Genomic DNA, 72,089 nt, shown 5'->3' with positions numbered 1-72,089 from the left:
TATTAGACAGTCATACAAACCAGCCCTTCACCTCCCTAGATGCACGGCTGATGAGAAGCTCCTAAAATTGGGAATCCACAATACCCTAGAGGAGCTGGCCGAGGCACAAAAACTCGCCTAGCTTGAGAGGCTATCCGAAACTGATCTGAGGATCCGATATGGATCTACACACACCTTCGTATGTAAAGTTCAACTATTATACCACAGAAATTTCAGGATAGACCCAATACCAAAAATAAAAAAAAACGTACTCTGAACATCATAGGGACAGGAGAGCAAGCGTTAAAGTTCTACATAACAAGACAATGTCAGCGTCATGCAGTAAAAATGACAGGTATAGGCCTGTACAGACACTAGAGCCTATTGATCCATAATTGCCATGGACTTTTATGCTGGTATCCGGATAGCCAAATGCAGATATCATCTGCATATATTTACACATGCACTGTGTTGCATCCTTCTTCGATGATGAAGTTACACTCGGGGCCTCCTCTCTTGGACAGTGCCACAGGGATATTTGCTCAACCGTGGAGGATTTTATAATTGCTACAAAGAGATTGTATTGAATTCCTAAACATATTACTTTTGTTCATTTCCTCCAGTTAGCTTTACCATTTGCAGTTTTTAATAAAGGTAGCCTAATTTCATCCCAATCCTGGCCAATCCCCCACAGTGGGTGTGCCCCATCGCATAAGGAATACCATACCATACCATACCACTGCATGGGTGGTGAATCGCGTACTTTTCCAGTTGCCGCTAATATCACCATCAAACTCCCAGTGCGGTTGGTTGGCGTCGCTACATCGGGAAGGTCCCAGGTCAGCTCTTGGGATTCGTAGGACAGCTGCTAGCAGCAACAAGGTTTTGCACGAGTCACAGTCGTTCTCCATCCGCCTCCTTGCATCTCAACGCCTGCTCTTGCAATTCAACCGCCTCAGCGAGACTCAGACAGGAAGAGCGCTACGCAAGAGACTTCGGAGGCGGACGGAATACAGCGTCTTTGTGGCACTCGACACACTAGTGTACTTGACCTGCAATTTTCTAAAAAAAGTTGAGCCTAAGAAGCTACCGCGGGGTCGTTTGAGAGTGTGGAATGCCAACTTGCCATTCCGCACATTCTCGCACCAAGCACTTTATACATCTGTGGCAGAGCTAAAGCTAAAGGTGGTAGAACATGCACCTCGACAAAATGTATGACGTACGTCTCCAGTTGTACACCGGCGGCTCCGTTGACAAAGAGAATGGAGCTAGCACATCGGCGTACATGATGCCGACCCTCAACCTCACATGGGATGCACGACTTGACCGCGCTGTGTCGTTTACATGCGGCACGTGAAAGTGTTGCCATTGCAGCCGCTTGACGGGAACTGAATTCTTATCGGCCACAGCCTGTAGTTTTCTTTTCAGACAGCAAGGCTGCGCTACAACTATTACATGCGCGTGTTTCCCCTCGACAAGTGCAATCAACGTGCATTGCACGTCGTTAAATAATTACAGAAAGTCGGATTTACCATCATGTTCGAGTGCGTATACCTTCCCATGAGTAGCCGGCAACAAGGCCGCTGACAGTCTGTCGCGCAAAGCGCTGCAGTTCAAGCCTACAAGAAGGCTCCTCAGGACGCAGAAAGAAACACGAAAAAGGACATCTTATGCCACTTCCTTTCATTGTGGTCCCCACCTTATCAACCTTGTGTACTTGAAGGACTTAAGAGAACTGATGCCGCTTTTCTATATCCCCTCCGTGCAGGGTCAGCGTAAACTTCGGCTCGGCGGTGCAAGACAGGACTTCGCCCATCATCGTCGCGTCTGCATTGTCAAGCTCTTGGTAACCTTGAACATTACATACTAAAGTGTCCTGAATTTGAAGCAGAACGTAACATATTAATACATGAACTCAAGCGCAAGACAGAACTGTACTCACGTGCAAGTGCTATTAAAGTGAAAGCCTTAGATGGCTAATGGGTCGAAAAATCTGATGTCCGGCATTATGGCACCAAAATTCATAGGGAGTCGAACTCACGACCTGTGGTGCTAATTAAGGCGACTTCAATTAAGACCCACGACCTTTAGTAGGAGTCGCACCCTCGACCTTTGAGCGAGTCGAACCTATACGACCTCTGGTGTTACTCAGGGTGAATTAGGTCATCAATTTCTTTATAAGAAAGCGTGAAGCTGAGGCGAACAAGAAGCTTCAACACAACATTTGGTGTTAATTAAGGCAAAGTTAATTAAGGCACTCGAACCCACGACCTTTGGTGGGAATCAAACCTACTTGGAAGCGAGAATATTTCCAGGCTGGATTCCAATTGACATCGTCAAGGTTCAGAGTCGAACAAACTGCATTTCGTGTTAATTGAGGCTAAGTTCATTACGACACGGGTAATTAAGACAGAGCTAATTAAGGCGCTCGAATGCACTACCTTGGGAGAGCTCTAGAGCACGTAATAGGAAGTAACAACGCAATTGAATGAAAATGTCAAGCAACGTAATGAATGTCTCGTGAGCGCGCAGGCTTTCGCCTTCATCCTCTATAGCGTATGCTAAAGTGACTGTCTACCATTTTGTTCCCGCGAAGACATCGAATATTTAGGAAGGAGGTGCTTCGGTTCCTCCTAAGGTTCCTCCGTGATGCAGGATTGGCAAGCGAATGGTGAGCCGTGAAGGTCGTTGTGGTTCGGAAAACGCGCAACCCAAATCGCTAAGTTCGTTTCTGTTGCCGGACGCCGGAAAAGCTAGGGAAGGTTAGTCATATACAGCTTTCACTGTAAAACAAGCTTACACGAAGCCCATGGGCTCCGTGTGACTCCGGGTGATTATCATTGCGTGACGTACGTACACCGGACAGATTCTCGATGGGGCCCGGCATAAAACAATTTTGTGTTTAAAAAAGAAGAACGTTCTATAAAGGGGTCGGATACACAAATAATGGTGAGTTCACTATATATGGTTAGACAGAAACAAGCAAGCAATGCCTCGCTGTGGTGACAGTCAAGGAAGGCTGCAACCGTCAAAGAGGCTTCAACAGCATTGCCTGCTTCTATGTGCACGTCTAGTGCTAGGGAAGCACACAACGTCACGAATTCTAACGCATGGTCACGTGGGACACGTTCTTCACATTCACGTTTGGCAGGCGCCGCCATGTCGAGGGCCTCGAGGGAAGATTGAAGAGAACAGAGAGAGGCAACGCCTCCGTCATTATCTTTCGTCACTTTACGGCCGCGTTGATTGCCATCTCTCACGAACCTAGCCCCGAATGCACGCGCACTCCGTTGTTTCTCTCTCTCTATCTCTCTCTAGGAAGTAGCAGGAAAACAACCCAAGCACTTAATCGCAGCCAAAGCGACGGGTTACCCTGACGCCATTCGCAGCAACGGCTGCTCCGATTGGTTACCGCCCACCGGGTACGACTCCTTCGAGTGGTGTGCGTTTCCGAAGACCGCTCTTGCACTGGCGACCGGCGCCCGGCTCTCCAAAAGCGCCGCTACTACCTTGTGTGACCCGGCAGCCAGGTTAACCCGCTTGTTCCGCCGATTTCCTGAATGAGAGAGCAGCACGCTCGTGTAAGTCCAGCCAAAATGGGGTTGGTAGAGGGGGGAGGTAGACGACAGGCAGCTCGGCGCGGAGGGAGCTCCCCCGAGAGCTGCGGGTCGGGGGAAGCTCGCCGGTTGCGAAGGTTGCGATGGTCGTCGATGCAGCAGAAGCAACAGCGGAGCCTCTGACACTCTCCAGCGTATTTTTAGCTACCCCCTTTCCCTCCCTCCACTCCATCTATACTTGCCTCTCACCCTCCCGTATTGAGGCGAACCGGTGGAGTGGCTAGGTGGGGGCCGCCGCGATCCAGGACTGCCAGCGCCGCAACGAAGTACTGCAAAGAAGTAAAAAAATGTAAACGAACAGACCTGCCAGGGAGAACGGGAGGGAGGAAATGAAACGGTGTTAACAGCGCAAAGTGGCGGCGGGTGGTACCCAGGCGCGCGCCGCACCATGAGTCTACGCGCTCGCGAACTATTCGAAGAGCGCACTCCGCGATGTGTGTACGGGGTGGCGAATACCTGCGCGGATGCCAGTCGTGTAGAGCAGGGGTGCCTCTGCTGCGGAGACAAAAGAGAACAAAAGGAAAGAGCCTCTCTGTCGAATGTTTCTTAATGTTGTCCTGAATACGTTACAACACGTGGGTATCTTTATGCACTCAGCAAAGTCGACAGTAAAGGCGAGTTGTTGACCAGTCGCCTTAACGTATAAAGCAGCGTAGGAAAACACGACTCAAAGAAGACTAATGAACGTTCAAAACAACCGCCGCTGTTTCACAGTTCATGTCGCTACACACTGGAAGGTTCCCTCTTAGGTATATGAATTCAAACGCAGTAGTCTGGGTGGGGACAGCTACTGGAATGCACTCCTCGAGTCTTACTCTATGACCTACTATTTGGCGAAGCCACTGACTTGGTCACTGGTCATCACAATAAGAACATGCTTAAGTGAGTGACATTATAAAAGTGCTCAGTCTTCAGTCAACATGACTACTTCAATGGCGGCGCTGTTGCGCTTTACTCCCGTTTACCGAGTCAGCGTTGGTTTATATCCAACAAAAGCAGCCAGGCCAATTACTCACCACGTGTGCAGCAGCCCTCATCGACCACCTCGATAATGATCCTGGCACCGTGTATTTTCGCTTTCTTTTATGTGGCGCGAACTTTAGTAACTGCTCTTATTTACTGCGCTTTCTGGGGCGGCGATCGAACCATTTTGCGGCTGTTTAAGGAAGGTTAATTAACAGAGTTTCGAAAGAACAAGCTCGAAATGCGGCGCGCAGCGTTCGAAGCTCTCTTAAGTTAACTTATGACCGCAATTTGGATGGACGCTTATTAAGTATCAGGAGACCGTCATAGTATAATACAGCGTCGGAAAACGCCCGAACGACGCACTAACTTTTGCGCAAATTTCGTACTTTATGCAATAAAACATGGCGTGATGTGAGGCCTCAACGGGACGTGCAATTACAATCTTCTTTGTTCCTTTTTGTTTTCTTCGTATCTACGACTTGTCTTTACAGTAAAGGCGAGTTCATTTCACGCAAGAGCACCTCCAATTTTCAATGTGATAAATATGTTTCCTGCGCCAGACAGACAGCAAAAGAGGCGAAAGAATTGCTGGCTCTCCTGTAATCCAGAGTGGGTGTAAGTATGAAATGTCAACCGGCAAAGCAGACTGGTTGGAGATGATACTAGCCACAATCTTGAAATGGGTGTAGTGCATGTTCGCAACGGCACTACACCCATTAACTAATAGAGTGTTAATAGAGAGTGTAACACAACAGCTTTAAGCGAGCTTTCCGATGCTGCCTTCCTTGACGTTATTTCCTTTATCGTCTACGTCATCACTGGATCAGGATTTTAGGGCCTCTGCAGCACATTGTTTAAGGTTACGATTATTTTTATCGCCCCAGATCTACTCCCTGTTTATCGAAGAGGTTGAAAAGAGAAAAGAGAAATGTGGAAATTAAACAACGCTGACTTGTCGCCCGCTGTAACCTCGAAATATAGGAGAAGAGCTCCCAGTATACGTCATCGTACTCTCCCCATGACGCCACGCTGTATACGGCCAATAGCAGTGGCCAATCGGTGTCACGTCGATGAAATTGACGTGCTTTCGTTGCAAATAGCTTGCTCAAGTCGCTGACAGAGTTGTTACCGCGGTTAGAGCACATTTAGTGTAATCCCATCGTATCTATGGACACTTCTTTATCCGTACGTATCCTAGACGTTTTACGTTGCCCGCATTTTATAGCATTTACCAGCGCGCCTCAACAGCTATACAGATTATTACAGCTGCAACTGGAGACAACGAACTTGTGCCGACAATAGCCCATTGCCTGAAGAAAACGTCGCGTACTACTTGACGTAATAGTTCTGCGGAAACCCGCAAGGTGGAGGGAACTTCGCGGCTTTTCTTTCGAGGAACCGTATATGGGTTTCCTTTGTAGCAATTGCTACGATTGGGTGGATGTCTAATTTTCCCTTTATTAATCGCGTACTATATGTCAGCACCCCGACATTCCTCATGATGATGAAGAGCATGAGCACCTTCGCGCTATCCGAAGACGTGCGGAGCGAAAAATACTGCGTAGTAAAGATCTTGAAGATCTGCGTGCTTCTTGACGAGCACAGCGTCGAATGAGATCGACGTTATCTCACGAAATTGTGTCGACAATGGTGGAGAGATTTCTGCGCGACGCTGGATGTACGTAAACCCGTGGCTATTATCTTGCATGTCATCATACGATTGCGGATGCCAGCCCAGCAGTTATACGCTTTCATCGCGCTCTCATTACGCGAAGGACTAACCGTGAAACAAACTGCGGAAGAATACTGTAGGTTTATTTTAGGATCTGGGCCTCCCGGTACATGCACCGTGTCTCCGGATGACAGACAACCTCCGCGAACGTCTATGGATGCAATGGACCTCCCTTTCACCATGGAAGAACTTTCTCCCAGCCTCGATGAAGCCATAGCGCACCTTTCCGGCCACTGCCGTCTCCGACTGCTGGAAATGTAGAGCACTTTGTGGACAAGTGGTACGGTGCCTGCAGAATGGAAACTCGCTAAAATTGTACCTGTCATCAAGCCTGGGAAACAGCCGATCAGCTACGCATCTTTCCGACCTATCGCTCTGCTCAGCTGTGTTGAGAAACTAATGGAAAACAAAATATTTAAAAGCGAATGACATGGTTCCTTGAAACGCGAGCCATCTATCCCAAAGAAATGAATAGCTTTCGACAGAATAGATCAGCACTGGACAATATAATATCCCTGATTTCCTCTGTAAAAGGGCATCTAACTACTGGACATATTCCAATCGTCATCTCCCTTGACATCAAAGCCGTCTTCGATGCCGCTTTGCGTCACTCATTTCTTGAGGCCCTTGCAGCAGGCCTTGGAGGACGCCTTTATACATGGCTATCCAACTATCTCGAAGGACGGCAGGTTTGTACGGTAACTCCAGAAGGTCTGACATCTTGCTATGTCGTTGAAAAAGGAGTTCCACAAGAGGCAGTACTTATCCCTTGACTATTCAACAACCTTCTCGTTCACTTGAAAAAGAGTCAACCAACTGGGGCACGTGTCACGCTGTACGCTGATGACATCTGTATATGGAGTGCGTCACGATCTCTTCGAGTAACTCAGCAGCGACTACAGCGAGCGCTTTTCATCATGTCATCGTATCTCACATCGCGGGGGCTATAGATCTATCGCCAGAGAAGAGCGTTGCTGTGGCCTTTACTCGGCAAGCGCATGGATGGCTACCCACTGAGCACGTTAAAGAACCCCAGGTGGTCGAAATTTCCGGAGTCCCCCACTACGGCGTGCGTCATAATCAGAAAGTGGTTTTGGCACGTAAAGCTACATAATTTAATTTTTTACCCACTGATACTTGGTGGTCCAGCCCTTCCTTTTATACGGACGCATCGCTTTCTCGGTGTCTTGATCGATCGTAACCTCTCCTGAACAACGGAAGTGAAAATGTTACGGGGGAGAATCTCCGGCGCATCCCAAATTATTAGTTTTCTTGCTTGACCCCGGTAGTGTAGCGACTGCCGGTCGATGGTGATGCTTCATGCATAATGCTTATGTTGATGGCCTCCTGCGCTATAGCCTTCCTATCCTGCAGCGACTATCCCCAACTAATAAGGAAAGCTTTGAAGTGGCACGTAATACTAGCCTGCGTATTTGTCTCGATCTGGCCTTACGGTCCCGACGTGGCAGCGGCTCGCTTAGTGGGTGCTTATCGCTCAGTTAGGCCAGTGCTGTCTTTAAAACAGCGGCTTGAGGCATGTTCTTCTTGGACTATTCCAGGGATATACTTTCGAATGTGTAGAGGAGATAGCATCCAGTGCCTTGACATTGTCACGGATGCTGGATCCGTGGCCTTGCCCATCAAAACACCGCAAAGCCCTGGACTTCCTGTTCTCATATATTGAGTCAATCGGTTTACTTTCTAAACTACGACTCACGCACGTCGTCTCATCAAGACTGTGATTGTATTTTCTGTTGCATTTGCCGTCTAATGCGTCGCATCGGACAATACTACTTTTTTTTTCCTTTTTTTTTTCTTCTGCTCACCTTCTTCTATAGGGTCTTTCTTTTCCTTCGTCCTATTCCCTGCAGAGTAGCATGTAGGCGAAAATACGCTGGCTACACACTGTGCATTTTCAATAAGGAGCTTTCTCTATATATACAGTATATTCCGATGCGACCAAAAAGCGTATACGGCACAAGAGCAAACCGCGAACGAATGCTTTCTGTTTAGCCACGAACCTTATTCGCCATGCCGTCAGTATCGGCCATTATATAGCAGGGACGGATGAAAGGAAAAGAACACCGACTCGAAAGTATATAGAACAGTTGCAAAACATACTGCCCGCCGCCTGTCAATGAGACAGAATCCGTAATAACCACGAATGGGTGCCTGCTCGCGCCTGTCGAAACGTGCATGGTCGAATATATATTAGGCCTATACGGAGGCGGAGAACGACGGTGGGTTATCGGAACTGATTAATGCCCTCACTTTCTCTGATTACTGCTATTTACAATGTACTTTGTATATTTAGCAATTGGTATTTGCGCGTGTTACTTCCTGAGCAATATTCTAGCTTTTAAGAGTCTTACCGCTTCCGAACTACAACGTTTCAAATTCTATACCAGAATATGTGTAGATTTTTCGTGCGCACATGAGATGGCGGTAGATATATAAAGTTAAATAAATCACTGCGGAGTTCATCTCGGGATGTCTGTCGACAGTAATGCGTTTAGTATTAGAGCAATGTAGCGACACACGATATTTGTGAAGTTACGTTTATTTAGAATATGTGACCGGGCTCAGCCTGGTTAGCCTCCTTGCCTTTCTCTTATGACTTCGCTCTCTCTGTAGAAGTTGTGATTCTTAGACTTACGTTGCTTCGGCTATATGCGACATACCCCTGTGTCGTTTCACTTTGCCATGGCACTCGCTTGCCAATGTCGCCCATGAGAATGAAAACGACTGTATGAGACCGGCACAGTCACGACGATGGAAGGACGAAGAAGCACTGACGTTGATGGAACGATAAAGGCTGTATGTGGACGACGGCATGGCGACGATTAGATGGCGATGGTGTGACCACGACATGAGGACAATGGGGTGATAAGTATATTAACGACGATGGGGTCCGACATGACGGTATGACGATAACCAGGTGACGAAGTTGTAATGATGTCGACGGCACGACCACAATGGGTGACAACGGTGGTATCACAACGGATGCATGACAGTGACTGTCAGACGATGACGAAACGAAGACGACGGCGGTATAATTGCGATGGAATGATGACCGCATGATTACGATGGAATGAAGAAGGAATGACGTCGATGGATCGACGAAGGCGATATGTACGACGACGGGATGGCGACAATGAGATTACTGACTTAAGTGTTGATGATGAAATGACAGCGTCACGACGACTGTGTGCGACGATGGCGTGACAATGGCGGCATGAAGAGAGCCGAATATCGAAGATAGAATGACGACGGCGGAACCACAGAGATGACATCACCACAACAGCATGACAACGAATGCATGATCATTTTTGTATGACGACGACGCAGTGCGCCAACGATGACATGACAACGGCATGGCAAAAATGGGATAACGACGAGTGTATGTATGCGGAGTTAATAAATCGTGACGACGGCTGCATTATGAAAGCTGCATGATGACGACGGCATCACGAGAATCGAACGACGAAGCTGTACTGATGGCGACGGCACGATGACGACAATCTGACGATCGATGCATGATCATCGGTGCATGACAGCCACTGTCTGATGCAATAACAATGACGGCGACAGCACGGCAAGGGTGTCATAATCACCATACATTGACCACAGCATGATTACGACAGGATGACAAGATTGACGTCAATGGAATGATGAAGGCTGTATGAGACAACGGTATGAAGTTACTGATGTGATGACGATGGTAAAACGACTGCGCGACGACGACGGCAAGAAGATAATGGTACAACGACAGCCGTGTGACGAAGGCAGCACGAAGAGAGTCCGATGACCATGCAGATTAGAATTACGACGATGGAACCACCGCGATGACATCACGACGACGGTATATGACAACGTATGAATTATGACGTCACAATGACGACGAGTGTAGGACAACAATGCAGATTAGAATTAGGACGATGAAACGCCCGCACGGCATCACAACGACGGTATGACACCGTATGAATGACGATGGCATAATGACGGCGAGTCTATGACGACAATGACGTGACGACGACTTTGTCACGAAGCCTGTATGACGATGATGGTTAGACGACGACGACGTCATGACGAGGATCGATGAAGACGGAATGACTACGATTGTGTCACGACGGCGGTGTGACAAAGAATGCATGACGACTGTATGACGAATATGGCGTGACGATGACGGCGTGACGAGAGTCGGATGGCAGAGCTGGAGTGATGAACACTGCAGCCACCATGGCATCGCGAGCATATGCCTTGTGGCCCAAGCTGGTAGATAACTTGGGGCACTGAGTCTGGGCAAGTAAGCTAGCTAGCTAGCTATAGCTAACTAGATAGATAGATAGATAGATAGATAGATAGATAGATAGATAGATAGATAGATAGATAGATAGATAGATAGATAGATAGATAGATAGATAGATAGATAGATAGATAGATAGATAGATAGATAGATAGATAGATAGATAGATAGATAGATAGATAGATAGATAGATAGATAGATAGATAGATAGATAGATAGATAGATAGATAGATAGATAGATAGATAGATAGATAGATAGATAGATAGATAGATTTTAAGCAGTTTGGAGGGCGCTTAAGCTTCCCATTTAAGAGTGGAACGCGATAAATTTCAGAGATACCTGACTGCTTGTCACGCTTCCCCGCAATCGTACTTTTTGCAGACGCGCGGAGCCGAGCGCTAACGCCGTTCGGAAAAGGGGTCCCTGTTTGAGTTTCCGCGTAACAAAATTATGTTTTATGGTATATTCAAATTAAAGTCCAACGCTGTCATGTCTGTGGGTTATGTTTAGGTGGTACTTGACGATTTTTCTTACGTGTTTTACTTTGAGGAATCCAACTAGTTAAGTAACGCCTCTGCGCGGTTGTCGGTCAAATTGATTTTTCGCCAAGCGACGTCCAATGTCGACAGCGGGTTTTTTGTTGCGACACAGGGCCATTGACGCTGTCGTATTAAAACGGCAGAAGTAGACAAACAATGCTGATCATATGAAAAAGGGGCGGAGGTATGCCATTGACCAGCCGCTTGTTTGTGCCCTTCGGTAAATCTTATCTTGTGCCATCTGTTTTATGGTGTAAGTCATAATTAAAATGAATTTAAAACAGAATTTGGTTATTCTTGTACACTATACTCTTGGTACCGCAGATCACATACGGCATACGAAGCACTCTACGATGTATCCGATAGACCACACTGCCACACCGTGGCGGTGCTATATTGACACAAGGAGATGGGCATAGTTGAAGGCGGGGTGTGATCTGGGCTAGGTAGCGGGTACCCAACACCTCCACCAGAAGATGTTACGTAGGCGGTAGACGGAGGCTTGCAAAACGGACGCTATATTGCCTAATGGTGTATCATGCAGAAAAAGAGCGTGCACTCCACGCGCAGGTTATCGTATTTCTAAGCTGGAGAAAGCGGCGCCCTTCGCAGTCACTTTCCGAGCCCATTTCCGTGTGTCATTTCATCGTCAACCAAATGGCTTAACGGAACGTCTGAAGAGAACGCTGGTTGATATGCTTTCCATGAATACTCATGTAGAGCACAAAACGTAGGAACAGTGTCTGCCATATGTGACATTTGCCTATACAATAGTGATTTACAGGAGACCGCGGTTTCTCACCCTCCAAACAAGTAGAAGTATTCACAGTGCCTCACTCGAAAAGAGTCTGCACATTCATCAACTTCGCACAGCTAGTCAATCTACGAGTTCATCTTCTATTTGTTCTTTCCGAAGCCGGAAATCATGCGCTCAGTGACGCTGCTGCTGCGACCGCGCGCGCAGTGGCGCATGTTTGTTTGTGTAGCATTTTGGTAAATCCACTGGATTGGTAAATTTCACTTCTGGATTACTCAAGAACGTCAGTTTTAAGCGAGCAGAGCCTTGCATGGTGCAGAAACAAGAGGCGGGTCGCAACACTCACCTTGCCATGACGTCACGAATTAAGACAGCGTCTGCTTAAGACTAAACAGTTTATCAATCTAAATGTTCACATAACATTCTATGCAAAGGAAACGGTATGCTCGACCTAGCGAGCAACTTTTTCCTGCGCAAAAGCAACGAACAAATGCCAGAGTACTTGGCTGTGGGAAATCATTTCTGCGGAAATCCGCAAGGCGGATGGTCGGGACAAATTTTTCTTGAACTGTGAAGCTTTCTCTCTGAGAACGATATGACGACGACGTAGTTACGTCGACGGCATGAGAACACTGTAATAATGACGACTGAATGGAGACGATGGAATGACAACGCAACGTCAACGATGGAGCAACGACGACACCGTGATGACGACGCCATGACGACATGGAATGTCTAATCAGAATTATTACGCGACAGAATTACGATGATGGAACGACCATGACTGCACGACGGCGACGCATTGACGACGATGGCATGGAGGCAGTGAAATGACGGAAAGGAATGACGTCGACGCATGACGACGGTGGTGTGATGACGACCGCATGACGACAATGGGTAGGCTATTACGGAATTATGATAACGGTATGACGATGTAACGACAATGATCGAACGGCCACGACGGCTTGACGACGATGGCATCACCATTAATGCATAAAGACGACTGTATGACGACGATGGAATGATGACGAGGACATGACGATGGAACGACCATTACGGCACGAGGACACCTGACGACTACGGTATGACGGCAATGATATGACGACACTGGAATCACTGCCGCAGGATTGCGACCATAGTGGTACATGACTGTAATAGAGTGGCGAGAAATTAATGACGATGGTATACGACAATTACGGCATGACGGCGATGGTGGGACGATGGCGCAGCACGACGACTGTGGGATGGCGACGCTAGGATGACGACTGCGGCATGTCTACGACTATGAAATGACTAAGCTGGTATGACGAGGATGGAACGACCACAAAGGCAGACGACGACGGTATGACCGGCAGTGTGCGACAACAACTATATGACGAAAACACAATATCAATGACGATGTGATGACGATGGCATGTTGACTATAATATGACGATGGCATGATGACGACTGCTTGATTACCACGATACGATGACGACGGAATAAGAATGATGGCGCGACGATGAAGTGACAAAGCAGAGACGGGGACAGAGTGAAGACGGCATAAAAACGACGGAATGATCACAACAGAGTGAAGAGGATGGAATGACGACAACAAAATGACAAAGATGGTGTGTTTGTGTTGGTGCTCACGTCCGCGCTTAGCTGCTTAGCTTAAGCGCATCACCTCCAGGCCCGGGCTGCCTCGGTTTGCACAATATTCGGTGCTTGTATGCACCATGTTTGGTACTGATCAATCGTGCAGAATAGCCAGCCACCTGGACCAGAAAATTGAGGGGAAGAGGCAAAGAAAGCTTAATTCGCTTTTTTTTTTAAAGAAAGCTTTCGCATTCATCTTCAGCGCTACATTTACCAACGTCGTCCCGTTAAAGAGGCAAATGTGAATGGGTAAGGGATTAAAGACAGTAGACCCACTCTTGAAAGCCTATTTCACCAGTATATGGTGAATTAGCGCGGCTCCCGTGTCTCCCATTGATCAAGCCAATTCTCCGAAACCCGTCTATTCTTATCGCGTGAGTGGCGAATGAACCAAACTGCTCCTACTCCGCCTCCTGTCGTGACTGGCCGCTGCAGTTATAGTGCGGATTTGTTATTACAACCATCGCTCGGAAACGAGAGCCGGAGGGGTGGGGGTGAACTCACGATCAGAAGAACAAACATACAGGAACAAGGAGGGGCGAGCAGCGTAATCAAGGGTGCCGAGGGAAGCGACCGAAAAGCGCGTTTGCCTATCGACCGAGAGACCGGAGTCCCTCGCAGCGCCCTTCTTCTCTGCGGGCGACCCGGTGGCGGAAGTGAGCGTCCGCGTTTCCCAACCGCAGCGGATCGAGCGGGGCCAGAAGGACCGGCGCAGCACCGCCTGCACTCGTGCCGCCGCCAGGCTGATTGACCGCTTCCTGCGGAGCGGGTTGGCAGGTGCCCCCACTGTACAGTGCGGGAGACTCACACCCGCGTCTCTGCGTTAGTGCGACGTGACCGCAGGGCGGAAGAGTCGCACGTTGACGCAACCGCGCAGCGTCGGCGAAATTCCACCGGGCTGCGTATGTATTGTATGGAAGCTTCGCAACGCGAGCCGTCTTTCTCCCAGCTCTCTGCGCATTGCGGCCACTCCAGCTTTACCAGGAGCCGCGAGACAAGACGGGCGGGGGGACGACCACCCAACGGAATGAACGAGGGCGGCGTACGAAGGGAACCGAGAAGAGAGGCTCTGCCCACCTCGCCGGCACTCGAACTCGGCGTATCCAGTATGTGCACACAGACGCGCGCATACACTAACGTACGTACACGGCTTCGCGGCGGCTGTGTAAACGGCAAATTGCGCACGTGGCACCGGAGGCGCAACGAACGACGCTCGCTCCTTCTTCGTGAGCGCAGTTGAGGAATGAAAAACGGCACGCGAAGGAGATGAAGGAGCGTGGTGCAGCGTGGGAGCGCGTATAAATCATTTTCTCTTTCTCTATTCCACCTCCTCCTTTGACTTGTTTGTGTTCTCCTTTTCTGGAAACTTTCTCGGTGGCGGGGCGCGCGGCGGCGACGTGCGGCAGTTTTCTGCGCGCAGCGGGGCGCACATACGCGCGCTCATCACAATGGCGCCGCGCGTCGGTGCGAGTGCGGTCGAAGAAGGGTCCGCGGCTCGAGCCGGCGCTGCTGCAGCCGGCCAGAAATCGATGCCGCCCTCCTCCTCTTCCCCTCTGAACTCCCTCCCCTCTTTCTTCTTGTGTAGCGCTGTGGGCTTTGACAAGACGGGAAGTAGAGTGGGGAGCACGCGCACACGAGCGTGGCAGCCGGGATCTCTCTCTCTCTCTCTCGACGTTGTCGTGGCAGCCCCCCCTCTTGTCAGCAAGCTGCTTGCTGTGGGGCACCCCTCCTCTCTCCGAGTAGCAATCACCCCATTCCTCCGCTGGTGCTAAGCCGCATGCATGACGCCGGGGGAGACCCGTCGGAATTTTCACTCTGGGTAGTCGGAAGGGGCTGGCTCCCCTTGCACCCTGAGAAGTCGAGCGCCTCTGCCCGGGGATTTCGGGGTTACCCCTGTGACCCGCCCGAGGGAGTGGCACGTGGCTGTGAAAAGGGTTAAGAGGGAACTTGAAGCGCCGACAGATGCATGAACGATGGAGGTATTTCTGTCCCAACTTGTAAAACGCTTTGGAATACAACAGGCGTACACGCGTGAGCGCCACCACTATACCGGGAGACGTATGCAGGGCCTTGATGTGTGGCAGTGTGATAAGTAAATAATGCGATAGAAACGTTATCTTGTGGCAGCACCTTACCAAAAAAAAAAGAAGAAAGGAAGCGAAGTGTTCCCAGGACAGTGTAATTCTGCTAATGGCTCGTTTACACCAGTCGATAAATGGAAAGCGGCTGGTCAATGAATAACAGTTCTACCCGTTTTGATTTAACACGGCATTGCAAAATGCCGACAACACCAGCTGTGCTGTCCACGTGCATGTTCTTTTCTATGTTCGCATACGCGTCAGTACACCAGCACGTGTATAGGCTCACGAAGCGCCTTTAGCAGAGGACCATATAGACAGAAGCTGACAACAGAGGACATTTGAAATTTATAAACAGATTACACACCTTACGGTAACAGAAGAGGCGAAGCACAAACGCACGCTCGGGTGCCACCATCCCTACCATCTTCTGTTCCTCCCAGCGTTTGGAGATATCTCTGTAACACACACGCACGCACATAAGTGTCGTCACACATGATTCATGTACGGCGGCAGCACTTGCAGCCCTCTTTGTGTCTATAACTCCATCACCGAGAAGCCGGCACAGAATTGGGTCATATTTTGTCACTCTAACGAAGCTCTTCACAGTATCAAGTCTGCCTTACATCTCAGAACATAAGAGAGGATGATATCCGACATTAGTGAAATACACCACCGTGCTCTGGAAACATGGCACAGCATAATCTTTCAGTGGATTCCTGCTCATTGTGACATCGTCGGCAACGACTTCGCTGACAAGGTGGCCGGTCTGCCCACGAAGACACCCAGGTGCGTCCAATACCTTTGGCGAGGACGGGCGCTGCCAGGGGACTCCGTCAGCTTACACGCAAAAAGTCCCAAGCTTTTTGGATTTCAGGTGCCTTCAATCGCCGATTGCATAAGCTGGACCACTTGCTACAGCTACAATTGCCGTCTGTCCTTTACAGCGGCGAAATAACTTTGCTGTGCCGCTTGTGGCTGGGAAGGGCGTTCACGAACGCTGACTCTATATCGTATGGGAATGTGGCCGACAGCCCAATGTGTGACTCCTGTAGGTGCTAGGAAACCATCGAGCACCTATCGTGTATCTCTCCTGGCTACGATGTACAGCGCCTTTCTCTCCGGACAACCTTAAACCGACTGGACACGAGACCGTTCGCAGAGTAACAGATACTCGGACCGTGGTCACATTCGTCACTGGCACAAAAAGAGATTCGTGCATTAGTACAGTACTTGAAGTGCACCGGTTTAAGAGATCGCTTATATTAGCGTTCTTGTGCGCTCCCACGTGCACTCAGTGCTCACTCTCTTCTTCTTTTCCTCTTTCTATTCCCCCCCTTTCCCTTACCCCCAGAGTGGGGTCGTAAACCGGACGCTCGTTTGGTTCACCTCCACCCCTTTACTCTCCTAGGCTTCTCTTTCTCTCTCTATTCCTCAAAATTTTGAGAATGACAGCCCACAAACAAATATTATGAAACAAAACACCGACAGTGCATGCCTTTTACATTAAAGGGACACTAAAGCGAAACAATAAATCAGTTCAGATTAATGATGCATTGTTTGAGAACCCTGCAGGCAGTCATATAAAAAAATAGTTTGATTATTAGATGAGAAAATGAAGGGCCAAGTATCAGTATTTGAATTTCGCGCCGAAACCCCAGCGCCGGTACGTCAGCGTGACGTCAAGGATTCCAAAGTATGTTTTCGCATTTGGGCCGCGTTGGCTGAATAAAGGTTCCCGAAACTTCCCATGTTTAATATTTGGTTTCTTTAGAACACAATGTAGTCTATCTGTACCGCTATATATAATTAGTAGGCCCTAGAAGATGCCATCAAAATCCAAGATGTCACAGCCCCCAGGTGCGGGAACCTAAGTAGGCGTCGTCACCCGTATTTCGTTCTTGCGCTTTTTCTAGCTTACCAAACGTCTTATCGTTGTAAGAGTGGTGTTTTTGGTGTTGTAGAACGGTAATTTACTGGTGCAGAAGAAATCATTTTTCACTTTAGTGTCCCTTTAGATCTCCTCAGACTTAAATACGGTTAGCGCATACATTTCGCTGGGCAATCGTAAACCTCATACATTGAGGACGTGCTTGCATTGTGCAAATGTGTGAGCACCGCCATGCCCCAGAGTGACCGCATAAGCCACATTATTAAAGTTGTAAGCACAGTCGCCTTCAACGCCCTTGCTACGTAAAATCCTGCTACCATCCAGGATGTGATAACTGCTTGCCAGATACTTGAGGAGCTCCAGTCCCACCGGCTATGCACTTATACCTTGGACATTCGTCTCCCTTCGACCATGGGCTTGCGCACTCTCATCCGCGACATCGTCCGTGATGAGCCTCACGGGCGGTGCACTTCCTGCTCTCCGCAAAGTACCGTCCCTTCTTCACCGACCGGCTTGCGCGACATCATTTGGCAAGAGATCACGTCCGCATCGCGTCTACCGTGCTTCGACGGCCCCTGCACTCATCAGGTACCAACTTATGCCGACGTTGCGGCGCTCTCTCCAGCCATTGCCGCCCCTCTGCCTACACCAGGAGACCACGCTCCAGTGGCTTCGTTGTCACCGCCGGTGCGTGTGCAGCGTTACTGTACCCGCACCTCCACCACTTATAAGGAACCACTTAATTCCAGCCGTGCTCGTGCTGCCACCACGAGGATCAAGCTGTGCAGCTGGTGATGATGCATATGCAGATGAAGAAGATGTACAATGGGTGATGAGATGTACAGAAGATGAAGATGAAAATCAGGCATGTGTTGCGCTCACTATGTGTAAAGACCGAAACAATACAGAGCTCAAACCTGAAATTGGTATAACTTTATTGGCCCGGCTGTGTAATACCTCCGGGATCGGCCCAGAAAACAGATTTGAAACATGTTAAGCCGCTAAGAAATACGTTGACTTTAATTGATAAATGTATTAAAAATTGTTTGATGGCAGGATTCAAACAGTGGATCCCTCGCACAACATCTCGTTTTTACTTAGCCAGCTTATACGTTTATTTCAATTCATGCTGCCACTACAGCTACGATTCTTAATTACACTTCCAGTAATATTCTAACATGTAGCTATCGCTTTCATTGCTTAACCCTTATGGCGAAGCTGGGATATTTTTCATTCATTTCTTGCCACCGTGCTGACCTGTCTTGTGCACCCGCACTGGCGCAAACCTGAAGCAACCAGCCTTGTGACGTGTGAGGCAGTGCTGCTTTTATGGCGCTTACAGCTCGCCGCTATTAAGCCGATATTCTGATGACTAAATCTTAATGAGGCATTTATTTGATGAGGTCACCGGTTTTAGTCCCAACTATGTATGTGCGAAAGTTTTACCGTACGTGTCTTCAGTGGCATGTGCCGAGGATGATCAGTGAATTAATTCCGTGGGTTTCGCGGAATTTGTTCTCGCGGCATTGCAGGAGGAGAAGCCGGTCACTATAGCTCGCTTCCTGCAAATGTATGTCATTCGCTCTCTTGATAGATACTAAGGAAGAAAAAAAGAATTCGCTTCGTTGCGTGATTTTTCGGAAACGATTGTTGATAACGGCTGAGAGACTATCTCGTGTTCAATATTTTTGAACGAACGAACGAACGAACGAACGAACGAACGAACGAACGAACGAACGAACGAACGAACGAACGAGCGAGCGAGCGAGCGAGCGAACGCACGAACGAGCGAGCGAGCGAGCGAGCGAACGAACGAACGAACGAACGAACGAACGAACGAACGAACGAACGAACGAACGAACGAACGAACGAACGAACGAACGAACGAACGAACGAACGAACGAACCCTTCATTAAGGAAGGAGCCACTGTTGGGGATTTGCTGGGAAAGGAATCTAGGTTCGCGGATCGTAGACTGAGGCGCATCTTCATCTGTCTTCGGTCTTTCGGTTAATCCAGACTCGGGTACTTCTATAGGTGCATGTTCAGTTCCATCGTTCCCGCATGGGCTGGTCGACGTCTCCTACACCAATCGAAACAAGTCATATGTCGCAGTGGCTTTCTGTGTTTAAGGGCTAGTTTGTTTTTTATTTCCTTCAGTGTTTTAATGTCGCCGTGCAGTAAGTGTTGGACGTTGGATCCACCTTGTGAAAAAGCTGTGCACCTAAAAATGAGTTGTCTGCTCTGCGTGACTCTTGACAATGTGTGCGTCGGATATAAATGTTCGCAGTCGTAGCTTGTCTATAGCTTGGTGCCGTTCGTCAAGCTGTCCGATGTGTGTGCAGCGTCGGGCCCCATAACCTTGTTCAAGAAAACCTGTTGCGTGCGAGTAAGCCACCCTTGACGTCAAACGCGTACGCTCGAATTCATCGGCAGAGCCCCTACACTCTAAAAACTAAGAGAGTGCCGGGCACTCCCTTTGAGGGAGTAGCGGCTTGTCCCATATTTCACTCTCTTTTCGAGAGTAGATCGACCCTCTTTGAGAGAGAGTAGGTCAACTCCTGTTGACAGAGTTTTGTTACTCCGCCGCAAGGGATTGCTAGTACTCTTCTGCAGAGTGATAATACTCTTCCCACAGGGAGTGCTAGTACACTTCCGCAGAGTGGTAATACTCTCACCGTAGGGGTAATGGCACTCCACCAGACCGAGTACTTCTACTCCCCCAAACAGAGTGCAACTACTCTTCCCAATACCCTCTTAGCGAAGTCCTGGCCACGCATGCAGGCAGGAAATCAGATCAAATTAGGGTCGCTGATACACCGTTCTCTAGGCGGCTCCTCAGACTCAGTGGCCCGATTCCAAGCGGCCTTCAGAATAGGCGTGAGCAATGTTATGCAGGATTTTAAAGTCATTTTTCCTGGCTATTTGCTGCCTACCATGAGTCGCGACGGCTCGTAATCGGCCTATGCGTATGTGTCCCGAACGCCACTGCGGAGAAAAAAAAGCTAATTCACATTTAATCCGCAAATATTTTCGCATGCTTCACAATCAGGAGACACATAATTTAATTAGAACACAATAGTCGACGGAATCACACACTTATGGAGAACCACATTGCTCTATACATCACGTGGATTCGAACCCACGTACACTCGCATCTATACAATTCAAAGCACACATCCTAACCATTACTCCACAAAGCCACCACGCTCAGTCGTGTTGTTTTAGAGCTTATATACATAACAAATGTATTTGAGGAATCGGCTGCGGTGGTTGGAGTTTCTCTGCAGTGTGCTGTGCTGTTGTGTACTGGAATACGTTTGCGTTTGCATCATTTCCATTCCTTGCTACGACTAACGGAGGAATACAACGTAGACGACGACGTGAGAACTATTCACGGCTTGTCGTCACCCCAGGAAAATAACAAATGTGCCGTTCAGCTCACGATCGAGTGCTTTTCCAGTCCATGCATTATATGTTCTCCGAAAATACGCGGATACAAAGTATCGTGCCAACCATCCACGTATGTGATTTTAAGTCGCGCGTATACTGGTGAGCATTTCTGTTTATTTTTTCCGCCAGTTCCATTCGTATGTGGTCAACTGCGATGCCAGTACCAGGCATTTCGACGTGCCTCACGCTGCCGTGTAGGCGTTCTTTTCAGGTGCATTAGTTTAGAGTTTGGTTCAGCCCGCTGTGAGCTGTTGTCCTGCATTAGCAGCGGATCGTTAGCGTTTTGAAGAGCACGCATTCCAGCATTTGGAGACTGCTTATGCCGATAGCCGCGTCACATGCATTGGCACGCATGTTTAAATGAGTAATGTGTCCACTTGCTACGCGTGCACTGCTCGTATCCTGTGGCAGTGCTCGTTCTAAAAGCTTCGAAGACCATCTACATTCATACGTGTGTTCAATATATATGCACAGGATAGACTTGCCGGCTAGTTGGTTGAGCATTTTAGAAGAAACAGCGCAACACAAGGACGACGCAAAAACATGGACAACACCACGAAGCGCTGGTGTGGTCGATGCTTTTTTTCGTCCTGGTGTTAGCGCTGTTTCTTGTTCCACGATACACGCACACCACAGGTACGCGAAAGTTTAGGAGTATAGGGCGTTAACTTTGTTTTCCCCGTTTCCTCTCAGTGTCAATGGCACAATGCGTTGTCCGAAATAGCGCACGCTTACCCCCATATTCAGAAATGCATCATAACTTGAAGCCCATGCTTGACTTCATCTAAATGACGCAAGTCGTGAACGCACCAAAAGAAAGGCAGTGAGCGTCTGGGGGACGTTCGCACCAGGCGTCGTTTATATAAAGTCAAGCATGGGCTTTGTATTAATATACATTTCTGAATACGGGGGTTAGTCATCTACTTCTCACAGAAAATGTCGAAGAAACGCCCACCAAAACCAGGCACATTCGTAAACCTAACTAGGCAATACGAAGCGCCATAGAAAAAGAGTGGTATTAAAAGCTTTCAGTATTTTTCTTTACTCCAAAATGGTTGCGCTCTCGTGGTTTCAATGTACAGAGATGATGCAGCGTTAGCTAAAAAGCATGAATTTCCGAACTCCATGCCAAAATAAGCTTGTGAAATTATTTAGGTGCTAGAAACCAGGGTTTGTAGCGATCCTTAAAAACCCTTTATTTCTAAAATGCCATTTTCAAGGCATTGAAAAGCCTGGAATTTTTAGAAGTACTTGAAAGTCCTTAAATTTGTACACTTGGCTAGACATAGCAGACATTGCCAAGTGTTTTTTTTTCCTTCTGTGACATTCTTCGCATGTCACAGAGAATTGTCTGTGGAGGTAATAGAAGGAAAGCGACATCCTTAAAGTTCAAATTACAAAGGAGCTGCAGATACCAGTTTTAGGCACATGGAACCGGCGACAAATGTACTTGGAGGAGCAGAAGCAAGAAGCTCAACGGTTGAGGCATTCAAAGAAAAGCCGTGATGAGTAAATTGAGAGCTACAGACACAATAAAAGATCACCTTTCTCCGGTGCTGTGTTGTTCCGCGATCTTGAGCGCGCGCGCGCGCGGTGGAGAACTTCGAGTGAAAAAGTAGAGCGCTCGCTACGCGTTCCTTTGAACTGCGGCGGCCTGTTCTCTTAGAAGCAAAACGATGTGTTCTTTGCTCAGCGTGCATGAATGATACATTGCCATGTTCGGGGCCAGCCACCTACAGTAGAAGCAGAAGATCACGCTACGTTTTGTTCTCTATTGCCGCAAGAGTAGAACTACTCTCTCTCTCTGAAGGGGGAGAGTGAAAAGCACATTTCACTCTCTCCTTGGTGAGAGAGTGAACAATGCATTTCACTCTCCTCGACATTTTGCGAGAGTAAAACGACGCTTTGAAGAGTGAACCGGCCGCTTCACTCCTGCGATACCCTTCCTAGTTTTTAGAGTGTATATACAGCCGTTGTCTCGCTAAAATGCATGAGCGCACTGACCGAGGAGCGCAGATCCAAGAGAAAAAGTACCAAAGAAAAGCAAGTGTAATTTAACCGGATGCGAGTATATCCGGTCGACGTTTGTTATTTAGCGCTAAGGTTCGTACGCTGTTACCGGTGATAGCATCAGAAACATTTATTAGACTTATCACGACGAAATTAAAATGCGAATAGCGGAGCGCGTGTGTACTTTAGGCACGCGCTGCACGGTCTCAACGCCACAGTAAACATGCTGCACATATACGCAGCTAAGCCACGGAGTTCGCGGATTCGCGTCTTGCTCACATCTTCTCGACCATCACCCACCTCACTATATAACTTCGATGTCACACCGGTGGAGTGATGCCAGCCTCTGCTTTCCTACAATGCTCGTCGGTGGACGCAACCGTGCAGATATATTTTATGACATGCGATCAATACGAGGTATAGAATACGCAATGGAAGCATACGCAGCGCGAATGCGAAATACAAGGCCAGGTTGAGCGCGTTTACGCGTGACGACTCCACAAGAACACGCATCGCCTGCATTCCGTGCACCAATTCCAGATGATGTAGCACCGTGGCACGACGCTCGTATAACGGACTCCAAACCACTGGCCAGAAACACGGGGGCGAACCATCAGCGCTGCCGAGAAAAATACACAAGGCGGCACGAAGAAAGAGTGCGGGTAACAGAGGCACACAATATGCGCGTGTCTGTCGATGCCTCGTTACCACAGCCATCGGCATGCAAGGTCATGGCACGAGAAATAGAACAGGGCAATGAACGCCGCAGTATACGGATATTTGCGCAAGAGCGACACGCATTTATGACTCCACAAATGGCGTATCATTCCGCCAACGGCTGTACTCCAGCCAAACAAACTCCGTCACAAAAGCCGAGCTATGAGCCGTCTACCGGACCATTGAATATGTGAAGAGGACACACCCCAAACCTGGGAGTAGCGTATATACGTAAATGTACCGAACCACAAGCAGCATCTCGTGCATGTAAATACCGATACATTCAATACAAACAACTTGTTCACTCGTATCAGGAAACAGTGCCGCGCAACAAGCAAACTAGCACGGATGATCGACATGTACGGATACAAATACGATGTATAGCACGACATGCGGGCATTGAGGAAAATGAAAGGGCACTTGGGGTGGCGGTACGTGAAAGCAGTATCCGCGCCGCTGCCCGGGCGTCAATCCCTGACCGCTCGTCGTCCGTGAGCGCAAATGAAACGCCCTTCGAGCAAATTCAGACGTACGACTCGCGCCGAGAAACGCGGAAACTTGCTAAAATATGCAAGGCTGCTATCCAGACAATTCTCCACCGCCTACTATTGATTTTTGCATAACTGTCACTGACTGCTGGAGATCGTATATGCCTAAGGCAAGAAGAAAAACCAACAACGGAGATTCATGAGGACATACCGATGCAGTTCTACCATCAGTACCCCGACTGCTACCCTCCCACGGCTGAACACCTCTTCTGGGAATGCAGGTCTCGTGAAGAGGCGCACCGCAAATACCTACGGAGTATGACCATACCGACCTACGAGGCCGACCAGCGGACCGGCTCGATAAGCGCGCCAGCTCACTTGTGGCCCTCCGGCTGACAAGTCTGGTTTGCTGTTCAGACTGTGAGGCCCATTCACACTGCGTGCTGACTGACCGTCATCATCTGTTTACCCCCTCCCTTTTCACCCATTCCCGTACCTGAGTTCCCTTATCGCCAAAACACCAGGGTAAAGCGCCAGCCTTTTCAATAAAGATGCTATTCATTCATTCATTCATTCATTCATTCATTCATTCATTCATTCATTCATTCATTCATTCATTCATTCATTCATTCATTCATTTCTCACACGCACAGGGCACCGAATCGAGCTTTACCGACGAGCTCTGTATGAAAACAGAAGCTTGCAGCCTTCCGCTGGCATGCTACCGAAATGCAGATAAGGGGCGTGTTGATCGAATAGATATAAGCAGGACGCATGTTAAAATGCGGATGTGCAGTTGCATACAGTGGAGACCGTGGACGCCGTTAGACGGCGCAGCACGTATACTGAAAGTCACGCGCTTCGCTGTTCGCGTGCCATTCCATCGTGATACATTACACTGCGTCTCTTTCGTCCTGCGATCAACGTTACACCGAAGCAGAAAGTGGGCTCAGTTAGCTCCATAGGAGCGGGCATTCTTGATTTATTTGAAACTCAACTCAACACGTAACCGCGACCCGCAACCGACTGGCCGCAAAAGAAGGCGTTACGAATTTTCAGAATTTCTTTAACATGCACCCGAGCTTGCTACTTACTGATCCCTGTTAAACATAATCTGCTTAAGTCGGCTAAATTTAATTATTATAAACTTGCCTCTTTACGTTCACAAACTTAATCTTCCAAAGGATACACAACATTCCTTGCATGTCTACAGCCCATATACGTAGTATGCTAACACCAGCGCCGCGTACACGCACACATTACGGTACGTCTAGCCTTGAATGTATAGCGTACTCACACTTTACAACGTATTAAAAACTCAAATTAATATTAATGCCCCACACAGCATGTTCAAATCCTAAATGCGAAATTTTTTGGTGATACAATGACCATTTCTGTGGCCTTCGTTGATTCACCCATAACTTTTTCTGATTAGCCTGGCTGAGTATTCAAAGTACTATATACTTTATCCTAGTTTTTACCAAGAATGTTTCATTTGTTCTTCTTCTGTCTTTACGAATTGAAATGTGACCTTGGCAGGCGTGTGTCACAGAGAATTTTACCGATACCGCGGAAGGTGTGTGTCACATGTATAGGTGAAACAAAGAATTCTTAGGATGACCACTAAGGATTGTAAATAAAGGTGTCTTCAGCGATAAGGTGCGCCGCTTCATTGCTTGAACGCTAATCGCATTACCGTCGACGGTCATGGTGAGGTGCGTTCTGCCGAAATGTTTGCCTGGTTGACCCCCAACTTGCGTGCGGAAATAAAGGGGACTATAAAATACAAGTTATTTACATATTTATATCCTGCTGTTAACGAATACGCTTCGAACAGTGACAAATCTTGGCGAATAAAAAGAATAGCTGGGATGCTACTTTATCCGAGTGGTTCCTCTCACCAGAACTGTTTGTTGGCCAGGACATTCTTTTTTTTTTTGCCACAAATTAAGACACACACAAAATGTTTCTTGCTTCTATGTGTGTCTTAATTTGCGGCAAAACAACATGTCCTTCAGCGTTCCTCTCCGTATCGTCGAAACTATATATATGTGCAAACCCGGCAAGCATTTCTCAGCACTTACTGCGTTGAGGACGTCGCGCGCGGTTGTTTGTTCTACCGGCGCATGCTTCGTGGCCAGCGAAGCGAGGAAGTACTTAAATCGCAACGGGATCATCATTCAGCCTGCAACAGTCTTCTTTGCCTTACCTCGTATAGCCGAGTCATCAGCAAGTATATTGTACTCTCTACTCGACATTTTTCATGCACGGCAGATAACGTGAACGCTTATTAACCGATTATAAACGTTGTGTATACTATAGCTTTGTCTTCCGTGCGCCATGTCCTTTTTTTTCTGTCTTTTTCTCCTGGTTTGTGTGTGCATGTGTGTGTGTTCTTTTTACACGATAGAATCTGAGAAAGAAACGTTGGTACACCGATACGGTACCGGCTATACTTCTTGGCTCTTGAACAGGAAAAGCTGTTATGTTTGGTACACTCTTTCCCATAATATTGTAGGGTAAAGTTCAGAACTACAGTTAATGCACACACAACGACGTTAGCGCACACGCCGTGCCTTTTTGTTCCGATACAGGCATCCTTCAAGAGGCACCATTGCGAAGGACGATGGTCGTCACATCCCGTGTTCTTACCCACGCAGGGCACCGGCTGACGGTTCGAATCCTGCTTCAGACACGTTATATTTCGGCTTCTTCTTCGTCATCACTGATGTACACTGTATAATACTCAGTGGATAACTGTGAACAGATTGTCGAAAATACAAGCTGCCCAAATTTATTTCAGAGGTATTAATTGGAATCTACTCCGACTTTTTTCCGCTCTTTCTCTCGGCATTCTTTCTGTCCTTGTCACGTGGAAATCAGCGGAGGCGGGATTGCCAATCCGTTGCTCCCACCAGTCTTGTTTGATATACGTCTGCGCTTCATGTATTCACGCGCGTTGCTGCAAAGTACAACACTACACAGCACAATAAACCAAATCACAATACATCTACAATACAATACAGTACAATACAAATACGCTAGAAGTACATTACAAGCACAGAACAAGTACAGTGCGGTACAGCATTCGACATCACCCACATTCTTGCGACGCGCGTGTTCATTGCCCCACTTATTTGTGCATGTCAGATTGCACGGTGCTTTTGTGGACGGTGTACAGGAACACACGCGACCGCTCGTTCGAGCGCCGGAGTCCTTGTGCACCTTGCCACGCACTTTGCCTCCGCTGTCGTGCCCCCCCCCCCCCCCCCCTGAACACAGGCGCACGCTCCCTCGCACACAGTCACGCGTTGCGCAGCTGTTTTAAGACCGCAGCTTCCAGCGGCGCAAGCGCGCGGAACGGATTTTCGCCCGGCTCACGCGCGCGTGCGGCAATGTTTATTCACGCTCTCATTACTATACATGAGCGCCCCCTCCCTCCGCCTTTCCAGTGGGTGGAACAAAACCGAAAAAAAAAAAACTCTCGCGGCGTCCTTTCGCTGCCCGCTCGTGGGCCGCGCGTATTCCGGGGAGACCATGGGCGCCAAACTGTTCCCTAGAAGTCGTAACGTCTACATGCCACACGCGCTGCCACACGAGCTTTTTACGCGAGTGGCCTCGACGCCCACATCGCTTGCCTGGCTCAGTATTTCACAGACTGACGCTCTGGCGTACTGGTTCTTTTTTGTATCTCTCTCTCTCTCTCTCTTCGAATGCGTTAGCATTCTTAGGGTATACTTCACGCACTTTTGGGGGGCCAAGTATATATCTATACCTATGTTTGTATATAGCCGTTTTCCCGCCTACTGGGTCACTCGGTAGTCCGTGATCGCCTGGGTGGCGCATCGGGCTGCTGTGCTGAGGTACAGTGCACTGTAGCTGAGGCAATGGTGAGCTGAGGTCATGCGCCGTGCGTTCGCACAGCGCATGACTTTATTTCCTTTTGCTTCTGACACGGCGTGCAAGACAGCGGTGGCGGCGGCGGCGGCGGCGGCAGCAGCAGTGGAAAAGTCCAGGGAAGAGGCGAAGACAGCTTCGCGTTAATTAGAGAAGGACATCGAGAAATTGTCGTCGCCGTTCACTGGTCCTTGATAATTCATGCAAAGTGTTCAAGCAAAGAATGCAGCTGAAGTCACCGTTTTGACGAGGGGACTTTTATTCCTCAGGGCAGAGTGACTGGCAGCCACATTTATCATTTGCTCATGCGTGAATTTGGTCTGGTCACTTAAAACGCTGGCTTCAGCGAAATTACTTTGTTAGACTATTGTGAATCACTTCAGACCTCAAGTTTCCTATGAACTTTCATAGTCGTAATGAGACTGGTCACCTTATACAGAGAGGTCACAAAGAGAGAAGCCTAGTAAAGAAAGAGGTCAAATGATAAAGATATACAGATACTCCCGATTGTACAAGAGGTGTGTTGGCCGCTGCGTCCAGAACGTTAAAGAGAGAGGCGCAGAGTGATCAACCAGACACACATCCGGTTTGCTACCCTGCACAGGGCAGGAAAAGAAGGAAGGGAGAGAGAAAGAACTAGGCTGACCATGCAACAGATCAAGTATAATGAATCTTACCATGGTGCGTACTGACGCGCGCCTGCTCATTGCGCCCTTCACACCTCTCATCCTTACCTGAAGCAGCAAGCATGCAGTACGCACGGCCGACAGCTTAAGTTCCTGCAAAAGTCTCCCTCTAAATTACTAAGTAAAACATAAAAAAAAGCCAAATCATCGAGCCACATGCGTGACCACTACTTTCGTCACTTTTCCAGTGGACACCGCAGCCACACGACCAACTGCAGCTGGCGCCCTCGACGGTGGCGCGTGGCGACGTGGCCGGAATCAAGCGTGAATAAAAGAGAGATAGGTAAATATTTATTTTGCTCCAGATCCGGAGCACGTAAATCAAACAACATCCAGCATGGCAGCCTCCGTCCGAACTCCGAAGCGGCCGTTATGACCAGCGCGTCGGTGAGAATGCGCAGCTCGATGCCGGTGTCGGTGATGGTGAGTTTATCAATAAGAGCCAGCAACGCGTCCGCACCAGACCGCCGGAACACGCAGCCAGACGCCGAGGTCGGTAGAGCCGGTTCAATATAGGGCCGACAGTAGCATTAACCTCGGTATAGCGAAAACATTTAAAAATGATCTGGTCTATAGCGAAGGAATTGCACATCAGGGAAAACATTTTCAAAGTCTTGGCTACATTGCGGGTGGTGGCAAAACGAACACTTACAGAACTTCCGAACGGTGTAAAAACGGTGTCTCCTATGCATGGATTGTTTGAATTATCATACATATGCGAATGTTTCTTTATATTTAGACTTTTTTTTTCCATACGAGAGAGACTCTAAGCGCGTACTATCATTATGCGCATCCATTTCTTTTTCCCGAATGATTGCGACCGCAGTAAGATCCGCAGGTTACAGCCGTGTGCCTCAGGGCACTGGGAGGCCCAGCGCCTTGTAGACCTTGCGGTACACGTCGCATTCTTCGCCGTGGAAGTCTGATCCGATGCTCGCATTAACGGCGCGCATGAAGACGTGCAGCGGCTGCTCCTTGGTGAACGCAGGCCACTCGCCGACTCCCGGCGCCGTCGGATTCCTGCGAAGAACAGTCTCGCTTACGCAAGCCTCGCTTACGTATACACTGCAGGGCTAGGCAGTATCGAATACATATGTATCTTAGATACTACTGCTATACCTTAAGATAACCTTACGTAAGTGTGTCTTACGACAGTCGTCGTTCGAACTAAACCGTTTCGTATACCTGTTTATGATGCGCGACATTCTGTTCGATGGTTTGAATCTTTTTTGGCATTACATATCGCAGACAGTCGCCATCATGCGTACGTTTTCCCGAGTTATCTTAATATGCTCCACGAAACTAGTATTTCTGTAGAACAGATTTCGAAGGTAATACTGGATTGGATTGGATTTACTTCTTCGATGGCGTGTTCCCACTGCGAGGGATTGGCCAAGATTTTGATGGTATTAGGAACATGTTGGTACTGATTCTAGCAGCCATCGCCATCTTTCTCGGCCGCCTTTTATACATGGCGCGCTCCGGCGCTTGTGTGTCGTGTTGCGAACTGCGAGATTAGAAGAAACAAGGAAGAAGAATAAAAGATAGCTGCTTCTTTCCTTTAGTCATTCAAAAGTTCTCAATAGCGATTCTTTTGAGACTCGCATAATCTTTTTCTTAAACCACCCGATTCTTGACCAATCCCTCATAGTGAGTGTGAGCCACTCTCCGAGGCAAGCAAGCAAGCTAACCGCTTCTGCTCCTGCTATCGGTGCGAACGGTCCTCAGTGTGATCTGGTCCTCAGTGCACCTGTATGATCAACGGGTGCTGGACGGTTTTCAAACTGCAGCAAGCAGCTTTTTTGCTGAGCGTCTACTTTTTGTGATACTGGAACTTTGTATCATCAAGGCAAATAAATCTGTATCTGCACCTCGTGTGTATTTTGCAACTGTATCATAATACATTCGGCAAGACTTGGATTACTATCTGCATTTTCGATACATCGGGTAAATTATGGCGTATCGCAATGTACAAGATACACATACCGCAAAATTAACAAAGACGTGAGTTTTCTTTTTTTTTTGCTTAATCTAGCAATTACAGCAATTAAAATATCGTCTAAGTGACGGCGATATTATGTTAACTGATATTTCTAATACTCAAACACCATTAGGAACATGATTCATGCACAACACAGTGACACCATTGAAACTTCGCATTTTCCAATTTTAATGGATGGCGATTGTCTGCTTGCCTGAACTCTCTTGAGAAAATAGGTTGCTGTGCGGTGGATTAGTAGATCTTAAGATAGGTAGGACATTCGGTCAAATAAGAACAAGAGCTTGGGGGCGTAACCCACCATCCCGTCTCAAAGCGGATACTTAAAGCATCCATCCATCCATCGCATAAGAATGACAGCATTTTCATCTGTACTACGTGTAGTGCCTTTTTCAAGCATGAACCCCTCCTTTCGATTGCATATGCCTTGGAACTATATCCGCCTCTAGCATAACTAAGCTGGATTCATAGTATATGTAAGCGTTCTTATTATGTCAACAAATGCATGTTTCAATACCCTGTACCCTGTTACTTCCGATCAGCGCTAATGTATGATGTAATGAATGAGCAATACGAGTATAATCAATAAAAATATATTGCAATCTACTGGAGGACGTACTTTTATCTTTAAGGGTATTTAAGGGGAACAGTTCCAGTTTTTCATGACACGCATATCTATGTCGCTTCAACAACAGGTTTCTTACGTACGGCAAGAAAAATTATGATATGGTAAGTGAAATTTATATGCATATTACAAAAAAAGGAAGCTGATTAATCAAGGAGTGATATCAATGCACAATTCTTGCGTTAACAGTAAATAAATAAAGAAAAGCAATAGAAAAAGTAAAGAAATCAAGAAAGTATACATAAAACGTAGCGTGGGCATACCCTGTGTTGACGTACGAGCCGATAACTTGCATACAAGTTCTGCTGTGCTCGCGATCCGCATCCGAGTAGCGCTCGGGAAATCGGTATGGCATTCCGAACGTGAACTGGAGGTCCGCGTAGTGAGTGGAGCCCATCCAGGATGGCCAGAAGCCGCGTTCGTACCGGTAGTCGTGCATGTAGAAGTACACGGGACGGTTCGTCTTGGCGAACGCCTCAGCGTAGAACCTGGTCGGGCAGAAGGCCAGGTAGTCACCCAGAATGTCCATCAGCGCTTTCAAGTTCCCGCTATAGTCCGAAACACCGGGTACGCGGCGCAAGTAACCGTCGATGATCATCGACCGCGTCTCTTTGGGCAGGAAGCCCAGGTAGCGCTGTGAAAGTAAGTCTACAACCTCTTGCTTCGTCAGCTCCGGTGCCGACGTGAAGTTTATGAAGGACGGGACTCGGAAGTAGAGGAACACGCCGCCTTCTTCGGTCGTCGCTCCTGCGAGGATGCTCTCCAGAGGGATGAACAGGCCCCTGGATATGGCGTCCACTTCCGGCAGCGGAAGGTAATCGTCACCGTGCGAAGGCGTGAAGGTCACTACCTCTGCGGGAAACTGTGTTTCTTCCGCGTCGATGATCTTGTCGACGGGCGCCGAGCGGAGGCACTCGACCACCTGCTTGGGATTCTTCTTCGACGACGGCTTCGAATCATCCAGGCAGCCAACGTGCTTGGCGATGCGGTCCGCGTACGCGTGGCCCACGGCGTTTTGCGGCGGCACGAGCCAGTAGTTGCTTCCGCTGGCCATAATGGCGCGGTGAATTAGACCGGCGTTGCGAGGCGCGACGAGCTGCGCGCCGATGCCGATGGATCCCGCGCTCTCACCGTACACGGTCACTCGGCCAGGGTCGCCCCCGAACCGAGCGATGTTGCGCCGCACCCAGAGAAGGCCGAGATGCTGGTCCCAGAGGGCGTAATTGCCGCTGGACGAGCCCGGACCGGTGTAGAGGAAGCCGAAAGAACCGACCCTGTAGTTGATGGACACCACGACGATGTCCCCCACGGCGGCCAAGGCCTTGCCATCATAGAGGGTCTGGGAGGCCGTCCCGGTCCTGTAACCCCCTCCGTGGATCCAGAAAAGGACGCCGAGTGGTTTCGGTCTACCTAGCGGGCTCCAAACGTTCAGATAGAGACAGTCTTCGCTGACCTGGTCCCTCTTTACCAGCCACGGAGAAGGCGGGAAAGAGCCGTTGGCTTGGGCGCAAGGACTGGCGAAGCTCAGCGTGTCTAGGGTCGTTGGGTGCCACGATTTGGCCGGCACTGGCCTGCGGAAGCGTAGCTCACCGACGGGTGGTTCTGCGTACGGGATGCCCAGGTACCGCGCTACGTCCACGCCACCGATGTGCTCGATGACACCCCTAACGTGGCCGTTGAGCGTTTCAGTCGTGATGTATCGACTCGCCAAAACACCGGTCGCGGTCATGCACAGCGTGAGAAGCCCCACTGAGACCGCCGACAGCATGGTTGACAGTGGCGCCTCTCGTGGCCCACTTGTGGGCAACATGCGGTTATATTTATAATCTCCCGGCTGCGTCCTTGACATACAATCCGAAAGATGCGCCGAGAAGGCCCGGAGTTAACGGTCCGTGTCGCCCTACAAACTCTTATTGGTCGCTTCGTTCCTGCAAGGGCACTAACACTTGGTGACAAGTTCAAGAACGATTGCTGCGGAAATGTACGCATAATCAAGATAAAAAATCCTTATTGCACGGAGTCGTGTTTAGTTCATATCGCAAGGAATGCGCATAAAAAAATAACTGTGTAGAACAAGCTGGTAGTAAAGGGGTCATTAATGTGTACAGACAAGAGTCTGTATCTGACCGCTATCAAGAGAGAGAGAGAGGAAGAAGACAAAATTGTGTAATGTAACGCCTCTTTTTCGATTATTTGGGGAAACCAAAGTGAGAGGTCACGCCGTCCTTGTAAGTGACGCCCATGCCCAACGATCCGAGTGTCAGATGCCTTACTATCGCAAAAGTGTTATATTAGACAGTAGACAGTTTGGCGTCCGCAACAGCTCTGCGTACGCAGGAAACGCGCGCTGGCTACAGTGCGCATGCGCAGGAGCACGCGCAGTCTTTTGCGTGCTCCCGCAGCCTTTCAAGAGCTGCGTAGCGTGCGCTCCGGGTTGTGGCGGCCTTTGCGAGACGTTCTCGCGTGTCCACGAGAGCGCAGTTTTCGATATTGCTCCGGTCGAAGATATGATTCCGGCTTGTGGCTTGACTGGCTTGACTTCGTGGCGGCTGATATCGGCTACACAGTTTCAGAAGCTGGCATACGGGTAGTGTGCTGGGCAGCACACTACCGGCTCCTGCGCTTGCAAATCAGCCATCCCCTTCTCTCAAATTCTGCGTCCGGCCAACTACTGCCGTTTCGTGCGCGCTCGGTTCGCTATATAGGTACGCACAACCGCGCGCGCGCTGCGTATACGCGTGCTGTTGAGGACGGGCAACTAAAGATACCTATTGCCTCGTTGTAATGACGGTGAAGAACGACGGAGTGTCAAAACTATGAGTTACAAATATATAACTCTTTGTTGGGCGAAGTTATTCCCAGCAAAAGAAGTAATGCGCTCAAGCACGATAGCAGCGGGCGAAGTCTGTAGTCGTCGAAACTCTGGTATATGTGTCAAGCGCGTCGGCTTCTACACATGACTCTTCGAAAGTTACCTCGCAGAAAATACAACACTAGAGAGAGAGATACCTCAGCGGGCTCACGTACGGGCCAGTGGGCGCGCGGAGACGCCACTGCGAATGTGCGACAGCGTTTTTACGGAGCGGACCGCTCGCTCGATGGTGTCCCCTCCCCGGCGAAGCGCGCGAACCACTGTTTTAAACATGAAATGCTTTTAGCTTCCGTTTTCGGGGACCTTCAATAGACCTTAAGCCAAAAGCCAGAGTCGTTATCCGGGCACTAAACGTGAATATCGGGCGAGTATAGCGACAACAAACTGAAACTATTCGGGCAACCAGTCTAAACGTTACAAAATGCGGTCTTTGGCCTCCAGCTCTTTGGACAGGACCGCATTACATACGCAAGTTACTGCCCAGACAAGTTACAAAAATAGTGTTTCCAAGTTCTTCCTAATCTTTGTTCCCGATATCACTCAACTTGTAATTCATCTCTCTCTCTCTCTCTCTCTCTCTCTCTCTCTCTCTCTCTCTATATATATATATATATATATATATATATATATATATATAGTTATGGCTGAGTAAATCCCGCTGGCCGCGGTACTAAAATGAAGAAAAAAGAGTACGACGTACTACGTTGAATAAGCACAGTATATTTGACTGACGTTTCGGCAGGTGGACCAGCCGAAACGTCAGTCAAATATACTCTGCTTATTCAACGTACGTCGTACTCTATATCTTCATTATATATATATATATATATATATATATATATATATATATATATATATATATATATATATATATATATATAGTCATATAATGAGAAGCCAACAAACACTGACACCAAGTACAACATAGGGGAAATTGCATGTGCTTAATAAATGAAATAAAGTAATGATTATTTAATGGAAATTAAAGTGGATGAAAACACAACTTGCCGCAGGTGGGAACCGAACCCACAACCTTCGCATGTCGCGTGCGATGCTCTACCAATTGAGCTACCGCGGCGGCGTTTCCCCATCCACTTTCTTGGGTATTTATGTGTACTCCCAGGGTTCTACTAGTACACATAAATACCCAAGAAAGTGGATGGGGAAACGCCGCCGCGGTAGCTCAATTGGTAGAGCATCGCACGCGACATGCGAAGGTTGTGGGTTCGGTTCCCACCTGCGGCAAGTTGTTTTTTCATCCACTTTAATTTCCATTAAATAATCATCACTTTATTTCATTTATTAAGCACATGCAATTTCCCCTATGTTGTACTTGGTGTCAGTGTTTGTTGGCTTCTCATTATATGACTAATAAATATCGGGTCCCTCGGTTAACCCCCTTTCTTCTCGTCTATATATATATATATATATATATATATATATATATATATATATATATATAGTACGCTGTAGTTTTATTTCTATGTTTCTAATAGTGACTTTCAAAAGGCAGTACAGGTGACTATGCACTTCCTTGTCATCTCTTGGCGCTGCGCGCTGAACACCAGAGTCCGCGAGTTTCGCTGCGCGGGTTTTACATCGCCTCGAGAGATGGCACCTTGCTGCGTGGCGTCTTCTTCAGGCACTTCTACCCGCCGCAGTGGCTTAGCGGTTATGGTGGTGCACTGCTAAGCACGAGGTCTCGGGATCATATCTCGGCCGGGGCAGCCGCATCTCGATGGAGGCGAAATGCAAAAACGCCCGTGCCCCGGTCATGGGGGGCACGTTAAAGATCACCTGGTTGCTTAAATTAATCCGGAGTCCCCACTACGGCGTGCCGCATAATCAAATCGTGGTTTTGACACGTAAAACCCCATAATTCTATTCATTATTCTTCTATCTGGGCAGTGCGCTGCCTGCCATGGCGTCTTTAGCTGCCTGTCGTGCGGCCTTCAGCCGGTTTCCTTCTTCCAGCTGGGCAGCGTCCATATGGACCAGTGCACAGTTTGTATGCGTGTGTTTAGGTTTTTCTTTTTTTTATCCTTTTCTCTCTCACCTATTGCATCCCCTTGCCCCTCCCCCAGTACAGGGTAGCCAACCGGAGATAATCTCGGGTTAACCTCCCTGTCTTTCCTTTGCCTTTCTTTCTCTCTCTTGGCGTGGCGTGGTGCGGTGTGGTGTGGTGGGATGTGCCGTTGCGAACATGCGCTGGCATGTTAAGATTGTGGCTAGTATCATCTCCAACAAATCCGTTTTGCCGGTTGCCATTTCATGCTTACATCTACTCTCTATTACGGCAGAGCCAACAATTTCTTGCGAAGCAAACGTGGCGACCAGCTGCACGAACAGCGGCATGTCGTCGGCGTCGTCTTCAAACGTGGCACTGGCTCGCCTGCAGGCGAGAATGCCTCGGAAGTGTTTCACAACTGTACAGGACCTCTGTATCCTGCGAGTGGTTCGAGCAACGAGGCGGTTGGACGACGATTTGAAGTGGATAGCCGAGATTGAGAACCTGAAGAGAGCGCACTGATACTTTCACGGTGATGCCAATGTTGCTCGACGGGTGGCGCAGCAAAGCCCGCTCTGCTCTAAACCTCCGCTCTTGCTCCGTTCTACTCCGCTCCTCAACCGAGCGAGGGATCGCTGAGCTATAGAATTCTTTTAACGCGGCGCTCTGCTGTGGTCTCCGCTCGCCCACTGGGCCCGCTGGCCCGTAAACGCGCTGAGCTATAATTGCCTAATATTCGCGTCGCGCACACAATCTTATTGCAGTAGGTTCAGCGAGAACTTACGCGACGGGTAGAAACAACGACAACATCAAGTACGTTCCAAATCATGCAGGCGCGTTCTTGAGCTGAGGGATAACGTTAAGTCGCCGGGTGAAGTGCATTCTCGGGAAAATGGATAAAGAAGTACACGTGTCAATACGTTTAATTTGCGGAGATCATTTTATAACCATAAGAAGTTTCTCATTTACTCTCGGCGGACCTGAAAGAAACGCGCGAGGCTGTCGAGAGCGCGGTTTACTTGCAAAAACTGGTTAGGCCATAGTGCCTTCACACAGCATCTTCTGTCGAAAAAGAATTTTTAAAAAAGCTTTGGCGCCGCTCCACTGACAGCAGCTGAATCGGTGAAATCTATGTAGATTCCCAGGGAGGCGAACTCTTATCCTCGAGCTCCTCGGGCGTGCATGGCTAAGAGATGCTGCAGGACTCGGCGACGTTTCAAATGCCTCCATTTCTTTTGACAAAAACTGTACTTGACGATGAAGTTTCATTATATGTCCGTGTATAGCATTGCGTAGTCCTTTTATAATCCTTGCGCAAACAATCGTTGCGATGTCATTTCTATAGTCGTTTCTCTCTCTTTCACTACCATGGTTCCACAACTTAAGCGCTAAGCTCTCAATCTCTTGATATGGAATTACGGTTTGCTTGTATTTCACATCGCAAGATGAAAGCACTTGCTTTTTTGAACCCATGTGTAAAATAGTTTACCTGTTCTCTGCTTATTGCGATGTCATTACTGTGTCAATAGTCATTCGACATTAAATGGGGGAATTGTGTCTATGCTGCAAACAGCGGAACAGTCATGACCCGCATTGGTTATACAAACTGAGCATAACAGATGGAACTCGTATGCAGCCTGTTATACAACTCGTCGCTTCTATAGTCAATCTAAGAAGGATAAATTCGGTTTAGGAATTTCCGTTTTTAACATAGTTAAACGTGCGTTTACGTTAAATATAATGTTCGCCTAAATCGGATATTATAATTATCACACTGCAGAGACACGCATCTATTGTCACTTGGCACTAACTTTCTAGATTATTACGGACGTCATTTGACGCCTCCAAAATAGAAAGGTGTTGGAAACTTCTAATGAACCTTTCATAACATCTAACTGAACACGAGTGCGGATACATTGATTCTGTAACATATCGTCGTTCGGCAGCGACGGTTTGCATCGACGAGTCCTGCTTCAGCAAGATTGATTGATCGATCGATCGATCGATCGATTGATTGATTGATTGATTGATTGATTGATTGATTGATTGATTGATTGATTGATTGATTGATTGATTGATTGACGATGGTCAGTGTTAAATTTCGTGCTGGATGAGCTCGGTAATGAAAAAGGTCACCGCTTCTTGCCTCCCCGACGCGAAACACATACACCTATTCGGTTAAATAAAATAATGTGCCTATTCAGCAATACCTACAAATATACTCATCTGTCTAGCATCAAACAACTTAAGATTATCATCAATAAGTGCGACGCGCTTTATTCAGTAGGCGTGACAGGCTACTGTTGACACAGCGTAGCAGGAGGCACTTCCCGAAGGCGTATACGCACTAGTTGGAATGAATACGCGCCGTCTGTGGCTGTAATCGACCACTGACGGGTCACTGTCCTCGCGGCATATATAAATCACAATCGCTCTTCAACGCATTACGGCCCCTGGACGATCTGCCACTGTCCTTACGGGCAAAATTTATAAGAAGGTTGCTTGTTTGTTTGTTTGTTCACTAAAAGTGAGGCGTCAGCTTTGGTGAAGTGATGTATACTCACAGCACGCACTAGATGATGGTCTTCCCATTCAGGCAATTACAATTTCTTGTTCAACATCGAGCCAGAATCTCAATCAAGGCTACTGCAATGTGCACCACGGCATCTGGAGACCCTCTATCACCCGCTTCGACTAAAAAGTGCATGCAACAGTCTTATTTTTTGCGATGGCGAGATTTCAAGTCCATGTTGTGACAACTTGGCGCAGCGGAATCTCTAGAGCGCATCTGGCTTGAGTGCCTATAGCTTACAGAGATGACAGAGATGGGCGACATCGATGTAAAATGAACACGGAAAAGCTCGACCAAGGCCCCTTCATACTCACACGGATGCTGGCCGGGTCCCTGGCCTTGCCCATCAAGACAGAGTGAAGTCCTTGGCTTCTTGTGTTTACATATTCAATTTATAGCTTTGCTCTCTAAACTATATGCACGCAAATCGTCTTATCAAAACTGTGTGTTTCTTTTTTTCCTTCTTTCTTTCTTTCCTTTTTTTTTTCATTAAGCGTCATGTTTTAACAAAATTACTTCTCTTCATTGCCTCGGACACTTATTCTGCTGCCAATAAAATCACGAGACCTGCTCATACTTTTTTTGGTTTCTGTCCAGCTTCTTCTACGGTCTTTCTTCTCCTTCGTCGCATTGAAATACCATGAAGGCCAAAGTACGCTGGCCAGTCACTCTGCCTTTCAATAAAAAGCTCTCTCTCTCTTGGGCGGCACCTAATGCCCGGCAAATGGTCCACACAATGATAGGCTATAATCGCGAGTCTAGATTTGTCGCCTTCAAATATGATAGAAGCGCTATGAGTTGCTTGATAGCGTTCGGACGCACGACAAACGGGAAATAGGTCATCCATTGTAGCACATAAGCCACGTGATGGGTAGCATCTGTAAAGGGCAGACCGCTGCATAATGAATGGGGGGTGAGAGGCGGTGGCTGTTCAATGTTAAATGGCTCTGCGTTTTTGTTACCGCGTATAGGAAACACAGAATGCACAGGGTGTCCGCCGTTGCCGGTGCAACCGTTCAGCCACCACGGCACACCCTGCTGACACACGAAGCTTCAGCAACGTCACCCCTATACCAGAGCCCTTCGATACTTTTTTGATAGAAAAGTATCAAACGACTGCCCCTGTAGCCTTGCCTCGTCGCAGTGTGTGCGCACGCGGCCGTTTGGAGTCCTTTCTTCGACGGGTGTATTCTACGTACCCAGTGCACGTACCTCTCACCTGCATATGCACGTGCCCTCTTCGCGCCTGTCTTTTCAAGCACCCACGCGCCTAAGGATCCGGGCATCTTTATTACGCATGCCCGCTCCATCGGCCGCGCTCTTCGGCGCTTTTGTTCTCATCGTTTTCGCGGCGGAAAAGCAAACCTTGAGGCAGTAGCAGCAGCAGCAGCAGCGCTGCGGTATCCCGCAGCAATTACGGCCCGCCGACTCGGCAGTACAGAAGAGGCGGGAAAGGGGGGGGGGGGAGGGGGGGAGTTTACGACAAGACCGGTCTTGAACGGTCGCGCGACGGGAGAGCGTGATATAATTAAGGCTGCGTTGCGTGCGCGGTGCACCTTGGTTTGCACCGGCTGCCGCCGCAGCACACACGCACGCACTCAGGCACCGCGCGCGCGCGCGGACTCTCAGGAGAGGAGGAGGAGGAGACCTCCCAAACGGCCGCGCTCTCCGGAATGTTATCGCTAATGCTATACACGGAGATGTATACGTATACTCGCGTACGCACGCACGTATACGAACGCACGCACGTACGAATGCAGCGGGCAAGATAGACGCGTCACAGTGAAGGAAGGTTGCGTAGGGAGCGCGTTTTATCAGTTCGTGTCCCTCGGGTGCTGTCGCCCGCAGCCGTGCGCGGACCGCATTACGGTGCTTAGGGCCGCGTCAAGAAGGGGGCAATTTTTTTATGCGACCCGATCGAGTTACATAATATCCGTGTACGTAGGCCTGCAGAGCGGGACGCGCAAGCGCGGAGACATGGTGTTTAGAGCCGGTTAGGATCGGATTAGCAAAAGAGCGTGCGCGTTCACGTGTGTGTGTGCTTGTATGTGTTTGGCAGTGCGTGTCCATAAAACTCGTGTGCGTGCATGTGAGCGCCTCCTTCCTATCTTTCGTTTCCGTTTGATTGAGCGCCTGATATGTACCTATTTCGCGGACGCTGGCGTGCCTTGGTTTTGATGTGAGAAATGAGTTGAGTAGTGGTCACTCTGAAGCAGTGGCGAAAGAAAAAAAAAGCTCGCGTATTTCATGAGATTACGGCGAAAGAAAAAGGAAAAGTACGAGGAAAAGCACACAAGGCAGCACACAGGAGGACACAGGGAGGACACGGAAGCATTTTAGTTTACGAGTTACCACTGTTCCTGCTTCCCCCTTGGCCGTCCTTGTGTGTGCTCTCTATGAATTTTTTTCATTCTTCTTGCACCATAAATTTGAGAAGATTATTGGTTATTTCGTTTCTTTCAGCGTGTAATTTCTGTTTCTTCCATTTCATTTACACGGTACTTGTATATTTCTTTTAGGAGATCCCAGTACAGTCATTGACTACGGGGCCTCCTTCTGTATATGCGTTAAAAATTCGATAATTCTGAACTAATAAAATTCCGGTTCTGAAAGATGTCATAATAACACGGCCGAACGTCAACTCCTCTGTATGTCGCGGTTGAGGTGGGCGGTGCCCAGCAGCGTTGGGTCCGTATCGTGTAGGCCTGGAAGGCTTTCTCCAACTAACAAGTAGCATAAACAATTAAGAGATAGCAAAAAAAATGAAAAAATAAAAATAATTGTGGTTTTACATGCCAAAGCCACGATTTTGTTATGAGGCACGTCACAATGGAGAACTCCCCATTAATGTTGACCACATGGCGATCTTTAACGCGCAACCAATGCACGGTACACGCGCGTTTTTGCATTTCGCCTCCGTCAAAATGCGGCCGGCTTGGTCGGCAATCGAACCTGCGACCACCGGCAAAAGGCGTGATGATGGAACGTAATGACAAATGAATTAGAGAGCCCGTGGTATCAAATGAAGAAGAAGAAACGAGAGAGAGCATAACATAATGTCGACAACATAGCCTGAATAGACCAGAAAGAAATGAAAGTTACAGAACTCTTCCGAAAAGTATTGGCCTCAAACTCCACCACTGGAAAAGCTGGCGCCACCGTCGGCGTGACGTGCTATTAGGGATCACGTGGACATAGCGGCCGCGTCGGCTGCTCCGGGAGCGCCGAAGCGAGCTGGAAACGAGAGTAAATTCCTTCGTACGCTGTGGTCCTCATTTAGTGGCGAGATTTTCCCGCTTCGAGTGTCTCCTCTACAACACTTGAAAGCACTTCAATAGGTAGTGGCTGCCTTAGAAGGCGCGCAACATGGTAGGATACTGCTCGGTGCCGCAGTGCCGGACTTGCGCAACAGAGCCCGGTGTCAGCCTTATTCACAAGTAGCCGCAGGACAAGAAGCTGCGTGAAGCTTGGGTCGCGAAACATAAAACCGGCAAACAGTTATCGGCTACAACTCGGATATGCAGCAAGCACAGACGCGAGGAAGATTTCTGCTACGGCGCCGGGTCTGCGATGTTCGGAAAACGCGCACTGAGACGCTCGCCCGAGTCCGCTGCCCGACTATAAGGTCATGACGGTTTGGTCTATGAACTTGTCGATGCTATAGATACTGGCAAATTCACTGGAGTGGAAAGGGAGCGGTAAGAAGCACATTAAAGAAAGCATGGCATATGGTCATGTTTGTGTTATGAATTAATGCACTGGATTACAAAAAAAGAAGCAGCGGGAAATCGCACGCTGAGAACACCGATAAACATACAGTGCGGCGCAACTCGAGAAATAATATTGAAATGTCCAAGAATTTAGAAAAAAAAAACACTTTGAATCGTCGCGACGGCACATCACAATCCCCGTAGGCGTCGAAGCCTCTACAATGATATTATTTTTGAATAACTCTGATAGCGCCCACGCAACAATAGTTGCTTGTATACTGTCAAATGTTCATATTCTGCGGCCAAAAGCTCATGGCACGGCGCGAAAACGCGCACGCGGTGAAAGCGAAACCGTGCGCGGGCAAGCCTGCAGACGCGCAGTCGGTCGCTATGAACCTGTGCGATCGCTGCATTGAGGCTTCATTCTATTACGCTCCATTTAGTTATACAAAAACTATACGAACCTATATCACATAGTTTGCTCACAGCGTTTACCTGCCTTTCACGCAAGAAGCCGGTTCGGGAGACTCCATCGCGGCGACCGCGCGCAGTGGCGCGTTCACTGTACGTATTCGGTAGAGTTACTGTATATGCTACCGCAGGTAGCAGAGTTGCGCGTCTGTTTTATCCCGCCGCTAGCGCCCCTATTAGCAGAGCGTGATCACGTGGTAGTCAAGCAACCGTGCATTGCGGAGAAGCAGATGCCCGGGCCAATTTTTGTATTTCCCGACGCCGCCGCTGCAGCGAACTGGATTGACACAAGTCAAATTCAAAGCGAATCCGGCCGATCTTGGCGTTCGTTGTTCGCGCGCGCGCTAGCTGTGGAGCAACAACACAACGTGCGCAGCGCATCTCACAGTTGGTTCATCGCAGTGTCCGCGCAGTCCCATCGGAATGATATAATGACCGGGTGCTCTGCTCCCGTCTGCACGAATCGCTCTGAAAGCGGGAAAGCTTTTTATTCGATCCCATTCAAACCCATGCACCACACTGCTTTCACAGAACTGTCATAAAAAAGTCAGCTCACATTTCCAGGATAATGCACAGCTTTGGTTGCTGTTTCTGAACATAAAAGAGGTTACACAACTAAGTAAAGATATTTCATCTACTATTGCTTATGTGAAGCAGGATGCAAGAGGAATTAATGTCGTTATTTACCATACGGTAAGGGCCTTTACTGTGTTTTGCATTATTACCCATATTGTAGCTATGTCAATCCTGTCAGAGAAAAACTTTCACTACACTCCCACAGAAGGTTACTTTTCGAATCCCTGCAGTGAAAAGGCACATAATGAAATGGCACTTGAAGGTGTGGCTGATATCCAGTGCCTGCTAGTAGGTGGGTACGTTTCTACAGCAAATTTAATGGGGTACCAGAGTCGAAATACTAATGGTTTGTCATTGATTCACCAGTAATATTTAAGACTACCTACACGTTGAGAGCTTTGGCACATAAGCAGGTATGCCAATTGCAAAACCAAGTATCCAGTGCAGCGCCGCATTATGGGCCCAGTGCCGCGCGCTGGATGCTGGGCAGGTGCGGCGTACTGGGAGGCATTGGGTACTGGTGCGAAAAACAGCTCTAGCACGTTAAATACGCGGTGCCTGGACACCGTATATATATTTTTGAGAACAGAAAAAAAAAACACAGAGCATTTTGGCGCAATAAAAAAAACGAAAAAAGAAAGCAAGCTCCGACGAGGATTCGAACGCCGGACCTGCAAATCCCAAGCCGGATACTTTACCACTACGCCACGCCAGAAGCAGAACGCCGGCGCATGATTTTCTACGTCAAGGACTAAGAAGCAGTTTTAGTTTCACAGAGATAAGTCTCGCTCAGCCATGGTAGATGCGCTATCGCCCAGCAGCTAAAGCTCACGCCTGTACCACAAGGAATATTTTGCTGTTCATATTCAGTAGCTTCCTCGGAAGTGCCACAACACCGATTTTCACTTGCGATTGGCATTTTAACTTCGAAAAAAGTCCTAAATGAACCGCCGACCCGGGACGCTGTATGGGCTGTTACTACCGATTTGGATAGCCGTTTGTTGTTCTTCACGCGAAGGATCTTCAACGTTTTCTTAGTTCAGTGATGCCTTTCAGTCGACACGTCTGTCTATTCATATATCTTCGTCAGAGAAGCGCAGGCTAGGACTGTGATCCTTCGGCGACAGCACATATATACCTGTGTTCATGACGCGTCACATCGGCGGTCATCGCTACTTGTGCTGTTTGTGCGCTCATGCTACTTGTGTTTATTTAAGGACACTGATGCGAAAGCTGAAATATGGTGATTTATTTTTGTTAGACTTCTTGATTCCTGAGCCTAAACGCGCCGAGAGCGTGCAGACGGACTCGGCGGATACGCTTGGCATAAGCTTCGGTGGGGACCGATCTCGGCGCCTTTTCTTGACGATTTTATTCAGTCAGCTGTTTCGATGCACTTTGTTTGCGATTAGGCGGAAAATCAGTCCACAAGCGATGCAAAAGCGTCCACGGTCGATCGACGATACGGTAGGCATGTCGCCTGCAAAAACAGAGTGCGGCTTCGCCGCATAGATATGGTTGCTTGCCAGGCAAGATGGCGGACCTACGCGCAACTCTGCTACCTGTGGTAGCATATACAGTAACTCTAGTATTCGGTACAGATAGCGTCTGTAAATGATTCTGTGCTTTCAGTTTGCCCAAGATTATTATTTAGACAGCAAAAAACTTCTCTCGTTTCGAAAGTACCTACAGAAATATCCGGGAGAGCTCGCGCGTGGTGTTTTCAGTGAGCGCTGACAACAAAACCTAGGAGGAGCGCGCCACGTGATCCCTTCATACTAGGTCAGCGAGGCGCTTCCGATAGATGGCGACTCCGTAACTCCTCGCCGCCAATAGATAAAATATTAATAGAGGAGTTCTTGGGGAACAGTATATGTTGCACTGCGTGACATATTGTTCGTGCCATCGCCTTGGGTTACTCAGAGTATTTGTTTAAGTGCAATCAGTTATAGCTAATTAGTTGTGCTTAGTAATGCAAATTTTAAATATGTATATTTTTTAGAGTATAAGTAGTACTTGAAAGGCTGTAGAGCGTGCTCAGAAATAACCACTTAAGTTGTGAACACATCGTTCGCGGCGGTCCCAAGGTTTATCTCATGTTTTACAAGCGTCAGCAAGCCAGAGATATATCCATAGTGCTACGTCGTACATGTCAGCTGCTTATTCTGAAAAAAAAAAAAAAAGTCGAACGCTAGACTATATGCACGACTGCACCGAAAGGTCAATAATATTCCTCCCTTAAGTTTAGAGGCACATCGCCCATATATAAGGCTGACTAACCCGTAATGGCTCCATAGAATGGGACGATTTGTCATGCGTCAGTATAGTAGAACGAATTTCGCGATGTTCCAAAACTATATATACGGTGCGTGTGCTCTTCCTTGTACATTCTACATTTCATTGCATATGAACCGCAGTATATTTTTATGCATCAAGTTCTTCGGTAGGAATCTCGTATTGAAGGAGTAGAGCGCATGCATGGATAGACGACTACAACCGCGTAGTGAGCGTACGGGCGGATATCAAATCAAGAATTTCGCTTGACGCAGCACCCATTGACATCTTATTCTTTAAATGTATCACACATGATATATATGTGCCAGCTCATTTCGCTTCCAGTGACCCGTTTAGTCACGGTGTACACATTTGCCTGTATGTCGTGTTTTCGCCAGTTCTGTGCAAGAGTGACAGGGGCAAACATGCGCAGAAGCCATCGGCAGTGAGAACGGTCAATGTGAGCGAACAGCCGAACACTTATAGAACGCAATTCGCTTTATTAAAGGAATTATGCGCTTCGAGGCGCATATAGTTGCAATGCGGATATTTAGCTATGGTGCTTCTTGTTTCATTTTGTAATTCTGTAGAGAAGAGAGTCGTTAACCAGCGAATCTTTAGCGGTATAGCATATATATATATATATATATATATATATATATAGGTCTGTGAGTGGGGGCGCTGGCTAACACTCCCAGGGTTCTACTAGTACACATAAATACCCAAGAAAGTGGATGGGGAAACGCCGCCGCGGTAGCTCAATTGGTAGAGCATCGCACGCGACATGCGAAGGTTGTGGGTTCGGTTCCCACCTGCGGCAAGTTGTTTTTTCATCCAGTTTAATTTCCATTAATTTATCATTACTTTATTTCATTTATTAAGCACATGCAATTTCCCCTATGTTGTACTTGGTGTCAGTGTTTATTGGCTTCTCATTATATGACTAATAAATATCGGGTCCCTTGGTTAACCCCCTTTCTTCTCGTTTATATATATATATATATATATATATATATATATATATATATATATATATATATATATATATGTATATAAACCTATTAGTCGTATGCGTGATTTTCTAAGGTAGGGTGACTGTCATGCTCCTCTATCGCAGCCACCATACGGGGAGAGGGCGGCGGTAAAAGGGGAAGGCTGCCCTTCCTGAGCGCTCCACCACAGTATGCGAACCCTCGCAAGATCGCGTCCGTGTAAAACATAACAGTTGGCATTCGGCGCCGAACGCGCACCCCGCAACTATAAGTTGCGCGCGAGCACGCGAGCTTTGCGTAGGCGTCCTTGGGTCGGCGGCGAAAGTCCGACCACCAATCACCGCTCACGGAAGAAGAGCGAAAGGGCCAAAGAAAGCTTATTCGCTTGAATATTCCATCTCAGTTGCGCTTATCTACTGCAGCAACGAGGCAGCCACTGTATAGCTCTGTCCACGTGATCCCTCACGGCACGTCACGCATGCAGACGGCAGCGCCAGCGTTTTCCAATGGTGGGCGCTCGCCCCCAGTATACGGGTCACCACGAAACTAATCTTGGCGAAAACCAAGTGCCATACATAGCAATGAATGTAATTTGTTCGCTTCTAATTTCTTACCTTTTCTTTTTCTAAAATCGTGTTGCAAATAGCACAATTCTAGTCTTTGAGATTGATTATTCAGAGAGGAGGACATTACTTGGTCGAGAAATCTAAGCACGTTATGAACTAATGAACACAACTTCACTAATTAACATCATAATTAATTAGCTTAGGGTACATATGACAATTTACGAATTGTCTGTAGCCGGTTAATTCGCCAGGCGTATCCACTTGGGATGAATTTCCAGAATCACACGACTTTGGAGATATGCACCCTGAAACTCGCCGTAAAAATGCACTGTCGTTCCACTTACGTTTTCTTAAGGCGCTCTTTTATGCATTGAAGCACAAAAGTAACTGGGACGCACATGTATGTCCTCCCATCCTAAGTTGGGAAGTAATATCTCGAAACTGGTGTCATATTGGAGATTCTTTTCGAGCGGATACGTTTTTCAAGTTCGCCGGCTACAATTCGTAAATTGTAATACGTGCCGCTAAGTAATTCATCAAGAAGTTATTAGGGTACTTTCTATAATTAGTTGAATATGTGTTTCGATGTCTCGTGTTTGTGTACCGTCCGCGCGCCTCTTCAAATAACCCTGCTCAAGGAGAAGAATTATGCTGTCTGCCACAGGCGATTTTTAAAATTCCGGGAAACTCAGAATTGACTACCCCGTATGTATGCATAAACATCGACTCGCGCAGGCAAGTTTGGAGCTCCGACCCGTGCGCCCCGAAACGTCACTATGTGCGCGATTACGCACCCTCTGGAATCCAGTCATTCTGTGAGCGCGAGCTTTACTGGCAAGGTATAATGTTGCATTGATGAAGAAGAGGCTTCACTATTTCAGAAGGGAACACGCGCCTTCGGTCACTAAAGAGTTCACGAGGAGCGCCGTGGCGTAGAACGAGGTGATGGAGGACGCGTAGGAAGCGACGTCGTGCGCTGGGGCCGCTGGGAGGGCAGTGGTTTCCGCATGTTGCGTAACGTGATCGACCGCGATTATGACCTAACGGTGGCCAGCAACCGCACATGGGAGAGGACCATATAAACCAATTACGACGCGGTCAAAGGGGTGCGGACTGGATATGGAAGTGACTGCAACGGAGCGGCTGGATGAGGAGCCAATTTGCGACGTTGGCAATCGGGGCAGGAGCGGGCGTATTTGCTGACGCAATTGTACAAAGTGCCTCGAGCGGCCAGTCGTGCGGCAATTCTGCGTGTAGTCGCGGGATTCTTTCGTGCTCCGGAAAACGCTTTTATGTAGCACGTATTGAGCAACAGAAAGCTGTGTGAGGAGCAGTCTGTTCAAAGGGGCTGGTTGGTTCATCTTTGGAATAAAAGCGGGAACAGCGCAACACAGGACGCGCGAGTAAAGAGCACAGGACACTCGCTCCTCTTGTGTTGCGCTGTTCCTGTTTTTATTCTGTATTTGGAGTTTTTCATATTCCTCTACAATTTTCTCGTTGACACTTTTCATCGAATTATAATATTTGAGGAGTTGATTAATTAAGACTAATTATGTTATTAGGCGGAATGCCAAAAAAAGAAATGATCGGAGTGTCTCCAAGCGACGGCAAACATTAATTACCTTGGTTCTGTCAAGCTATATGCGTAGCATTTGCAAATTTTTAAATCTTGGTGCATGATAGTTGGGACACCCTGTATATCAACACGCTTAGACATTTCTGAAAAGTGCGGAGCGGCGCACTCTCTGGCTAGGTGGGATGTTGACTGTTGTAAGGCTCTCGTCGCTAACATCGTCTTAGTTCCGCAGGAAGAGTGCGTCCTCTAGGGTGCACTTGCATGGCAATATAGAAAACTACTAACGACTCCGTAAAGGCGGTGGCGAATCTACAAAAAGGAAAAGAAAAGAAAAAAGAAAGAAGAACAATACAGGCGCAAAAATACATTACCGTCTGAAGCATGCCTGATTACAGCATTTATCAAAGTAACCGTTCACCATCTATTACAAGAACGGTACGCGTCAGACTAAGAAAAAGGCCGGAAATTCACGCGTGGAGCGTGGGTTGGTTCTCAATCGCATACGGTGTGGGGATGCGCGACTCTCGCGCGTCCCCTGATATCTTGTTTTCCCCCATCTCCTGCAATCCCGATTCGCCGCGTGGTCTGCGTGACGCCCGCGGCGGTCGATGTGGTTGAAGCGCAGTGCGAGAGATGGCGCGAGTGTTGCGCTGCTAACGCCGCCGACAGGCGGGGTTACTTGGGCGCCGAGAGACAAGGCGCTACCTCTTTCCCGGCGGATCGGCGAACAGCGTGTACGTCCCGCGTGCGCGCCGACCCATGCTTCTGCAAGACCGCCTCGCGTGGCCGCCTTGGAACGCGCCACCGTTCGCGTGACCGTACGCGCGAACGACCAGGCGTTGGGATCCAGCATGGGGCGAACATATTCGCTCGCTATCCGGTTGCGGTGAGTCGGACTTCTAGATTTGTTGCGCTCCCATCGGCATGTTTTGTGGATAGCAACTCGGCTAGCAGGCATTGATCTATGAAAGGTGCAATAAATGCCCTTGTGACTGTTTGCACTACTGTGTTGTCGTTCCTTTGTCCCAAGAGCGGGTGTGAGAACCCTACAACGGCTGCAAAATAGTGTCTTTCAATACGACACAGTTGTACAAGTGTGATCGCGAACGCTAAGTGCTCCTTCCCCGCGCGATGCTCGATGCTCTTGTGACGCAATACAGATCATTGCGCGGCCTATTGAAATATCCAATCCGTGGTTGCGCGCACGTACCGTATAAGCGACGGGCGACATCACGTGGGCTGAGATTTTGGCGCTGTTCTTGCGCCTCGTATAGGAAGCGCGGCGGCCGAACTTGCGAAATTCTACTGACGAACGTAACACCAAAGGGCGCTTTTAGGATCGCTTTAAATTGTTCCTGGTTCCTGCGACGTCGTGCAGCAATATTGCATTGCAACATGGGCGGTAAAAACAACAATTATAGAATTAATTAACAAATTATGTTTAATTTGGGAAGGGACTGCGACGACAGGCTCGTCCATCTGTTGTCCCTTCTGCTGACGACGGAACAGCGTTCTCCACAAATGAAATACACGGCATCATCGGCATTTGGAGAACGAATAATCATCACTGGTGCACTGAAATATGTGTTTCGTAACAATCAAAATTTTCAAAGGCTGTTATTGTCTCGCAGGGTTCTCGGCGTGTAGTCCAGTGCCAACGCTGACTCACTTTCAATATGTGCCAGGGTATACATACTAGCGCACACTATACAGTGTCTCGAGAAACGAGCCAGCTGCCCCACTCGCGATTTCAGCCCACAATTTCCATCATGTCCAGCTGCTTACACACTACCGCGCATACAACGCTCTCGCCCAGGGATGAGCGTGTCGTGCCTCCTGGTAAACGATGGCACCAATGCTTTTTAAGTGCGTGGTGAGCCCTTGGACGAGAGATTCGGAATATATGAGAAATTCTAACGTGATTGGAGCTCTCACTTGTAGTAGTCTTCAGATGCCTTTCTTAAAGCTTTTCCTTTCTCTCGCTTGCTATTCCGTTTTCCTAAGAGGGACGCTATAAATGAAAACACCTTGAGTCAATTTAAACTCATAAAATATTCTTTCAAAACTCTGTTTTCAGTGAATTCGCATTAACATGTTAATTATTCGACGAAAAATGAAAGTAAGCCTTTTTTTTTTTCCGAGCTGAAATTCTAGTGCTGGCCCACCAGTGTGACAAATTACTAAGTGTGGCGGTCACGAAATACAACGCTCTTTTTTTTTTCGTATTTGGACCGCTGTGGTTCAGTATAAGCTCTTTAATCTTGCCGAGTTCAGCCTCTGGCTCTTTGCGCGTACATTGTAGCCATCTTTATGGATATAAATTTAACTGTTTAGTCCCGAACACATATATCCGCCTTCCAAATCCGTGATGACCTCACGGAGGGCTCATGCGGGAACCACAAGACGGCTTCGCCGCCCGACTCTCGTTTTTGCACCTTTTCTGACTTACTAAGCCTCTTGTCGCGGTAAGAGGGGGCTCCCTAAGTATGATAGAGCTGTACTTTACTGATACAGCGAAAATTCTTTTCTCTCTTTCGCGTCCGTTTGACCTTCACTTATGGTCACACGCACTCTGAACATTGGTTGTTGCATTATACAGGCCTGGTTAATGCCGCCTAAATATGCATGAGGGCCCGAATTCACTAAGCTTCTTGTTCGTAAGTGCTCTTTGCTATTGGTTTGTGTTATACAACTCGCTTCCACCTATATGCAGGGACAGATCCTTGCAATGAACCACACCGTTGGCCTATTGTAGGCGAATACTTACGGAGTCGCCTTCTGTCGGTAGCGCTTCGCTTGCGTAGTATGAGGGATAACGCGACGCGCACCTATAGGTTTGGCTGTCGGCGCTCAATAAAAGCACTACATGGGCGCCCTTCCTGGACATATATTTAAGTACTCTCAAAACGAGGGAAGTTTTTTGTTGTCAAAATAATATAATCTTAGGCAAAGAGAAAGCACAGAATGGTTCACATACACTATATCTTTACCGAATACGTACGTACGTAGTTTTGTACGATATAAGTTATATGGGCACCCATGGCGCCGTGGCCTGATTCTTTTCTTTTATTTCTTTTTTTTTTACCAGCGTGTCTTTTCATTGTTTTGTGGATATGGTGCAAATAAATTGTTTCTAAGGTGCGAACAAAATATTCTCTAAATGAATCCTCATGATCTAACATATCTCGTGTAAGTTGTAGAATGTAGTGTTGTGGTGTATAATGCTGTGATGTATGTGATGTAACATATATCCTGTAAGTTGTAGAATGTAGTGTCGTGATGCATTTTCGGCTATACATTGCTGCTTTATGTTTGACATCACGGTTGTTATGTCAGATTTCGTGTTGTAGTTATGTATAATGACACATTGTGATTTCCAATTCTATGTATTAGCTATACATTGCTGCTTTATGTAAGCAATGGTGGGTTTTGTGCCACTTTTGTACCCCACGTGCACCCTTGTAACGGCCCAATCAGCCAAAAGTACCTCCAAATAAATAAAATGAACTTGACTCAGTCAATTCCAGCGCCACCAAAGTATAACGAGCGCTATGATAACAGATAAATCGCAGATCCCCGGTGTATCTGGCGGCCACAGCCGGTAAGCCTTAAGGGCTGCATGTACGGAGATATACACTCGCTAGCAAGTCGTGCGACGAGATTACGAAATTTCCAGGCATATAGAGGACGTTCTCGGCTGACGCAGGGTAAGTGTTAATGAAGATATCCAGGAGAGGCCTCCATCCTTCGATGTACACAAATATACGCTGATGATGGCAATGATAATTGGCACAACACCCGAACGCGGGCCAAAACGACGGGGCCGTCGAGGCAGGTCGTCATGTGTTCGCGTCACGTCGCACAGCCTCGGGCGGGCATGCGGCGCGCCGAGACGGGGGCGGGCGGGGACGCGCTCGGCGGCTCGTCCACCTGCTTCCGATGGGAGAAGACGCGGCCCATCCATCAGGCCGGCGACTCGCCGCGAAAAACGCGGCGGAACGGGAACCACCCCGTTCCGTTAGAAGCCGCGCGCGGCGCGACCTTGATGAATGGCGGTGACTGACAGCGGCAGCAGGTATTGCGGCCGCCGACGCCGCCGCTGCTGGTGTCTGGCGCAGCGGCGGCGCGAGCGAGGAAGCGAGGGCGCCTCGCCGTCTGAGGGGAAGAGGAAGACTTCTCGGGAGAGCGGCCCCCCAACGGCGGGGGCCTCGACGACGGCGGCCTGCTCGCTCGTCTCGGAAAGTCTCGCTCGTCGGCTCGCGTCTCTCGTTCTCTCGCGCAGAATGGAAAAGGAGGCCGATTATCCCACGCGTCTGCGGCAGCCTCGGAGAAGACCTTCCGCGGTGCCGACGGGGAGCCACTTGTGGCTTTCAGAAAGGCTTGCGGAAGGAAAATGACGAAATTCTGTCGAGCCAAGTGTCTGCGCGCACGGCACCGAGTGTGTTCCGTCCGCCGCTCTGTTGCCAAGCCACAGAGTTTGCAACCTACAGAGTTCCGCCAGGAAAGTGCGGCGAACTGACTGCGGTACGCCTCAGCGCAAGGATAGCGAGTATCGACTCATTGGAGACGAAATGCAGCGAGTGTTCTGTGCTCTATCCTAAAGCTTATGCGACCGTAGCTTTCTTTCTTTCTTTCTATCATCTGCCTTCTGTCCTTCCTCGCGGGGCTGGCCAATGTCCAGCTTTCAGTAGTGCGCTATGCAGCTACGGTGCGGTCAGCAGGCTTTCCTCTTCTGTCAACCAATATATATATATATATATATATATATATATATATATATATATATATATATATATATATATATATATATATATATATATATATATATATTACACACCTCTCTTTTCGCCTTTCTCGGTGCATTTCGCGTAGTGCATAACTTGTTCAATATGAACCAACTGGTCCGCAACAGAGCACTTCTGCAGTGGATATGTGCTAACTGAGGCATATACCAGGGAGAAGAGAGAGAGAGAAAATAATGTAGAGAAAGGCAGGGAGGTTAACCAGAGGTAGTTCCGGTTGGCTACCCTGCGCAGGGGGAAGGGTTAAGAGGGATAAAAAGAGAAACAGAGTAGAAGGGGGAGATAGAAAGAAAGGGAGACAAGCAGGGAGAAAAGGATGCATAGAAAGGCTGGAAAGGCATATACCAGAATAATCGGAAGACGTATACGGGTAGAGCGGCGCTGGCGGCGATATCTTGTGACCATAGCGTATACATCACAAGACACGAAAGCCACACGAAGGGCTCAAAGCCTTTCTGCGCGCACTCAGTCTTTGCGTGTGAAAGCCAAGAAGCATTTTGTGTAACATGACTATTTCAAAACAAAAAAGAAGGCATTAAAATAAATTCGACATGACTGCCTCGCTTCCGACACACTCCACCAGACACGCGGAACACAGAGAGAGATGCAAATGAGAGAAAGGCAGGGAGGTCAACTAGAGTTAAAGCCTCAGGTTTGCTACCCTACCCTGCACTAGCGGAAGGGAAATGGGAAGTAAAGACGGAAAGAAGAGCGGGGACAAAAGGAAAGAAAAAAAAACGACGGGATCATTACAGTCTTTCCAATAGGCTATACAGCCCCGTAAGAAGGTCAACAAAGCCTTGACCGACTTTCGGTGCGACGACAGTTCATGTCGGCATTCCAAGACGGCCTGTTCTGAAAGTGGCCTGTCGTCAAGGTATGCCAACACGGCCGCTAGCGACAGCCGGTGCACGCTGTATCGAGGACAGTGGCAAAGCACGTGTTCGATAGTCTCCTCGCCGCCGCAGTGACTGCAAGCCGCGCTCTCATCCATACCGACTCGGAAGGCAAAATATCTTGTGAAGGCGACACCAAGCCACAGTCGGCAAAGTATACTGTTGTCTCGAGTCGAGAGAGTCCAGATGGGGGTCGTATCGTCGAAGGGAGGGGTCCAGTCGGTGTAGACGCGTATGCTTCAAGCTTGGTGTGTTCCATGAAGTTTTGATGGCTTCATTTGCAAGCACAAGAATTTTCATTGCAGCGTCTGTTCTTGAGAATGGAATGGAGTCTTGCAAGCCCTCCTCATGTGCTGATCGTGCTGCTGCGTCGGCATGTTCATTGCCCATTATGCCACAATGGCTTGGAATCCACTGTAACGTGATGTCGTGTCCATGCTCGACGAGGTGGTGAAGCAGCAGTCTCATTTCTAGAACTAGTTGTTCGTGGGGTCCTCGGCGTAAGGCAGAAACCAAACAATGAAGAGCAGTCTTGGAGTCACTGAACACGCTCCATTTGTTCCGCAGTTCATTAGAAATTACACGAAGTGCACAACGAATTGCAGCGAGTTCCGCGGCAGTCGATGTAGTCTGGTGAGATAGTCGTATCTTTACGGTGGAGATTGTGCAGGAAAGATCACCGATCCTGCAGATCCATTCACCGTCGTTGAAGCGTCAATATATATATAGATGATGATGCTCGTTGTATGTCTCATACAGCAAGAGCGGTGAAAGCTGCGTGAGTGCTGGAGACGAGAGTTGTGCTTCCTTTCGTGTTCCTGGTACCATTAGTCGAAATTTTCTTTGAGCCAAGCACCATGGGGGAAACGGAACTCTCGCTGGAGCTGTATAACCTGATGTAAGGTATATGCACAATAGGGCAGGACTGTTTCACAAAAGGCGGCACGTGGTCGATCTTCTGGCATTGAGGCTAGGTGATGGGCAGGGGCTCGAGCGAGGCGTCTTACGTGTGCTCTGAGCGCTTCCATGACTATATGGGTCTTGGCTGGGAAGTCGTGTGCAATTGAAATTGTTTCAGCTGTTGACGAGCATCGCGGCAATCGTATCTAAAACACATTCTAAATGTCTGGCCCTGGACGCTTTCGAGTGTACGGATATTAGTTCTGCAGGTGTTGGTCAGCACAGGCAAGCTGTATCGCAAATACCTGAGAAAGAGCGTCCTGTATAGTTATAGTTGCATCATTGCATGTACTGATGTACCCCAGGCTTTTTCTCCAAGAAACATGAATACATTAGAAACATCCGTCAGGCGCTTCTTTAGGAAGGCCACATGAGGACTCCAGCAGAGGTTATGATCGACGATTACGCCTAAGAATAGTTGCGTCCTGACATAAGGTATGCTTTGACCTTTGATAGAGACATCGTATGAGCTCATTGGTTTTCGGCTAAACACGACCAATGCGCATTTTTCTGGTGAGATCTTTTGGCCTTGCTCATTTAGGTACGTCGATGTTAACGTCGCAGCTTTCAGAAGTCTTGCGCGTACCTGCGGCCGTGTCGCACCAGACGCCTATACGCAGATGTCGTCAGCATGCATTGATACTTTGACCGTGTTCGGCAATCGTTCCACGTGACCAAAGAGAACAAGGTCGAAGAGCGTGGGACTCAAGACACCGCCTTGCGGAACTCCGTGGTACGTGTAATATTGCGAGATTGGGTCAGATTCAGTGTTAACAAATAGAGACCGCCTATGTAAATAACTGTGTCCAACGATATAATTGGCCGCCTATAGGCCCACCGATTCCAATGCCTCAAGTATGACGTCATGAAGGACGTTGTCATATGCTCCCTTTATATCTAAGAGCATTTGCAACAGATAATCTCTTACACGTCTTTTAATGTTGAACATAGTTTATCAGATCGCGGAACAGAAGCAGTCATTGTATCGTGAAGGTTCTGAGTGCTTTGAACGAACAAAGCGTGGTACGACATTGTCACGTACACAGATGAGAGGGACCATGCAAACACTGCGAAATGTGTTGAAATTCTAGTATTGGGCGAACTTTTGCCGAGAAAGACGGCGAACATTCAAATCGTTACTAGCGACGGTGCAGTCTTCGGTCGTCGAATCTGAACTGGCGGGTAAAGTCCGTCGGCTATTTATTCATACATGCGTCGATCCACATTCCAGGGTTGTCGATGGTGTTCGCGTACACGTTCGAGAACACACCCGCCGTGGTGGCGCAGTGGCGTTGCGCATGCTAGCCAAGTCCAAAGGCGCGGGTTGAAATCCCGGCCACGGCGCTGCCGCATCTCGAAGTGGGCGAAATGCAAAAACCACCTTATGCCGCGCATTGGGTGCACGTTCAAGAACCTCAGGTGGTCAAAATTAATCCGTAGTCTCCCCCCACGTACTAAAGCTTGTCACATAATCATATCGTGGTTTTGGCACGTAAAACCCCAGAATTAAAAAAAAAGACCTTTAATTTAAAATTAGAGAATGTACATATATAGTGTGGCACATATGGGTAACTTTGTCAGACAAGGCGCCTTCGATTACACCAGTGACATATTTAAAGAATTTCAGATAGAGTGTAGGTGCGCTGAGCGATAACTGGGTGAGAATATAGCCACCGGCAAAAAGCAAAACAACGTTACACCTGGTGCAATATGTGGCCGGTAGCGCTGAACTCCTGTGTGTGCCTTCCGTCATTCCTTTAAATCGCTGCGCTATACAACACGCCTCCATATACTTACAATAAGCCTGGCTCTTGAAACTTGCGTGCGGTAATTCACCAGTATATAACGTGCTTGTGTACTGCTTCACGGTTTACACAACTTGGGCAGAGTCTGGAGTCAGCGTCTACAACGAATCCGCTATAGATACCTCCCCCCCCCCCCCCCCCTATCTGGAGCAGCCATCTTCTCGCTGTCCCACGAATCCCTATCGTATATAAGTAAGTGGCGGGCGCCCAAGCGCCCTGCTCCAATGAGAAAACGCTGTTCGTAAGAAAATTCTCGCTCAGTAAAAAACACGAGCGCATGCATGCTGATAGCCTCGTCGGCCGCATGTTGTGTGGCGCCGCGGCAAGATGGGAAAGCAAAATGAGGAAGCGGTGCGCCCGTTCCTTCTACTCCCTGCAGAACCTCTTGCACACTTGCTTTCTTCTGTTTTAATATACAACTTGCTTCAGCGAACACTTTCAAAAATTTTTTGAAGGTTGCCTGTGGCAGATAGCGCAACTCTATGGTTCATGAGCTGGTCTATACTCGAAGAAGCGGACAGACACTACTTGCACAAAGAATTGAAATGCATAAACGACTAATTAGCAAAGATCACTAATAAAGTTTGCAACTAATTACCTTATGACCCATATTGCAATTTACAAATTCCGGACGTGGAGGTCGCAAGGCGGATCCACTTGGAACGAATTCTAGGATGACGTCTGTTTCGAGATAATAATTCCTGAACTTTGCGGAGAAATGCATTGGCGTTCCAGTTACTTTCTTAACAAAACGTCGTTTTGTGCACTGAAGCACAAAAGTAACTGGAACGCCAATGCATTTCTCCGCATGGCATACTGCAGCTTTAAATCCTCTTTCGGGGCGTTGAGTCCTCAACGCAGATTTAGAGTGCGTGAACGAAGAAGTTATACTCCGTCTCACAATAAGTATGCCTTGCAGCGCACTACCGAAGGTATAGACATGCGCACTATGCAGTCGTCGCATGCATGCATTGACCAATGGGCAGAAAGGGTGAATTACCGTCGGTTATACACCAGAACACCGTGAATTCAAAGGGCGCCGCCATATTGATGAGCGCCGGTCGCGCCATCTATCCCAAGCGCCGCGAAGTAGCAGGCCTGGGCTGCCACGCCGGGAGATGCGACCCGGCGCGAAAGCGAAACTTGGGCTTTTTAGCTGGGCGGAAGGCGTGTTTCGCGTTTTTTCTAACCTGTCATTTTCGCTGTCTGGATTCAATCAAACTTCAAGACCTCATGCAAGTCCGCAATGGCCACACTGAGTGGTGTGCAGACTGCAGAAGCGAATACATCGGGTAGGTACGCTATTACGTTTGTACAAACCGCGCGCTATATGCTAGAACACGTGTGAGCTTTTTGGCACGTAACCTGTGAAGGAATATACAGCACTGTGTTGGTGCCATATATTATTAAAGCACGCAGAACACTGTCATCTGCACTTTCAGTTTGGTCTTGTTTGTCATGGTCTCTACTGGGTTGGCCGCGTTTGGCAACCAACTGGCGAGGTCGTTTGACTGCCTGGTTAGCAGACGCCTGCCCTTCACCACCTGCACATTGAAAACAAAATAGATGTAAGAAGGGCTGTAGTTCTTTCCCATGCCATCACTGTTGCGAAGATATAAAGTCCTCTCAAAGTGAAATAGAAAATACAGCAGGCCAATTGTATCGTGCAACCACTTAAGAATACAACATTCTGAACAAAAGCCTACAGCACTCGAACAAGCAGCATATGATGCTAAACCTGCACTCAGTGGAAAATGAGGTACTACAGTAGTTATAATGTTCAACTACATGTGCAGTCAAAGCCCGTATAACAGGGCGAGCATGACAGATGCAGGTGTTGTACAGTTGCACAAATTATGACAGGGCACGTAAAATTACCATCCCTACTTAAAGCTGCATCATCAGGACCCCTTTGGTACAAGACAACAACCGCACCTGCATTCCAAGAAATTAGCCCCACAAACTGCAGCTACCTGGTATCAGACCTGTTTCGCTTGTGCGAGGCCATCGGATTGTTGGCGCTCCCTTAGAAAAGAAAACAGTAAAAGAAACTAGTGAGAACGATCAAAATTTTGTTACAAAATACAAGAATAATTAAGCACTTTATTTTCCTCGCCATATGAACGGAAATATGTTGCGCTTTGCCCCGCATAACAGCCCGCACGCAGTTTAGAGCTCAGGAGGCTCAAATGAATTCGTTACGAATGACACCTGCAACACCAGCTCGTAAAGGTAGGTGCGCTGCAAGAACACCTTCGGCGACGAGTACTCGTCGTTTACGTTTTTGTGGACGCATGCTACGGGACGAGCAGATTTCGGTTTACTTTCACTAGCAATAACGCTCACCAGCAAGGCCTACAACTTGTCGTTCACACTTAATGGTCATTCCGTGCACCAGCTGCAAGTATCGCTAACCGCAAACTCAACTGTTCCGCTTAACCGTCGGGAGCTCTGCCTGAATGAAAACACGAAAAGGCTTGCCTTTTTGTTATAGCCAAGGCGAAGCACCGGCGCGGGATTCTGCTTTGTAGGCTTGTTGCCCAGAAAGTGCTCGGAGCAAACCTGCGTGTTACACGTATTACGTTCGTAGGGCGCAAAGTTGAACGTGGCACCAAAATATACACAGATCGAATACTCACTCGTGCATTTTCACTGGGTTGGTAGTTCTTCCTATTCACTGCAGCTATCCACCGGTGGCGCAGCTTGGCATTCTTCGTTGCGGATGGAAATCGGCGCAGGCTGAAAACACCGCACCGGCACGATTCCCTACGTGTGTTGTGCTCTTCGCAAACAGCGCTAAGCGACCTGCTCCTTTTCCGCTGGTTGTTTTGGCATCCAAACACGACGCAATGATGCCCAGATGACTTCTTCTACTTTGGATCCGTGTGAACGGGCACATTTCCGCACTTTGGAGCCCTAGAGCTGGCGCTTGCCATGTCTACTGGTCGCCGGCGAACACACTTTGGCAGCCCAGTACAAAACGGCGCCGGTCTACCGGGCAACCCGGGTGCGAGAGTATGCGTTCGGTTAGTCTGGGTGCGAGACTAGCGTGTTCTGGTCTATATAGGCAGCGGAACATCGCGCTTGATATATGACGCCAGCAGGCACGTACCCAGGATTTTTTTTCGGGGGGGGGGGGGGCCACCACCTCCACCTCCATCATCATCACCATCTTGATCATCATCATCATCCTGTTTTATGCGCACTGCAGGACGAAGGCCTCTCCCTACGATCTCCAATTACCCCTGTCCTGCGCCAACCGATTCCAACTAGCGCCCGCGAATTTCCGAATTTCATCGCTCCACCTAGTGTTTTGTCGTCCTCGATTGCGTTTCCCTTCTCTTGGAACCCATTCTGTAACCCTAATGGTCCAACGGTTATCTAACCGGTGCATTACATGACCTGCCCAGCTACAATTTTTTCTCTTGATGCCATTTAGAATATCGTCTATACCAGTTCGCTCTCTGATCCAAACCGCTTTCTCTCTCTTAACGTTGTGCCTAGCAATCTTCGTTCGATCGCTCTTTGCGCTGTCCTTAACTTCTTCTCAAGTCTCTGCCCCATATGTCAGCACTGGCAAAATGCACTGATTGCACACCTTACTTTTCAACAATAATGGTAAGTTTCCAGTAAGGAGCTGGCAATGTCTGCCGTATGCGATCCAACCTATTTTTATTCTTCTGTGAATTTCCTTCTCACGATCCGGGTTCCCTGTTATTAATTGACCTAGGTAAACGTACTCCTTCACAGTCTCTAGTGGCCGACTGGCGATCCTGATCTCTTGTTCCTTTGCCCGGCTATTTATCATTATCTTCATCTTCTGCATAATAATATTCAGCCCCACTATTACTCTCTCTGTGTTAAAGGGAAGCTGAAACGGTTTTCAATTTCCATGAATTGCTGGGATTGGGAAGAACAGACCTAATAATTTACGAATCCGAAATTTTTTCTTCGTTTTGTTAATATAAGCAGCGGAAGTCGCTTTCTAAATCACCCCCGCGGACACGCCCCCATCGCTTCCCGGAGCGCCGGGTGAGGTGGTTGCCAGAGGAGAGAACCGGTGAGAGTGACGTTACTGGCGGGGACCGAGCTGCCGGACCGGCGTGCTGGCATGCGCTGGGATGCCTCTTTCCGTCCTGCGCTTTACTGAACGGCGCTACGAGAGATTTGCTGCCGCCGCCGCTCACGTTTGTTTAGCGATTTTCGTCTGTTCTTTCCTTCTGTGCTGCGTGAGTGCCTACAGCCAAGGGCGCCCACCATGCCCTCGTTCTGTGCAGCATTCGGCTGCGCGAACACACGCGGGCGAGACGATGTGGTGTTTCACAGGTTCCCGAAGGACAAGAAGCTTGCAGCACAGTGCGGCGAGGAGAGATGAATTCGTGCCGACGAAATCAACTGTGCTGTGCTCGGACCATTTCCGCTATAGCCGGATAGCCTTACGACAAACGCGGAAACGCGTTGTTGCTAGCGTTGCTATACTCCGTTTCATACATCAGGTGCACCGCTGTGGAGGTTTGATATACTTCTTGCAGTGGCTGCGTTCGCACTTAGAAAAAGTTTGATGCTTCTTGACCCGACTTTTGAGAAAGCTTTTCATATATAAGCTCAGTTCTGAATGAAAAAAAAAATAATTTACCCATAGAAACAATCCGTGTACTTATACGGCTGCTAACACGTTCTTTTAACTCAATTTTCTTTTCGGCATTCTTTAATTGCAGCCCGTCGCGACAGCTTGACGTGCATGCTCGCGCGAGCAAACGCCCCTGGCGCGCTGCGAACCATAGACGGAAACGTAATAAATTTTGGTAACCGGACTTCGTGCGTAGCTTCCACAGCGTTGCACCTGAGGTATGAAATGGAGTATAGGCTTGCCTAGTGACATTCGACGTACGGTTGCAGTTATCACGTTTACCACACGGCGGTGCTAAAACTGCCTAATATCTTTATGTCAACACTAGCATGGAGCGCGCATACCGATTCTTGATCGAGACACAATCGCAAAGTCGTCGAACCATATTCTGAATATTGCACATATAATCCCCCTGACCATCTCGATCTGGATGTGTATGATAAGCAACTTCCATGACTGTACCTCGCAGCACTGCATGTGCGCGCTTTGAAACGCGGCACTTATGTTCGCGATCATGTATCAACGCTCAGAAAACCACGGGACTTTAGACAAGCAGCGGCAATGTTCTTGACATCGCGTAATTGTACCCGTGTTTACAATCTAATGTGAAGTTAGTGCTTCGGCATTCTTCCAGCAGAAAGTTCCAGTGACACATTAGCGCATTTTTTCTCCCGTCAATGGAACGTGCAGCTACACGAAAAAAAAAAGCATACGTAACAGCTAAGATTTTTAACGCGCGAGAAGGTGCACACATCGTTCTCGCTTTTGGCACACTCAACATCGTCGTTGCCGCCGTTGCCGCAATCGTTTTCCGTATCGGCTGTCGGTTCGAACATGTACGGCGAAAATACAAGCTGTCTGAGACAGCGAGAACGTTCCATAATGCTTACAACTCAGCTATGAAGCCAGAACAGAACAGCGTGCTACGCTCTGAAACGGCGGCGCCGACTGGCGACTGCCGCTATTGACGTCAGAGCGGCTCCGACCAATCACGGGAAACAGCGGCGTTCGCGCGATACCCTGAGGCGCTGGTGCGCGTTTTCATGAAAAAACAGCCGCTTGCGCTTGTTTCCGCCCTTTTTGAACGAGATATTCGTGTTCAGGGGACTCAAAACTGTAGAATGCCGCAGAGAACTCATTTTTTTCGAAAAGCGTTTCAGCTTCCCTTTAAGGTCTCCAATCATTTGTTGTAACTCGTCTGCATTGTGGTTGAATAGAACAATGTCATCGGCAAACCGAAGGTTGCTGAGATATTTGCCGTCGATCTTTACTCCTAAGCCTTCCCAGTTTAATAGCTTGAATTCTTCTAAGCACGCAGTGAATAGCTTTGGAGAAATTGTGTCTCCCTGTCTGACCCCTTTCTCTATAGGTATCTCCCTGCTTTTCTTGTGTAGAATTAAGGTAGCTGTAGAACCTCTGTAGATATTCTTACGCGAAGGACGAGTCAGTAAGACGAGAAACTATTTACAGATTATATTTACAACAATGGTTCCAGCGCTGACCGGTTAGATTCACAGCGCGAACCCAGTTCGTTCTTCCTCCTCTTTTCTGGAGTAATGGCGCCCACGCGCATCGTTCAAACAAACAAATACCACACTCATGTCGCAATACTTTCCAAGCTTCTTACGTAAGCGTTCTGTACTCCTTGATTACGTAGTGCCTATATGACTGCTAGTATCTCTACTGAATCAAATGCATTTTCGTAATTTATATAAGCCACATAGAAAGGCTTATTGTACTCTGCAGATTTCGCGATAAACTGATTGATGACATGGATGTGATCCATTGTAAAGTATCTCTTCCTGAAGCCAGCCTGTTCCCTTGGTTGACAATATCCAGTGTTGCCCTTATTCTATTGGATAATATTTTGGTAAACATTTTATATAATACTGGGAGCAAGCTAATGGTCCTATAATTTTTCATTTCTTTAACGTCTCCTTTTCTGTGGATTAGTATAATGTCTGCATTCTTCCAGTTTTCGGGACTCTAGCAGTCGATAGACACATCGTATAAAGAGCCGCCAGTTTTCCAAGCATTATGTCTCCTCTATCTTTGATTAAATCAATTGTTATTCCACCTTCTCCCCCTGCTCTTCGTCATTTCATGTCTTGCAGGGCCCTTCTGACCTCATGGCTAGTTATAGGAGAGTTTCTGTATCCTGTTCATTAATGTTTCTAAATAAGGTATCGTGACTCCTCTGGGTACTGTATACAGGTCAGCTTAGAATTTTTCCGCTGCTTTTACATATCTTCGAGATTGCTGATAATATTATCCTTCTTATCTTTTAGTGCATACATCATGGTTTGTCCTATGCCAGGTTTCTTTTTTACTGATTTCAGGCTGCGTTCATTTTTACGGCTTCTTCAGTCTTTCTCATGTTATAGTTTCGAATATCAGTTATTTTCGCCTTGTTGATCAGTTTTGACAGTTCCGCGAATTGCGTAACGCTGTGCGGCCGCCAGTCCCATACAACCGCGTAGAGCGCAGGACTCTGCGATTCTAGACGTACTGCGCTCACCGCGAAAGGTTAGAAAAACACCCACATAAGCACAGCAGAGAAGTGGCTACGTGAGGCGGTTCGACCAATAACTGTAGAAGCGTCATGCAAAACAAGTAATTGTTCACCACTTCCGGCGGCGTTTTCTCTACTTCCTTTTTAAATAAAAAGATGTTGATCCATAAATATTCTCATAAACAACGGTTAACTTTTTTATTATTCGCTTTTGCTTGCAGTTTGGTTGTTGCCTTGGCTCTCTCCCTTAGTAGATCGCTTAATTTCTCAACTCCTTGCGATTTTTGTTTCCAGTTGCCAATTTTGCACGAAAAGTGCTATACAATTAGGGAAAAACAGACGAGGTAACAGGCGACAGTCATCTTGCTTATGGGTTTAAGGGTTATTGCAGGGTTTCATGATGGACGCTCTTTCACATTATTTTATTTCCCACCTAATCTAACCCATATCACGTGTATATGGTTCCGGGCATCTGCCAGCGTCGCGGCGAGCCGTAAGTAACTTAAGGAAATAATGAAGCAAAGGGAAAACTTAAACGCAATTGGCGTTTTGTCCGGCCGCAACTCGTTCCATTTGAGTACAGACCAGCTGAGTAACAGCCGCATCCCTCTCCTGGTCCCAGAATCAGCCTAGACAAAGAAGGTTGAACTAACAAAAGCAACAGCTATGCGCGTGACGGTTGAATAGATGGTGACAACTGAACGCATCTCGAGTTAATCGCACGGGTGCGGAATCTATGAGAAAACTGTTCTTCACATTACATGAGATGCCGATAACTACCGCCATCTAAAAGGAGTGAAAAAGGCAGCATAATGCTGACGGATGAACAGCTGCCAAGTCTCAACATTGATCTTGCGGCGCTTTAGGAATGTGTAAGGAGTGGTGGCGTGGATGGGGAGGGGGAGGGGGGGGGGTATGCCACTTGATTTCGGGGGGGGCCCGGGCCCCCCCGGCCCCCCCCCCCTGGGTACGTGCCTGGACGCCAGTGATATATAGAGAGTAAAGGGTATGGCGGCCAAAAGTGGTCTTATTTTGCACACGCGTGTCCAAGTGCACGCAGAGCGGTATACTGCAGGCGCAGATCACGCAGGAATGCGACATCCCAATCTCCTGCGCAACAGCAAACCATGCTCCAAGGTACGGTGTTTGAGCCATTTCATTTAATGTTTTGTTCGCCGATATTGCATGGTCATGTCGGCAACCTTCGCTACACTATATATCTCTTTGCTCGTTACCTGAGCCATGGGGAGATATAGTCCATGCCGGCAACTCAGGTTCTGTCTTACTGTCTAGAGATTGAGGTATGTATAGAGTACACTGTAAAATAATTTACACCTCTAAACGTGAAATGGGTGTAAATGTGTCGATAACTGACACCCTATATAGAGTGTCTGTTATATAAATCACACCCTAAGGGTGTGAGTTATAGGTACATTTATACCCTTTTTCACGTTTAAGGGTGTGAATTATTTTACAGTGTACGTCGGCTATACTACATTACTCTATGATAAAATAAAGAAATAAAGAAGGACAATAAAGCTAACTAAGATAACGCCGAAACGCATGCAGAGATCACTTGACGTCTGTCCCTGCCCCTAACCAGATGATGTATACCTATATACTTCGTAGATGTCAAATAAATGTGCAAGATGCCTTCATGTACTAAATGGATATATAGTATAGGTCAGTTTGCGTGAGTTATTGACCCACTGCGTGTCTCATATTCACTTTAAAGGGTTATTGTGCGTTCACTCATATTGGGAACGATCAGAGTAAACTCCGTCAGAAATTACGGTAAATCTTTTACGGTAACTCGCTCCAAGGAGTTAAAGACCAGACGAGTATCGCTCCATGATGAAGGTGTTACCAATGCATTCCTTTTTCTTTGATGCAGGATTAGTCTTCCTTCGTTCTCCATATGGTTATATGTACTTCCTCACGAGGGTCGTCGCGTTGTGGTTGCTTTGTGCGTGTTATCACCTTGTGTAACGACGAGATCGGCGACAATTTACATGCGTGCACGCAAAATGCGCTCTGTTTAGTGCGAGCGTTGTTTGCTATACGCTGTTCACTTCAGGAGGACAAACGCCCAGTGTTGTCATGCAAGCGCGGTCCTGCTTACAAGAAAACCGGTGTCAAGCTAAGCATATATGTACGACCATGCAGGATGTGTCCTCTGCGATGTATTTTTCATCTTTCTTTCGTATTACTGAACCATGTGCCTATATACGCCATCGAATGAACACGAAAAAAAAAAGCATAAACAGAGGGAAATTATCAGCACGTAGTAGGTATATTGTCAGTGAACGATGCATCGACTCACGAATAACAAATTCAGGGCGTGAGGACGCTCTCATTGGATAATGTTTGTGCGTTTGCAGCTTTTATTGCGAATCTCCCGTTTTCTCGACGTTATAAAGATGCCGATATTCCATGCATGTGGCCGATATTCGCACGATATTATTAAAAATCCAGGAGGCCGTACGGGTTTGTGGTGTTATATGGGTGGTGTTTCCGACAGAGATCTCTCGTCGGGCGCAGTGCAGCAAATGCAGACCCTGGCACTTCTTTAACCACTGTACCGCGATTCCGGTGCCATCGTAAGGTTATATACAACGGCTTGCGACCGGGGCCCCGTCTCTTGACTGCCGCACCTGTACAAAGAGTATTCAAATTAAACCACGTGACTAACATATTATTACGATAGCATCTACAGACGCTCAAGAGACTATTTACACCGCATTTACACCCGGAGTTTGAGAACATGGATCTCAACTCCGTGTGTTCGTCAACTCAACCCAGTGCGTCTCTCGCGGCCCTCCGTCTCGGGCAGTCCTTTTCCGCCCCATATATCTGAACCCGTCCGTATGGCGTATACCTCTGATGACAAGCCTATCTGCTTCCACTGCTTTCGCATCGGCCATATAATTCGTCCCTGCCCCAACCCCGATGACCACCACCGCCTTGGACATACGTTGGCGCTTATTCCCGCACCTTAGGAGGACCTACTGCTCCCTATGCCACCTGCATGCCATGAACCCACTGGCGCTGATGCCCCAGCTTCGAACCTTCGCAACGGCCCCTTCACCTCGGCGCCATCAGTCTCGTTCGCCCGAACCCAGTCGCTTCTCTTCGTCGCCCGCACCCTACCGGAAAACTAGGCACTGCATGCTTCTGGAGAGGAAGTTGCGTGGACGACTCTGACCCGTCAAATACTGACAGTGCTCAGTGTCACAGCTCTTTCATATCGTCAACGAGCAACGTCGGGACGCTTCATCAAAGCAGTAATGGACCGTTTTAAACATTCTCCGGCGGATGCTACACTCTATGCCCCTTCGTCCTCCGCGATGGTACTCTTTACAGTCGTAATCTTCATCCGGACGGCTCTGATTTCCTACTTTTAATACCGAAACACCTCCTCTGAACCATTGTAGAAGAGCTTCACGACGCACCAGCGCCGGGACACCTCGGCGTATCGACGTTACGTCACCGTTTGCGACCTATGCCAACGACGCAAGAAGCCATCCCAGCTCCCCACTGGTTACCAGCAGCCACTCGACAACCCGGCCGAGCCGTTCCATCGTGTCGGTTAGACCTCCTCGGCCTCTTTCTGGAATCTACACCAGGGAACAAGTGGGTTGCAGTCGTTGCGGACTACGTGACCCGCTACGTGATAGCACGCGTTCTTCTGACCAGTAGCGCAACTGATTGCGCGGACTTCATCCTACACGGTATGTCATTTTGATGCATGATATTCCGCGTCAGACACTCACACACCATGACCGCACGTTTTTGCCCAATGTCTTTAACGAGATCATGCGTTTCGATCAGCTCTATACAGCATAAAACTACCACCTCCTATCATCGACAAACGAACGGCCTAACTGAGCGTTTGAACCGAACCCTTAAGGACAGCTATCCAAATACATTTCAGCCGAACACTATGACTGGGACCTTGCTATACCTATACATTACCTTTGCTTACAATTCTTCCCGTCCCGAAACCGCTTACTTTCCCCGGTTCTACCTTTTGTATGGCCAAGAACCGACGTCATATATACTAATAGATACTGTGCTTCCGTCCACTACAGCTTCAACTAGCGATTATGACCGTGATGCTATCGCCCGTGCTGCCCATACTCGCCAACTTGCACGCGCTCGTCTGCAAGTGTCTCAAGACAAACAGAAGCAGCACTACGACCTCCGTCACCGCGATGTCCATTTCTCGTCCGGCACGTACCCTCGTATTGATTTGGTCACCATCCCGTAAAGTTGGTCTTTGTGAAAAAAATACCCTCCTGTGACACAGGCCGCGTGCTCCGCCAAGTGACGAATGTCACCTATGAAATCGTTCTAGCCACGCGCGTTACGTCCTCCGCTGCGACAACCTGTGCATGACATCGCCCACGCCGCCAGACTCAAGCCCTGCAACTCTCCACGCGCCCTAGATATTTAAGAGCACCGGGATGGCGCTTTTCTCGCCGCCTGGTTGTAGTACGATACCATCGACAGATGCTGAAGAGACTAGCCGCCGCGAGAACAACGATGAAGTGCCTGGGCTCTTGGCGCGAGCGAGTGTCTGCCTGGCGGTCTGGCTTCAGCGTATATACAATGTAATAGCCTCTTTTGTCTGTGTCTTTCCACACGTAACAATATGTTGTGTCATGGGTCGTCGGCGAGTATAAAAGGGTGTGTTGAGCTGCTCAAAGGAAATCCTCAATTGTGCCAAACTAGTAGCAGGAGGTTCGCTAGACCACTTGGGAGATGTCAACGGCACGACGAAGACGAGAACTGAGCGATCGATAATGGCCGCACGACGGCTCATATGTGCGTCGCGAGCACAGAGTCGAATCTTGAGTGGCTGCCCGCTTTAAGGTGGCTGACCCCTTACTAAATTTAATAAAACCAGTGGCGAATGGCCACATGCTCCAATGTCACCGATGGTGTTGAAAGCGACGGCATCGGTTTGCTTGGTTCAGTTTTTTTCCCTGTGCTGTAAGCGCATACTGTTGGTCACGCAAGCTGTGTCTATGGGTCGCGAAAAACGATGTCGTACTTACTTGCATGCACACACGTTCAACAACGTACGTCCAAACAACGTACGGCATGGTATTCGCTATTTCTCTCCGCATAAGACCACATGACAAGCACCGAGAGGAATGTTTTATTAGATTTTCTACTTTTTCCCCCCTTTGCACTACGGCAGTGGTTGCTCTTGAATGCGTACCTTTTTCGACCTGTCAGCAACGACAAACATTGTTCGTAAAGTTGTTTTATATACCAGCACTCTTCGGTACGAACACGGATGGGGCTTCAAGCGGACGCATCTGTTCTGCATAGCGGTATTCGTCACGGGTACGCTTCTTTCCTCGCAAAAGTGATGTATCGAATGACGGCGAGCAACTAGCCGTACGACTTCGCCGCGGGTGGACAAAGGAAAGGGTGAGCTGAAAGGCACGAAGTGTGTGTAAAGGGCCGAAGCATGCAGCGGCCACAAGGGGACTTACTGCTGAAACCACTAGCACAAAAAAAAAAAAGAAGCAAGAAGGCCCGGGGAGAGGCTGGGGGGGTCTCGCCTTCCTTGGTTGGGTCTCCCGCCAACTGTCCCCGCGCCGAGGAGAGAAAGAAGGGTCGCCCCGTATCGCTCGGACGGGAATCCCATTGGCCTTCTTACCGAGTCCGGCGCCCCTCTTGAAAGATTGAGTTTCTGGCTCTCTTTGTGTCCAGGAAGAAGGGAGGGCGCGCGCGCGTGTGTGTGGGCTCGGCGCGGACCCACTTCCTTGTTGCGGCCATGCCTTCTTGTACTCGGTCCGCGAGAGCCTCAGCGTGTGTGTGTTTTGAGCGCCGATGATCGATGGCTTCCACCGAAGACAGCTTGTACGAGCGGTCGCCCGTTCCTTTCTTTCACTTTTCTTTTTTTTTTTCTTTGTCTGCGATCGAGAAGGAGGCTTGTGGCATTTTAGTGGCCGCGCACGGGTTCGAGGTACCGCGTGCATGGCTGTGAGAAATGTGTGCGAGTCGCTTGATGGCATCTTGTCGGAATCGTTCCGGGTCTGACGGTACATGTAGAGATACAGAACCTTCACAAAGAGATAAAAAAAAAGAAAAGGAGTAAGTCGGGACTTGGGTTAGCCTAGCTTATTCGCAAAACCAAGCTATACTCGCGGACAACTTCCCGTGCGTATGAAGGGAAAGGTGCGGAGGCAAAGCGCGCACAAGTGAGAGCGCTTCTAAAACGAGTCCCGCGTTTTAATCCACATTAGTTTAAGGTCGGGAAACGAAAGCATAAGAAAACCTTATTAGCAACAGTTCAATAAGACAGAACTCACCACTGAGCAACCGTTTACTTATTTTGCGAAACTGAAACGCGAAATAGTCATACGTGGAAGCTGCGTCGATTCAGCGTCTATTCCGAGCACCCAAAAGCACTGTCAAACGCTGCCGGACTACTTGGCGCTGTAATACATTTGCAGCGGCAACGCGCCCGCAGCTTTCCCTTCATAGCCACAGAAAATTGTCCGCGAGTATAGTGTACATGCATAAGGGCTGGGAAAGCGAGGTAAATGTGGAGAAAATAGCTACTTCGCGCAGTTACCGGTAGGGCGGCAGGCGAAACATGGTCCTCTTCCTCGGTGTTTTCCATTTAGTTCGCTGGTGGCGATGCGGTCACAGAATCGCCACAAATAAATGACTTCGTCTTCTTCGCCAGTGACCTTGATCCAAGCAAGCAGTATGCACCAGGAATGTACCTCTTCAGTGCCAAAAGGCTGTCTTTTCAGTGTATCAAAACATGTCAATTTTAGATGCGTGCAGACATATCGTTTGCAGTATCGAAAATATTAAAAAGACTTCAGGAATCTCGAGCCCAATAGTTATAGAGAACACTATCTGCTTTGCATACGGAAGTAACAAAGCAAAATTTCGACTACGTTCAGCCACAGTTTTCTTTTTTCTTTCTTCGTTTGCATGAAAGAAGCAGGCAAGAAGAAATCATTTGACAGTGGCCAGAAGAATTACGCCGATTAAATCGCAAATTCTGTTTGTTTTCTTTCTGCTTTCTTTTTCTTACTTCTTCGTCTTTTTATTGTTTTTTGTAACAATTTGGATTAAGCAGAGCTACAACGGGGGCACTATGCATGATGCCGCGCAAACACCGGAAACATTGCTTAAAATTTGTCTTCATCTAACTTCTCTCTCTCTCTCTCTCTCTCTCTCTCTCTCTCTCTCTCTCTCTCTCTCTCTCTCTCTCTCTCTATCTATCTATCTATCTATCTATCTATCTATCTATCTATCTATCTATCTATCTATCTATCTATCTATCTATCTATCTATCTATCTATCTATCTATCCCGGCCAGTCACATATGCGTGCGTGCGTGCGTGCGATATGAACGCAGCCACGCATTCCGTTACGGCAGTATTCAAAGCAAACAACCTATCCTGTGTAATTTTCTGTCTGCATCCGTCCTGAACGCTCGCTAATCGCTTCT

The 72,089-nt window shown here is 48.1% G+C and overlaps 1 protein-coding gene across 1 annotated transcript; it reads right to left on the bottom strand.

The window, feature by feature from the left end:
* Positions 1–29,025: 29,025 nt before the first annotated feature.
* LOC135900273 (cholinesterase-like) lies at positions 29,026–33,298 on the bottom strand. The gene is made up of 2 exons (XM_065429713.2): positions 31,642–33,298; positions 29,026–29,774 (listed from the first exon to the last, which is right to left on the bottom strand). Exons 1-2 carry the CDS (start codon positions 33,225–33,227, stop codon positions 29,609–29,611), a joined length of 1,752 nt encoding a protein of 583 aa, XP_065285785.2. The 5' UTR covers positions 33,228–33,298; the 3' UTR covers positions 29,026–29,608.
* Between the last annotated feature and the right edge of the window lie 38,791 nt (positions 33,299–72,089).

The sequence above is a fragment of the Dermacentor albipictus genome, chromosome 1 (genome assembly GCF_038994185.2).
Source record: "Dermacentor albipictus isolate Rhodes 1998 colony chromosome 1, USDA_Dalb.pri_finalv2, whole genome shotgun sequence".
In the NCBI taxonomy this organism is placed as follows: domain Eukaryota; kingdom Metazoa; phylum Arthropoda; class Arachnida; order Ixodida; family Ixodidae; genus Dermacentor; species Dermacentor albipictus.
The sequence above is the reverse complement of the archived record's forward strand: the minus strand, read 5'-3'. Positions and strand labels throughout refer to the sequence as shown.

What these genes read in the sequence shown, in the direction of transcription:
- LOC135900273 (XM_065429713.2), bottom strand. Translation starts at nt 33,227, where the DNA reads ATGTCAAGGACGCAGCCGGGAGATTATAAATATAACCGCATGTTGCCC. An exon ending in GGCTCGTACGTCAACACAGG is followed by an intron (nt 29,775 to 31,641) that starts GTATGCCCACGC and finishes TGTTCTTCGCAG; the next exon opens with GAATCCGACGGCGCCGGGAG.